Source organism: Pleurodeles waltl, chromosome 2_2 (genome assembly GCF_031143425.1).
Source record: "Pleurodeles waltl isolate 20211129_DDA chromosome 2_2, aPleWal1.hap1.20221129, whole genome shotgun sequence".
NCBI classification, from domain to species: Eukaryota; Metazoa; Chordata; class Amphibia; order Caudata; family Salamandridae; genus Pleurodeles; species Pleurodeles waltl.
This window is the reverse complement of record NC_090439.1, coordinates 364,759,209-364,831,297: the sequence shown is the minus strand read 5'-3', so window position 1 is coordinate 364,831,297 and position 72,089 is coordinate 364,759,209.

Genomic DNA, 72,089 nt, shown 5'->3' with positions numbered 1-72,089 from the left:
GTACTCATGGGACTCTGGGGAGACAGGCTATTTCCGTGGAGCTCTCACTGCATGTTTCCTTTTTTCCAATTACAGGTCCCCACCCCATCACATATCCAAATAATGTCCATACCCAGTGCCCCTTGGCACTCGGCCTCAACGTCATTACATATGTTGCAGGGGTGCCTGTTCTCGGAAAAAGACAACTTTCAATCAGTGATCTATGGAAAAGAACCTGATTCCCCAGAGTCCCTAAAATTTCTCAGGTTCTTCTTTTCCGTGGATCTCTTTCTCTCGAAGCACACCCTCCCTCCCATGTAAACAATGTCCTGGTCCAGTTCTCCTGGGGTCCTTCGCACCATGGCTGCTGAGGACAGTAGAAGGAGGGAGGCCTTGAACCAGAGCTGGTGCCAGTGCAGCCCTCAGCAGCAGCAGCTTGACGCTGACTGACAAGAAACAAAGCCAGGTAGGCTCTCCTCTCTCCGGTGAGCTCCATTCTGCTGGTGGGGCTAGCAGAGTTTTTTGTCATACTGCGCGCTCCAGTGGAGCACAAAAAACTCCCTTAACTGCCCCAGCAGACCGGAGCTCACCACCCACCGCCCACCCCTACTGACTACATTACTGTGCCTTTGGAACCATAAAGCTTTTTTCACAGACTTGTTTAAGATTATGCTCTATTACTAAACATGTAAAGCCATAACAAGAGGCTTTTTGCGATGTACAGCTTGTCATACTCTTAAGTTATTTTACAGCCCATCTAAATGCTTCTCACTCTCATAGGCTTTTTGTTGCTCTTCACTTGCTGTTCTTGGGTCCTCCCTTATAAATAACATCAGTGTTGCCACTTTGTTCTCAAACATTAAGCACTCCATTCTATATGTTGTAGTGATTTCTTACGAACATAGCTCTAACAGACAGTGTTCCATAAAACAAGTACCAAAGACCAATGTGATACAATCTCAGTCCTGATTTAGAAGTGAATCTCAGTGGTGGGTGGTTTTGAGGGAGAATTCAATGCTCACGATTGCATACTATTTAACTTAGTGTAACTGTTACTTCCAATCCAATTTTTTTATGAGGCGGTGCTCTTATGAGGGAGACAACACCCAAAACACCCAAAAATCCACACAGTCCTAGGATTGACTAAACAATGTATACATTTAAGGCATACACCCTATCATGTAAGAGATTTTCTTCGTATGCAATCCGTAAATATGTTGAAAATGTATTTTCTTGGCATTTTCACCAGTTTTCTTGGTTCACGTTGATACAGCCGTCTTCTGTATCAGTACACTGCAGCAGCCAAGCTCCAGTCAACACGTGTTTCATCTATTGGGATGTAACCCACAGACTCCATCAGGGCTGAAAAAATGTATACATAACCTTACTGTACTCAAATTCCAGTGCTACCAAATACAAAAGTCGCATTAACCCACCTTCCCTGTCACCTTTTTCAAATCAAGTGGAAACCGAAATAGTTAGTAAGTCACTCTAATATGTTTACAAATGTCTTTGTTCATCCAAACATGTATACTGACATGCAACATTATTCCTATAACAATGTTATAGTATTAATGTAGGTAATATTTTGACATCAATATATGTAACATGTACAATTGAGTATGCAAAACAAGAAATTATGTAGAAACGTGACCTTATATTACAATGTAATAATCATTAAATTTTGAAAAATACTATATATATCAAGAATGCATTCGTTAGATCATGCACATACATGTGGAATCCACTGACCACTATTTAAACCCTAGTGCTGGCGTTATTCTCATGTGCTCACCAAGTACCCTTCAATGACCTCTAAAAATGCCAATTTGGTGAAATACCTTTCAATATACAAATCCAAAGACACTCCTGGTCTTATTTCCAAGTCCCCCAATCCATTCTTAATACTGCCAAACACAATAAAAAGAGTGATGGGACAACATCAAAACCATACCCAACATGTGTTACAGAACTTGAATACATAAATTGACCTGAAAATTTGATAATTTACCAACAAATTATCACCTTCAGTATTCTGTCGCACCAGAATTCAAACTCCTCGTATTGAGGACCGGTTTCTTCAAATATAACCATGCAATATCCCAGTTATCATTGGGAGGCACCCCTATCCTTTCTGTAAAGTCAGCGACAAGAAATATAGCAAATATACATCAGTTTGTTAATCCGTACTGTATTTGAAATTTAATAGAAACAATTATCTAGGTAACGGATAATTCGTATTACACAAATCATGTCAATAAAATGTTATAAGAGACTCTCGAATATAAAAGAGAAACAGTCATACTCTATCCTACATAGTTATTGTATCAGCACAAACTACTATACTACCTTAAGTGATAGGGCGTGTGCCTTAAATTTATACACTGATTTAGAAGTGGATGGGAGTGAGTGAAAATGCCTCCCATTTGTGGAGGACGTGCACTCAGGGTGTAGGAAATCATGCATATTTTTCCTTGCATACTAATTATACTATAATTGTACAACACTAACACATACAAATTATAATTGCAGTGTCTGTACTTGTGTATACAATGCTAACTAGCTACCTGCTTAGGCTTGTGGCAAGAGAAAAAGTGGTTCACCTCATTTTGAGTTCTCATGAGACATTTCTCTCCAAACAGTCTTGCACGACAGAATTTAACTTTTCGTGCAAACAAAATGAAAACTGGAAACCTAGCGCATTACAGGTAATCCAATATGCTTTATGTGAGACTGCGATTGCATACTAACATGTATTCACACCCCTATCAATGACAGTTCTTTATTCCACAACTACATTAATTTTCACACCTTAGGGCTGATATGGTGGAGTAAATACTGTCTAGGTATTATTCTCTGAATTTATGCAAACATCTAAGAATCTTTTGCCAGCTGTAGGAAAGTACACTCTTTCTTGGCATGGTTACCCCCATTTTCTGCACAATGTCAGTGTGCATGACTGTGTTCACTGTGATCCTGCTAACCAGGACCCCAGTGATTATGCTCTTTCTCCTCTAAATTTGGTTGATACTTACTGTTCACACAGTATTTCACCCACAGTTGGCATACTGATGTCCCCTTATACGTCCTGAGTATATGGTACCTAGGTACCCAGGGCTTTGGGGTTCCAGGGATCCCTATAGGCAGCAGCATATATTTTGCCACCCATAGGGAGCCCATGCAAAGGGTTCATCAGGACTGCCATTGCAGCCTACGTGAAAAGGTGCAAGCACCCTTTCACTGCCATTTACACTGCACCAAGCCACTTACAAGTCACCCCTATAGCTGACCCTCCAGCCTCGAGGGCAGGGTGCAAAGTACCTGTGTGTGAGGGCACCCCTGCACTAGCAGAGGTGCCCCCACGACCTCCAGGACCATTTTCTCGGACTTCATGAGTGTGGGGACGCCATTTTACATGTGTACTGGACATAGGTCAATACCTATGTCCAGCTACATAACGATAACTCCGAACATAGGCATGTTTGGTACCAAACATGTTGGCATAATATCCCTAGGCTTTTGCAAGCATTGGTTGTATGATTCCAGGCACTCTGGGGGCTCCTTAAAGGACCCATCTGTGTTGCCATTTCACCCTTCTGAGGTTTTCCAGACAGCCCCAGCTGCTGCCACCTCACAGATAGGTTTCTGTCCTCCTGTTGCTTGAAAAGCCCAAGCCCAGGAAGGCAGAACAAAGGATGTCCTTTGGGACAGGGGTGTTAAACTCTCTCCCTTTGGAAATATGTGTTATACTCTTGGGAGGGGTAGCCTCCCCAAGCCACTGGAAATGTTTAGAAGGGCACATTTGATGCCCTCCTTGCATAAACCAGTTTCCACCGGTTCAGGAACCCCCCAGTCCCTGCTCTGGTGGGGCAATGGACAAAGGAAAGGGGAGTGACCACTCTCTTGTCCATCACCACTGCAGGGGTGGTGCTCAGAGCTCCTCCAGAGGGTCCCTGGGTTTTGCTATCTTGGATTAAAGGTTGGCAGGAAACTCTAGGAGCATCTGAGTGGCCAGTGCCGGCAGGTGATGCTACAGCCCTCCCCTGATAGGTGCCTGCCTGGATAGGTGACCAATCCCCATTTTGGGACTTTTTAGGGTCTCTCCTTTGGGTGGTTCCTCAGATTCGGATTGCGAGACTCCAGCAGGAATCCTCTGCATCCTACACTTCGACCTCTCACTGAAGAAACTGCATCTGGACCCTCCAGGAACTCTACAAACTGCAACGAAGAAGCAAGACACCTTCTGCAACATTGTAACTTCAGCTCTTGCCAGCAACTGCAACTGTCTCCTGGTCGTGCATGCTCTGAACACAGCCCATCTTCAGCCTGCATCAGAAGAGCGAAGTCACTTCCCTGCTTCTACAGGCACCAACTGCAACAACGACCAGCTGCATGGATTCCCTCTTCATTGAGTTGTGTGGATCCTGCATCACGGGTGGTAGACTGAAGTGGTCCCGATGGTCTTCACGCCCAACTGTCCAACTTTGGTGGAGGTACGAGCTTGCATCCCCATGCAATAGAGTAGCCCCGTGCACAGTGTTTTTTGCAGCTGCCAAGGCTTGTTGGCATCCTTCCACAAAGTTCTTCATGCATCTTCCAGCTCTGGCCCCCAGCACTCTATACTGTGACACACAGCTTGCTGAGTGGTGCTCCAGCGGCGTGGGTGCCTTTGTCGTAGAGCTGTGTAGGCCTCTTTTTGCACCTTCCTTGTCCCTGTGCTGTGAAACTCCTCTGCACGTTACCTGGTCTTCTGTGGGTTCTCTGAGTTGCTGAGAACCCCCTTCTTACTCCACCTCCTGGGAAGATTCCACCTGGGCCTTCCTGATCCTGGGCAGTGCCATTTTCCACTAACCGCAAGCTTTGCGTGTGCCAAGGCATAGTCGTGGACTCCAGTGTTGCAAACCAGACTGCAATCCTCCATCCAGCATGGGACATCACTTACACCAAACAGGAACCTAATTACATCTTCTTGGGTGCAGTACTGACTGTTCTTCTTCACCGGTGGTTCCTCTTTTGCACCTTCATCTGGGTTATCATGGGCTTCTGTTCTCCCTGGACTCTTCTATGCTTTTTGGACTAGGTTCCCTTCTTCCACAGGTCCTCTGGTCCAGGAATCCACTGTTGGTGTCTTGCAGTCTCTTCTGGTTCTTGCATAATCCTTCTTTTCGTTTCTGCTTATGTCCTGAGAAAGTTAGTGTGTTTTACTTCTTGCTTTCCTGATCACTGGGGTGGGCTCCAGTACTTACCTATGGGGTTTTCCAGTACTCCCATCTCCCCTCTACACACTACACTTGCCTAGGTGGGGGACCAACATTCACATTCCACTTTCTTAGTATATGGTTTGTGCTCCCCCTAGGCCAATTTCTAACTGTTGTGATTTTCACTAATTGCACTGTTTTCTAACAGTTTTTATGCCTATTTTTGCATACCACTGTATATACTTTGTGTATTACTTACCTCCTAATGGAGTATAGTCAATGGTATTTTTGGCATTTGTGCCACCAAAATAAAGTACCTTTATTTTTGTAACACTGATTATTTTCTTGCATGTGTGTGAGTACTGAGTGACTACAGTGGTACTGCATGAGCTTTGCATATCTCCTAGATCAGCCTTAGCTGCTCATCCATAGCTACCTCTAGATAGCCTGGCTTCTAGACACTGCTGACGGTTCACTAATAAGGGATAACTGGACCTGGTATTAGGTTTAAGTAACTTAGGTACCCACTACAAACCAGGCCAGCCTCCTACACCAGCACCGCCTGAACTTTAAGGGAGTTATTCATAGTCAGGCAGTTAGTCCAGTAGTCTTCTTGTGTAATGGAGGAAACATCTTGTTATGCAGGTGCAGAATACTCTGCTATGGTTAGACATTCCTACTATTGAGGTGTTACTGTTTACTCTAGCAGCTTTTCTCAGTTTGATGGGAACTGCTTGAAAAGAAAACACCTTGGTTGGCAATTCCAACTCGCTCAGATAGAATGGTGGAACTATTATCACAATATGTGTAATGGAAATATACCCTGAAATAAGTGCATTTCCAATTGCTAGAGGAAAAGTGTCACTGGTGTGATGGAAGATTTCCCTTGCCACAAGAGGGTCACATTTTTTCAGGTTGTGTGAGTTCAAGGACAGGCCACCATGGTTTACAAAGAGGCCTGTTGGGGTGGGGGGCACCGGTGAAAATCTTGGTTGAGCCACAACAATAAATTTGTCTAACAGTACCTTCAGTAGTGCATTACTCAAACACATCACTTTCCTGATGACAAAGCAAGCAGAAGCTCCATCATCAAGAAACCAAGATTTCCACGCCCTTTAAATGGGCCAGAACTCAGGGGCATATTTATAATTTTTCGTGCAAAACTAAATTAGTCACTATAGTTTCAATTGGCACACTCGACCCCCCTTATAAGTGCCTAGTATATGGTACCTAGGTACCCAGGGCATTGGGGTTCCAGGAGATCCTTATGGGCTGCAGCATTTCTTTTGCCACCCATATGGAGTTTGGACAAACCTTTTCACAGGACTTCCATTGCAGCCTGTGTGAAATAGTGCACACACTATTTCACAGCCATTTTCACTGCACTTAAGTAACTTATAAGTCACCCATATTTCTAATCTTCATTTACTGAAGGCTAGGTGCAAAGTTACTAAGTGTGAGGGCACCCTTACACTAGGAAAGGTGCCCCCACGCTGTCCCGGCCCAAATCTCTGGACTTCGTGAGTGTGGGGACGCAATTACACGCATGACTTACATATAGGTCAATACCTATATGTAGCTTCACAATGGTAACTCCAAATATGGCCATGTAAGTTGTATAATATCATGGAATCGTCCCCCCCATTCAAAATCTGGTATTGGGGAGCCAATTCCATGCATCCTGGGGGCTCCATCATGGACGACCAGTACTGCCAAACCAGCTCTCTGAGGCTTGCACTGCAGCTACAGCTGCACACCTCACAGAAACGGTTATGCCCTCGCGAGGTCTGAGCAGCTCAGTCCCAGGAAGGCAGAACAAAGTATTTCTTTTGGGAAGAGGGTGTTTCACCCTCTCCATTTGGGAATAGGTGTTAAAGGCTTGGGAGAAGTATCCTCCCAGAGCCTCTGGAAATGCTTTGAAGGGCACAGATGGTGCCCTCCTTGCATAAGCCAGTATACACCGGGTCAGGGACACCTAGTCCCTGATCTGGTATGAAATTGACCAAAGGAAAGGAGAGGGACCACTCTTCTGTCCTTCACCACCCCAGGGGTGGTGCCCAGAGCTCGTCCATTGTGTCCCAGACTTCAGCCATCTTGTTTTACAAGGCGTGGGGACACTCTGGAGGTCTCTGAGTGGCTAGTGCCAGCAGGTGACGTCAGAGACCCCTCCTGATAGGTGCATACCTGGTTAGGTAGCCAGCCCCCCTCTCAGGGCTATTTAGGGTCTCTCCTGTGGGTTTCATTTCAGATTCTTCTTGCAAGTTTCCATCAGGAATCCTCTGCAACCACTGCTTCATCCTCTGACCTTGGATCAATCACAGACTGCTACAGGAACTGCTGTAAGTGCAACAAAGTATCCAGAAGGACTACTTTGACTCTGCAACTTTAGCTCCAGCCAGCAACTGCTACAGTTTCCAGGGTGTGCCCGCTCTGGGGACTCCTTGTCTTCACCCTGCACCAGAAGGACCAAAGAAATCTCCAGTGGAGTGACAGAGTCACTTCCCTGCTTCAGCAGGCACCTTCTAAGAAAACAAACGGTTCTCTTGGAATACTCTCCTGGTGATGAGTGTGCTCCTAGGAACACAGGTGGTGGACTCCTTCGACACAGACTGTCCTTAGGTCCTGCTGTCCAAATTTGTAGGAGGTAAGAGCTTCCCCTTCCCTGTTTGTGACAGTACCACTGTACACTGTGCCATCTGCAACTCCTGAGGCCTCTGTACCCTATTTGCAAGAATCCTTTGTGCACAGCCTGGCCCAGGTCTCCAGCACTCTCTCCTGTGATGCTCAACTCGCTGAGTTGATCTCCGGCAGTGTAGGGCCATCTTTTGTAGTGCTGTAGCAACCACAATTTGCACCTTCTTTGTCCCAATGTCCTGGGTGCTGCCTGGTCACCTGTGGGTTCCCTCCAGTGTTGGTAGCCCCTCTGCCTCCTCAGTCTGAGTTGAGGCTCCCAGGTCCCTCCTGGGTCCAGGTTGCGCCATTTTGACGCAAACTGCAACATTACTTGAACCAAGGCTTGCTGGACAAATCCAGCAATGCAACTCTGCTGCATCCAACATCTCCACATGGGACATACTTTGCATCAAGCAGGAACCCACATCCATCTTCTTTGATGCTCTTCTGCAGACTTCTTCCAACCAGAGAATCCTCTTATGCACCATCTCCTAGGTTGGCAGGGGCTCCTGTCCTTCCTGGAATCTTCTGTGACTTCTGGAATTGGTCTCCTCTCTTTACAGTTCTGCAGGTCCAGGAATCCACCATTTGTTGCTTGCAGTCTTGCTTGGTTCTTGCAATAACTCTAATCATGACTTGTAGTGTGTCCTAAGAAAACTTGCAGTACTTTATTCCTACTTTCCTGGGCTCTGGGGTGGGGTATTTTACTCACCTTTGTGGTTTTCTTACTCTATCCGTGATTCTGCACACACTACACTTATCTAGGGGGGAATTTGTGATTCACATTCCACTTTCTTAGTATATAGTTTGTGTTGCCCTAGACCTATTTCTTCCTATTGCATTCTATGGTATTTTCTATTGTTTGCACAATCCTATGACTATTTACTTACCTATTTTTGGTATCTAGTATATATAGTGTGTATAATACTTACCTCCAGAAGGAGTATTGTCTTTTTGGCCTGTGTCACTAAAATAAAGTACCTTTATTTTTGGTAACACTGAGTGTTGTATTTTATTGTGTATATATTGTGTAACTATAGTGGTATTGCAGGAGCTTTGCATGTCTCCTAGTTCAGCCTTAGCTGCTCTGCTACAGTTACCTCTATCAGCCTAAGCTGCTAGAACACTACTACATTTCACTAATAAGGGATACCTGGACCTGGTAAAAGGTGTAGGTACCTAAGGTAGCCACTACAAACCAGGCCAGCCTCCTATTTATGGAATGGTGCAAGCCAGTGCAAAGGGTGGGCTAGAGTAAAAAAAGAAATGACGTTAGCCGGGTGGGGCTGATGGTATGGGAGAATGAGGTTTTGCACCAAAAAATGACTTTAGGCTGGTTAGAGTGAAAAAAGATGTCTCTAACCAGCCTAGTGTAAATTTCTGATGCAAAACCATCCATACTACATGACTTATGTCTTAGAAAAAACAGGAGTCATGCCCACCACCCCAGTGGTCAGCACAGGGGACCAGTGTCCCCTGGGCATGGCCATTGGTCCCTGTGCCACGGAGGTCGCCCCAAGTTGGGCCCCCGATGGCACTTTACTTAAAACAAATACTTACCTATACTTACTCTACTGACCTGGGATGAGGTCCCCCACCCTTCAGTATCCCTCTGGTGTGGATGGGGGTGTTCCTGGGGCTTGAGGAGGGCATCTGTGGACCCATTTCATGGTGTTTAACCATGGAAATCAGTCCACAGGTCCCTTAATGCCTGGTCTGACCCAGGCGTTAAATAATGGTGCAAAGCAAGCTTTGCACCATTATTTAGCCCCTCCTCCTTCCCGTGTGTCATTTTAGCACGGGGATAAATATGGGGCTATGGGGTTAGCACCATTTTTCAGATGGGAACACCTACCTTGCATTTCATTGAAGCAAGGTAGGTTTGCATAACTAAAAAATGGTGCAAACTCCAATATTTTTACATTAGACTGGTCTAACCTCAAAGTACAAATATGGAGTTAGTTTTGCACTGCATTTGTGTAAAAAAACATTTGGGTCAAATGGGGTATAAACATGGCCCTAAGATTGAGTTAATGGGATATCTACCGTTTTCTTGGAGATGTTGTTTTAGTGCACACCTCTATAACAGCCCTCAACAATTAGTTAGGTCATTACATGATTAATGTTTGTTGATCAATGTTTGTTCAAATCTTTCCAGCCTGAATATTCTCTTTCTGTTCCAAATATTTAAGCACAGCACTCAAAATGTGATTCTCTCTTTTCTTAATCTTGCGAGCATTTTCTATTCTTGGTCATTGCTCTTATTGCTTATTTAGTCACAGAACAACACAAAGAAACCCTTGGGGTGATAGTGAGCTTTATTAAAATGATATACCAAAATTGTTTGTATATTACGATAGACTTATAAGATGCGAATTCATATTGTGCACCGGCTATTGCTCATTGCCATTGGGCTGTAAATTAGTAGTACAATTTGCACCTTGTAATGGGGATTAACATGGCATTAGTGAGTGTTATCCCTTCCAATTTCTATGTGTACAAACACTACAGGTGCTGTATTTGAGTCATTGAATTGTGCCCACATTGTAATCCATTTTGGGCAATAACAGAAATTTGCACTCAAAATGCAATTAAGGCCCTGTGGTGATCATGCCATTAGTATAGCTGTACAAATCACATTCTTACCTTCTTTCTTACCTTTCTTACCTTTCCCCATTAATGGATTTTAATCCATACTTTTTTTGTAGTTCCTTCTCCTTGTATAAAGGGGTTTATTTGCAACAATCAAATTAAAATCTACTGGACTTTCCCAGTAAACGCTGTCTTTACATTTCCTTTTAGGTGATTTACCAATAAAATATTTTTGACTAGTGATATACACATTTAGCAAATATGTGAGAAAATGTGGAAAGTGTTGACAGCCTTCCGTCTGGCCTTAATTAGTAAACTTACAAGGGGACCAGAATAGGTCAAGGAACTTTGGACTCGCAATTTAGATGTTCCCACTATAACTCCAGTACATGCAGATCAGTGATCAATAATCAATCAGTAACATCAATAATCAATAACATTAGTAATCAATGGAGTCAGTAACTGTCATACACCTTAACCTTTCAGTCATAAATAAACACACCTTTAGTAAAAGTTAGAATATTAATTTCCCTATATTAGCAATGCTAAAGTCACGTAAATTAATCTCAAAATCACATGATACACATACGGAAACAGCACTGGCTGTCCAAAGTGACAGAAGAAATTCAATCTAACCAAAGCTTGAACTATTACACATTCTAAGGTTACAGTATAAACCAATATCAAGATTAATTGTGCAAACGATAACACATACATTTTGATTCAGCAAAGAAATACATCAAACGTTATGCCTTATAACTTTCATTAGTGATAATCTTTTACTAACATCAGATTTGCATCAGCATGTTGGGCTTCATGCAAAACAATTTAGTAAACACAAATTTGGAAAACATCTAACAATGGCTGTATCAAAACATTGCAGTTGGTACCTAGAAAGAAAAAGCAAAGATGCATAACAAACAAATAATACCTCTCCTCAGCTCAGTCAGCAAGGCATCTGGATTCAGCATCAAAGTTAGAAACGCAAAGTCTTTAAGTAACTCAAAAGGATAGAGGTAAACCCTCAAGAAGAATAGAGAGAATGCTTGTCTTCTCTTGGTGTAGTCCCGTCAAGTGAAATTTCCTAAAGCTACTTCTCAAGTCCATGTTGGTCAAGGAATCGCATGTTCACACCTTGTCCAATAAAACTATAAATCTATGAATTCTACCACTACTCCATTCACATGTCACTGATTGGCTTCTCCTGTCCTCAATGTTCTCATCGTCCGGCTCGTATTGTTGCAGTTTATACTCCAGTCAGTGTCTCCATTGTTCTCCTCCTGAGAAAGTCAATATTACACACATTACATACAATTGTTACATTTAGCAAGAACAGCCTCTTCTAGCAATCAGTTCTCATGAGAAAGGTTTACAGCTATGGGCACATTTACACAATACAGTGGAAAATCACAGTTTAGCTCTCTAGGACAGCCATTTTATTAACCTCTTCGCTGCCAGGCCTTTTCCCCCTAAATTGACAAGGGCTGTTAGGGGCAGTTCTCACTTAGGACCTCATACGTTTTTGTCCACATAAGCTACCCATGCAAAATTTGTGTCCTTTTTTTACAACATCCTGGGGATTCCAGAGGTACCCAGACTTTTTGGGTTCCCCTCAAGGAGGCCAAGAATTTGGCCAAAATACATTGATTTTTTTTCATTGGGAAAAAAGGGCTGCAGATGAAGGCTTGGTGTTTTTTCCCTGAAAATGGCATCAACAAAGGGTTTGCAGTGATAAAATCACCATCTTCCCAGCTTTCAGGAACAGGCAGACTTGAATCAGAAAACCCAATTTTTCAACACAATTTGGGGATTTTACTGGGAAATACCCAATTTTTACTATTTTTTGTGCTTTCATCCTCCTTCCAGTTAGTGACAGAAATGAGTGTGAAACCAATGCTGGATCATAGAAAGCTAAACCTTTCTGAAAAGTAGACACAATTCTGAATTCAGCAAGGTGTCATTTTTGTAGATCCTACAAGGGTTTCCTACATAAAATAAAAGCTGAAATAAAAAAAATTATCGAAATTGAGGTAAAAAAAACAGCCATTTTGTCTCCACATTTTACTCTGTAACTTGTTCCTGCGATGTCAGATATTTGATAGCAATATACCATTACGTCTGCTGGACTCTTCTAGTTGCAGGGATATATAGGGCTTATAGGTTCATCAAGAACCCTAGGTACCCAGAGGCAATCAATGAGCTGCACCTTGCAATGGGTTTTCATTCTATACCGCGTATGGAGCAATTCATTTGCTGAAATATAAAGAGTGAAAAATAGGTATCAAGAAAACATTTGTATTTCCAAAATGGGCACAAGATAAGGTGTTGAGAAGCAGTGGTTATTTGCACATCTCTGAATTCTGGGGTGCCCATACTAGCATGTGAACTACAGGCTATTTCTTGAATAGACGTCTTTTTTACACACTGTCTTACATTTGGAAGGAAAACATGTAGAGAAAGACAAGGGGCAATAACACTTGTTTTGCTATTGTGTGTTCCCCCATGTCTCCCGATAAAAATGGTACCTCACTACGTGGGTAGGCCTAATGTTCATGTCAGGAAACACAACATGGACACATCACATTTTTACATTGAAATCTGACGTGTTTTTTGCAAAGTGAGTCACTGTAGATTTTTACCTCTAGCTCTGTCTGCACCTAGGGAAACCTACCAAACCTGCAATTTTTTTGCAAACCAAGGTGGGGTGACTTGTAGGGCTCTCACCAGATTCTGTTAGCCAGAATCCTTTGCAAACCTCAAAATCTGGCCAAAAAACACTTTTTCCTCTCATTTTGGTGACAGAAAGTTCTGGAATCTGAGAGGTGCCACAAATTTCCTTACAGCCAGCAGTCCCCCAAGTCTCCCACTAGAAATGGTACCTCACTTGTGTGGGTAGGCCTAGCGTCCATGACAGGAAATGCCCAAAAACCCAACGTGGACACATCACATTTCCCCGAAGAAAACAGAGCCGTTTTTGCAAAGTGCTTAGCTGTGGATTTTGGCCTCTAGCTCAGCTGGCACCTATGGAAACCTAACAAACCTGTGCATTTTTTAAAACTAGACACCTGGGGGAATCCAAGATGAGGTGACTTGTGGGGCTCTCACCAGGTTCAGTTACACAGAATCCTTTGCAAACCTTAAAATGTGGCCAAAAAAACCTTTTTCCTCACATTTCGGTGACAGAAAGTTCTGGAATCTGAGAGGAGCCACAAATTTCCTTAAACCCAGCATTCCCCCAAGTCTCTTGATAAAAATGGTACCTCACTTGTGTGGGTAGGCCTAGCGCCCGCGACAGGAAATGCTCAAAAACACAACTTGGACACATCACATTTTCCCAAAGAAAACAGAGCTGTTTTTTGCAAAGAACCTAGCTGTGGAATTTGGCCTCTAGCTCAGCCGGCACCTAGGGAAACCTACCAAACCTGCACATTTATGAAAACAATACACCTAGGGGAATCCAAGATGGGCTAACTTGTGGGGCTCTCACCTGTTCTGTTAGCCAGAATCCTTTGCAAACCTCACAATTTGGCCAAAAAACACTTTTTCCTCTCATTTTGGTGACAGAAAGTTCTGGAATCTGAGAGGTGCCACAAATTTGCTTACAGCCAGCAGTCCCCCAAGTCTCCCACCAGAAATGGTACCTCACTTGTGTGGGTAGGCCTAGCGTCCGTGACAGGAAATGCCCAAAAACCCAACGTGGACACATCACATTTCCCCAAAGAAAACAGAGCCGTTTTTGCAAAGTGCTTAGCTGTGGATTTTGGCCTCTAGCTCAGCTGGCACCTATGGAAACCTAGCAAACCTGTGCATTTTTTAAAACTAGACACCTGGGGGAATCCAAGATGAGGTGACTTGCGGGGCTCTCACCAGGTTCTGTTACCCAGAATCCTTTGCAAACCACAAAATGTGGCCAAAAAACACTTTTTCCTCATATTTTGGTGACAGAAAGTTCTGGAATCTGAGAGGTGCCACAAATTTCCTTCTACCAAGCGTTCCCCCAAGTCTCATGATAAAAATTGTACCTCACTTGTGTGGGAAGGCCTAGCGTCCGCGACAAGAAATGCCCCAAATCACAACGTGGACACATCACATTTTCCCAAAGAAAACAGAGCTGTTTTTTGCAAAATGCCTAGCTGTGGATTTTGTCTCTAGGTCAGCCGGCACCCAGGGAAACCTACCAAACCTGCGTATTTTTGAAAACTAGACACCTAGTGGAATACAAGATGGGGTGACTTGTGGAGCTCTCATCAGGTTCTGTTACCCAGAATCCTTTACAAACCTCAAAATTTGGCCCAAAAAAATCTTTCCTCACATTTCGGTGACAGAAAGTTCTGGAATCTGAGATGAGACACAAATTTCCTTCCACTCAGCATTCCACTAAATCTCCCTATAAAAAATGGAACCTCACTTGTGTGGGTAGGCCTAGTGCCCAGGTTGGGAAATGCCCCACAACACTATCTGGACACATCAAATTATCAAATACAAAACTACCTGTTTTTGCTGGGGGGCACCTGCGGTTTTAGTCCTGGGCTCAGCAGCCATCTAGGGAATCCTACCAAACTCAGACATTTCAGAAAGCTTGACACCTGAAGGAGTCCAAGGAGATATGACTTGCGTGGATCCCCCAATATTTTCTTACTCAGAATCCTCAGCAAACTTCAAATTTAGCTAAAAAATCAAATTTTTCCCACATTTCTGTGTGGGATCCCTGCACAGGGAAAGGTTTCCTACCACCCAACGTTCCCCTCAGTCTTCCGTTAAAAATTATACCTCAGTTATGTAGGTGGGTCAAGTGCCTGTGATAGGGAAGAGCCAAAAACATGTTGAATTTGAGAGGGAACCAAAGCAGGTCCAAAAGGGCAGTTTGAAAAAAAAACATTTTTAGGCTGACAAGTGCAGCAGAATTTTTATCGGTATAGATGAGACAATGATGGGTGGTAGGAAATTCATGGATTTCTGCAGATACCAGAAGGTTTCATCACGAAAATGTGGGAAAAATGTGTGATTTCCTGCAAAGTTGGAGGTTTGCAGGGCATTTTTGGGGAGGTGCAGGGTGCATGTGAAGCACAACACCCTGGAACCACCCTAATGTTCAGTTTTCAGATATGTCTAGGTCTTGTGGATTTTTCTATATAGCAGCGTCCCAAAGTCCAAAAATTGCAGCCTTCCCCATTCCAAGTGGGACGATTTTGAGAGCAAGTCAAGCTCTCATGGCCCAAATGTAAAACCAAAACCTAAAATAATCAAATGTCCTCTTGCTTGCTGTGGGATAATATGTTTTAGTGTGAAGGGGAGAGCTGAAAGACTGTTACCCCCTTCAGTTGCGGTGGGGGCCTAGCCAGGCCCATACAGGTTGCTAGCCACCACCCCACTTTTTTTTTTTTATTCCCTGGCATCTAGTAGACTTTCTGCCCCACTGGGGTATGGATCGGGGGTAATTACCTAATCTGCCCACTGGTGGGCAGAACAACTTTGGCCCCATTTATTTGGGGTGGGGGAATGGCCATACCCCCACCCTCTCATTTTGAAAAAAAAATCTTCCCTGGGGTCTGGTGATCATTCTACCCCCTTTGGGGGCAGATGGGCCTTTCAAAATTAGGCCGATCTGCCCCCAAGGGGGCAGATATGGCAAGCAGTAATGTGCCGCCATGGGGACCGACCGTTGCCCAAGGGGCTACACCTCCAAACAAAACATACACATACACACACACACCAATCCCTGGTGCCTAAGTTGTTTCAGCCCCCCGGGGGCAGATTGGCTTAATAGAAATAGGCCCTTCTGTCCCCAAAGGGGGCAGAAATGGCCTAAATACAATTTGCCCCCCAGGGGAGCGACCCTTGCCTAAAGGGTCACTCCCCATGCATAAAAACATAAAGTAAATACATATATATTTATATCTCTGGTGTCTAGAGGTTTCTGCCCCCTGCAGAAATGTCCTAAAAATAATTTGGCCCCAAGGGAGGACCCCTGCCTAAGGGGTCGCTCCCCACATATAAAAAAAAAATAAACCTACAAACTAATTATCCCTGGTGTGTAGTGATTTTATGCCCCCCCCAGAGGCAGAAATAACCCCCCCACCCCTGGAGAGCGGCCCTTGCCCAAGGGGCCGCTCCCCTTATGAGTAAGTATTAAAACAAAAATCCCTGGTGTCTAGTGGTTTCTTCCCCCCGCCCCCCAAGGGCAGTTCGGCCTAATTATATTAGTCCGATCTGCTCCCAGGGGGGGCAGAAACGTCCTAAAAATAATTTGGCCCCAAGCGAGGACCCTTGCCTAAGGGGTCGCTCCCCACATATAAAAAAAACATAAACCCAAAAAATAATTATCCCTGGTGTGTAGGGATTTTCTGCCCCCCCCCCGAGGCAGAAATGGCCTAAAAATACACCCCCCCACCACTGGAGTGCGGCCCTTGCCCAAGGGGCCGCTCCCCTCATGACAATTACGAGAAAAAAATAATTCCCTGGTGTCTTATGGGCATTTCTGCTGCCCAATCGCATTGTGATCGGGCAGCAGAAATGCTGAGAGAGACAGGAAAAGAGAGGAAAGGCCTATCCTCTCCTTTTATGCCTTTCTCGGCCCCTCCACTGATTGGATGAGAAATGCAAAAGCATTTCTCTTCCGATCTGCACTGAAAGCTGAGCTTCCAGCGCAGAGGGACAGGCCTCTGATGACAACATGGGGGGGTTGCCCTGGGGGCGCTGAGGCGAGGCTCATGTGGGGAGCGGGGAGCCAGTACCAGTACGTAATGGTTATGTCCTTGGCGCCTCAGTGCCGCAGCCAAGGACGTAACTGTTACGTCCTTGGCTGCCAAAGGGTCAAACGTTAAGAAATACAGCTTGACATGAGGCCGTGCAACTATGCCAAGACCTCCGCTAAGTTAAAACCTACAATTAATAAAGCTAATACATAATGCATAACCCTTAATATGACATTACTACATTACTCAAACAAATGCTTAACATTTCATATTATCAAGCCATTGATTAGTACTCTTCGTGAACAATGGTGGCCACTTATCATGCTCACATGTGCATTATTTTTCTATCGTTATTACATTTTCTATTCAATTCCATTACTCAAAATACATGAACACTCGTTAATAATTTTTATTAAAACACCTACACTAGCACTGGCAATGCCACAAACCCTCGTGAAGATAAAAGTTAGTGGCCAGGTAACGTGTATATATAGGCTGGTAGAACATATTTAATACTGTGTGCTGTCATTTTTAGAAATACATCCATAAAATAGCAGCAGCCATCTAGATTGTACGTTTGGTGATAGAACAGGACAAGCCCGCAGCTGCCACTTTCCTCTTGACATCTTGATGTATCTGTGTGTCAAAGCCATTGAAACAGATCTGACATGTGTCACGCTCTACTCTACCGTGACAGACTGAGTCATGGACCGGGATGAAGAATATCACCTGCTTTACGCACTTCGACATTATTTGTGTTTTATGTTGTGTGAAAACATTTAGTTGCGAAAGCTTGCCACGAGTTGTAATGCTAAGATTTGTAATTTAACTTCTACTGGCCTGTTTTAACTATTGACACAACTGTTAACGAAGATGAAACGAAACCCAGTTGAATTGTGTTATCTACTTAATTTGAAGATCGAAAGCGCTGGCTGGCCACCATAGGTGAAGATGCATTTTTGATTCTGAGAGAAGATGCAAATACTTCTACAGATCCGACGCAGGTGCCTGCTTTTAAACGACTCCAACTGTCAAGGTAAACAGTACAACTCTCACATTCAGCTGTTAACACGTGAGGTAAACAAAAACGCGGCCTTTTTTTTAAGGATACTGTCCTAATTCAAATGCTTCCTCTTGGGTGTAATTTTTGTTATTCCAGCATAGTTTGACTTAATGCTGTGTTTCGAAAGTTGCACTTAGGGCCGTATTTATACTCCGTTTGCGCCGAATTTGCGTCGTTTTTTTCGACGCAAATTCGACGCTAAACTAACGCCAACTAACGCCATATTTATACTATGGCGTTAGAGGCGTCTAGCGCCAAAGTTCCCGGAATGTGCGTCATTTTTTAGCGTGAACCCCTTCCTTGCGTTAATGATATGCAAGGGAGGCGTTCCCGTCTAAAAAATGACTCCCAGGCCTTTACGTGGTATTTATACTCCCGGGCAAAAGAGACGCCCGGGAGTGGGCGTGGCTAAAAACGGCGCATTTGCGCCGCTTTTTAACGCCTGGGTCAGGCATGGCGTTAAGGGACAAGTGGGCTCAAAATGAGCCCAGAGTGCCCTCCCCTGCCCCCAGGGACCCCCCCTGCCACCCTTGCCCACCCCAGGAGGACACCCAAGGACGGAGGGACCCATCCCATGGACATTAAGGTAAGTTCAGGTAAGTATTTTTTTTTTTTTTTTTTGTGGCATAGGGGGGCCTGATTTGTGCCCCCCTACATGCCACTATGCCCAATGACCATGCCCAGGGGACAGAAGTCCCCTGGGCATGGCCATTGGGCAAGGGGGCATGACTCCTATCTTTACAATGATAGGAGTCATGTTGATGGGGGATGGGCGTCGAAAATAAATGGCGCAAGTCGGGTTACGACGATTTTTTCGACGTAACCTGACTTGCCCCATTTTAAGACGCCCATGCGCCATTTTCCCCCTACGCCGGCGCTGCCTGGTGTACGTGGTTTTTCTCGCGCACACCAGGCAGCGCCGGTCTGCTTGCGCCGGCTAACGCCATTCAATAAATACGGCGCCCGCATGGCGCTTCAGAATGGCGTTAGCCGGCGCAAAACTTTTTGACGCTAAACTGCGTTAGCGCAGTTTAGCGTCAAAAAGTATAAATATGGGCCTTAATGTCTGAGATTACACATTTACGGCGCTTCAATCAAACAGGATGAGCGTTCGGGAAAAAAAATACTCTACTGAAAGCAAGGCAACAATCAGATCGATGTGTGGTAAAACCGCGACCACGCAGGAGCAAACAGCGGGGCATATTTATACTCCGTTTGCGCCGAATTTGCGTCGTTTTTTTCGACGCAAATTCGACGCAAAACTAACGCCATATTTATACTTTGGCGTTAGACGCGTCTAGCGCCAAAGTATGAGGAAAGAGCGTCATTTTTTTGCGTGAACGCCTTCCTTGCGTTAATGAGATGCAAGGTAGGCGTTCCCGTCTAAAAAAATGACTGCGACGCAAATGCGTCGTATTTATACTCCCGGGCAAAAATCACGCCCGGGAGTGGGCGGGGCAAAAAAACCCGCATTTGCGCTGGATTTTAGCGCCTGGGTCAGGGCAGGCGTTAAGGGACCTGTGGGCTCAAAATGAGCCCACAGCTGCCCTCCCATGCCCCCAGGGACCCCCCCTGCCACCCTTGCCCACCCCAGGAGGACACCCAAGGATGGAGGGACCCATCCCAGGGACATTCAGGTAAGTTCAGGTAAGTATAATTTTTTATTTTTTTTATATTTTTTTTTGGCATAGGGGGGCCTGATTTGTGCCCCCCTACATGCCTCAATGCCCAATGACCATGCCCAGGGGACATAAGTCCCCTGGGCATGGCCATTGGGCAAGGGGGCATGACTCCTGTCTTTACTAAGACAGGAGTCATGTAAATGGCGTCTGGGCGTCGTTAAAAATGGCGCAAATCGGGTGGAGGCGATTTTTTGGCATCAACCTGACTTGCACCATTTTAAGACGCCCTAACGCCATTTTCCCCAAAGCCGGCGCTGCCTGGTGTACGTGGTTTTTTTTCCACGCACACCAGGCAGCACCGGTCTGCTAGCGCCAGCTAACGCCATTCAATAAATACGGCGCCCGCATGGCGCTTCAGAATGGCGTTAGCCGGTGCAAAACTTTTTGACGCTAAACTGCGTTAGCGCAGTTTAGCGTCAAAAAGTATAAATACGGGCCAGCATTTCTTAAATGTGGGTACTATTTAAATAAGTCTTAAAGTGATTTTGTGTTAATTTTATTACCTGAGCGAATCATTCGGGTATATTTTGAGCGCAAAATGCATTTTTTTGCATGTTTTAAAATTGTAATTTATTTTGGATTACACAGAGGAATTGCCATAGAGAGTAAGACTACTGCATATACAGAATAAAATTCCTCTTTTTGTCCCGAGGACTGTTCCCTGCTGTTTGAAATGGCCCTTTTTGCAGGGTCATCCCCAGTCGTTTTGCCGCCTGCCTCCTATGTTTTCTGACCTGCTGCTGTTGGCTTTTGAACTCTGAGTACTTTACCACTGCTAACCAGTGCTAAAGTGCAAATGCTCTCTGTGTAAATTGTATGTGATTGGTTTATCCATGATTGGCATATTTGGTTTACTAGTGCGTCCCTAGTAAAGTGCACTAGAGGTGCAAGGGCCTGTAAATCAAATGCTACTAGTGGGCCTGCAGCACTGGTTGTGCCATCCACATAAGTAGCTCCGTAATCATGTCTCAGACCTGCCATTGCAGTGTCTGTGTGTGCAGTTTTAACTGTAGATTCGATTTGGCAAGTGTACCCACTTGCCAGGCCTAAACCTTCCCTTTTCTTACATGTAAGGCACCCCTAAGGTAGGCCCTAGGTAGCCCCATGGGCAGGGTGCAGTGTATGGTTAAGGTAGGACATATAGGCCCTCATTACAACATTGGCGGTAAAAGCCACTTACCTCCGTGCAGAAGACCGCCAACACACCGTCGCGGCCGTGGAATTCCGCCAGAGCTATTATGACCCACAGCTCGGAATCTGCCAAAATTCAGACACCCACACAAATCCGCCACACCAAGGTCAGTGATAAACTGGCGAAAACAAATCCTCCACCGTCACGCCAACAGAAATACGCCTACACTATCACAACACACGAATCCACGCGGCGGTCTTTCAACCGCGGTTTCCATTGGCGGTACACACCGCCGCACTCAAAATACACACACTCTTACAAAACACTACCACATTGGACAATTCAAAATACACAGACCTGATACACATACACACACCACTCCCACACACACATTACAATATAAAACACACACCCACATCACCCACAAACCCCTAAGACCACAATTACTGAGAGAAGGCCAGAGACAGACACCACAAACAACTACCAAGCATCCCCAGGCACACAATACCATCACCCACAGAACTTCCACGCACCTCACACAACACACCACTAAATATCACCCCACTTATCACTATACACACCCCCCCACACATCACCCACACCACCCCATGGCACGGCAAAGACACCCCAGGTTCTCTGAGGAGCTCAGGGTCATGGTGGAGGAACTCGTCCTGGTAGAGCCACAGCTATTCGGATCATAGGTGCAGCACACCTCCATAGTTATGAAGATGGATCTATGGTGAAGAATAGTGGACAGGGTTAACACAGTGGGACAGCACCCAAGAAATAGGGATGACATCAAGAAGAGGTGGAACGACCTACTGGGGAAGGTGCGTTGCGTGGTCTCAAGACATCACCATGCGGTTCAAGTGGACTGGCGGCAGACCCCCGCCTCCTCCCCCACAACTATCAACATGGGAGGAGCAGGTCTTGGCGATTCTGCATCCTGAGGGCCTCACAGGAGTAGATGGAGGAATGGACTCTGGTAAGTCAAAGCTTTACTATTATATGTTCCACCCTACCTGCATGCCATCACATACCCCCACCCTCACCCTCACCCCCATCACTCCTACTCTTCACAAATGTCCCACTATCACAACCCACCCATTCCAACACCAAGGCCTGCATGCAACAGCAAAGCATGGACACCCATCACCAAAGCATGGCCACTGCACATACCCATACACCACCCTAAACCACCATCACACACACAAGGTCTCACACAGGAATGCAAGCACAGGGGTACACGGTCACCAACCCATTGCACACCATGGCACACACAGGTGAAGGACCCCTACCCAACGTCACCGGACAGGAGGGTCCACACATGTCCACACCACCAACAGAAGAGGCCCACAGTGATGACAGCAGCTCTGTCCAACTGGATCTAGATGACCAGCCCGGCCTATCGGGGACCTCGGGACAGTCAGTTTCCCTCACAGTCACAGGCCACTATAGACCTTCCCCCCTCCAGAAACACCAGCACAGCACCCACCCAGCGGGCCCGTACCTCTGTCCCCAGGACACGTCAAGCAGCAGTTTGTCCACCACTACAGGGAACCCAGGCTAACCCACCACCCCAACAACAGGGACCTGGGGGCAGTGGTAGTGGGCACACAGTCCAGGGGACGGAGGCCCAGCAACACAGGGGAACTCAGAGGGCTGCTGTGCAACAGGGGGAGGACAGGCCAAGGGAACCCACTCTCCACGAGGCCCTGTCCTCCATCATGGAGCCTACCACCACTCCCAGGAGACAATGGCAACAGTACTGGCCAAGTTTCAGGAGACCCAGTGCCTGCAGGAGGAACAGTATTTGGGCATCAGGGAGGAACTCAGAGCAATCAATTACACCCTGGGCACCATTGTAGGGTTGCTGAAGGAAGTACTCAACACCAGGAGGGACACTGTGGCACTACAAGGGGCCCCTGACACTAGCATGGACGATGAACTGGCCACCACCTCGCCGGTGCTAGTGGACAGGAGGCACCGCCACAGGGCCACCACACCAGCACCATACCCCCTGCAGAGGGAGAACCACCCTGCAAACGGTCCCTGAGATCCAGGACAAAGACAGAGAACGATGACAAGACCCCCGCCAAGAAATGAGACCACCCTGAATGTCAGCTTACTGTCCCACTTTGTCACCCTGTCCATCCTCAAACTGCCCCAGCTCCACTTCCTGTGCCCATTTGGGCAATGCTCCTGTGAGACTAATAGACTGGACTCTGCCGTGGACATTCCTCCACCATCACCCCTGACCATTTTACAACCCCCTTCAATATTGAGCACTTAAATAAACACCCTTGAAGCACAAAACAATCTGGAGTCAGTCTGTGATTTCGAAATAGTGTATTAGCAATTACGGTGGCAAAATGCTCTTTCAATTGTAATGTCAACATACCTATGTCACACAGCTCTAGTTCATGAGGAAACAAAGCAGATGTCACACTGTGGGACACACATCTGTGAAATCGTGAGGGAAAGTGACAACTCAGTGACCATACTCTGGGTGAAAACGACAGACAGTAGAGAGGTATTAGTGTTAAAGTACATGTAGTAGGCAGGTTTGTATTCTTACCTGTGTCTCACTGGAAATATTGCAGGATCACTGAGTTCCTGTTGTCCATGTCTTCCTCTTCTGCTTCCTCGTCATCACTGTCCACAGGCTCCACAGCTGCAACAACACCGCCATCTGGACCATCCTCCTGCAGAAAAGGCACCTGTCGTCACAAAGCTAAGTTGTGAAGCATACAGCAGGCCACAATGATCTGGCACACCTTCTTTGGTGAGTAGAATAGGGATCCACCTGTCATATGGAGGCACCTGAACCTGGCCTTCAAGGAGGCCGAAGGTCCGCTCTATTATCCGCTGAGTTCGCCCATGTCCCTCATTGTAGCGTTCCTCTGCCCTTGTCCTGGGATTCCTCACTGGGCCCAGTAGCCATGACAGGTTGGGGTAACCAGTGTCACCTGCAAATGGCGAGGGACAACTGTTAGACACACACTAACCTGTAGGGATATCCCCAGACTCAGACAACCATTCCCACTGACTTGCTTCCAGGTGCTCACCTATTAGCCACACACAGGGGGTCATTCTGACCTTGGCGGTCCATGACCGCCATGGCGGAGTGCGGCGGAAGCACCGCCAACAGGCTGGCGGTGCTTCCTGGGCGATTCTGACCGCGGCGGTAAAGCCGCGGTCGGAAAAGGGGAGCCGCCGGTTTCCCGCTGGCCCAGGGAATCCGCCATGGCGGCGCTGCTTGCAGCACCGCCCATGGGGATTCCGAGCGCCTTCCCGCCAGCCTGTTTCTGGCGGAATGGTCGCCGCGGTCTTTCGGCGGGAACCGCTTGGCGGGCGGCGACCGCCGACCGCCACGGTCAGAATGACCGCCACAGTGCCTTTGGAGTTGATCCATCACATAAGGGATGCTGCTATTCCTCAGGATGTAGGCGTCATGCACTGGGCCAGGGAACTTGGCATTAACATGGGAGATGTACTGGTCTGCCAAACACACCATCTGCACATTCATGGAATGATAACTCTTCCGGTTTCTGTACACCTGTTCACTCCTGCGGGGGCCAGCAAAGCCACATGGGTCCCATCAATGGAACCTATGATGTTGGGGATATGTCCCAGGGCATGGAGGTCTCCTTTCACTGTGGGCAAATCCTCCACATGAGAGAAAATGATGTAGCTCAGCATGTGTTTCAGCAGGGCAGACAACACTCTGGACAACACATTGGAAAACATAGACTGGGACATCCCTGATGCTATGGCCACTGTTGTTTGAAATGACCCACTTGCAAGGAAATGGAGAATTGACAGCACCTGCACTTGAGGGGGAATTCCTGTGGGATGGCAGATAGCTGACATCAGGTCTGGCTCCAGCTGGGCACACAGTTCCTGGATTGTGGCACAGTCAAGCCTGTAGGTGATGATCACATATCTTTCCTCCATTGTCGACAGGTCCACCAGCGGTCTGCACACCGGAGGATGCCGCCATCTCCTCACATGTCCCAGCGGATGGTGCCTATGAAGGACAACAGCAAGCACAGATTCAAACAACTCAGAGGTACGTACCCACAGCTTACACAGAACACAAATCATAATCCGAAAATTGGCCTGTATGTGTGTTGAGGCTAGGCCTAAGTATGTGTGACGCAGTTAAAAATTAAGCAATGTGGGCCCCTGAAATGGCGGCTGCCTCACCTGTAAAGTGGGATAATGGGATGTGAGGTAACTGCGCTGGCGTTGTACACCGTCGCGGTAGGCGGTCGAAGACCGCGGCGCAATGCTGCATTGGTTAACATTGGACCCTATGGGTCCCAGGAGCCAATGACGATGTACGCCGGCGGTGATGTGACCGCCATTTTCTATCTGTTCAATCACTCGATACCTGATCTTCGACAGGAGAGGACCTACACTGCAAGTGCTGCTGTGACATTGGTCTGGAAGAGACAGTGGCTCATGCGTCTGGGGAAAGGGCCCCTGCCTTCACATCGGAGGAGTTGGAAAAACTCGTGGATGGGATCCTCCCCAGTACACGCTACTCTACGGTCCTCCAGACAAACAGGTAAATACACTGGGAGCGCACAGTGGAGGTGTCTGGGTGGGTGATGTGGGCTGTGGGTTTCACTAGGCCAGGGCGAGTTTAGTAGGCAAGGTCCCCTTGTTCTGGCAGACCCTGTGGCACCCCACCCCACCTGTGTACAGTGCCAAGTACACCTAGTCAGGCTCCTGTGTCATCCATGTGTGCAGATGTCGTCCATAGCCTTGTAGGCCATGTCCCAGGGATTGAACAGTGGAAGCCAAGTGCGCGGCATAGTGCAGGGGGCTTCTGTGTCTGTCGTGTCTGCCAACGATAGCAGTAATGCATGCACTCAACATGTCTTTCTTCTGTCGTCCCCCTCCTTTTTGTGGTTTCCCTGTTCTTGTGTGCATTGGCATCATCAGGTGGAGGAGCAGTGGCACCGGAGCAGGAGGGAGCTGCATCCCACATGGCCCTGGAGGGCGAGACAACGGACTCAAAGTTCACCAGTTGGACGGAGGGCGAGGGGAGCTCCACGGCGGGGACAGGAGCTGACACCAGTGACACAGACTCGTCCTCTGATGGGAGCTCCCTTGTGGTGGCGGCAACATCTGTGCCCTCCCACATCTACAGGTACAGCTGCCACCCCCCCTACCAGCACCGCCCTCCCAGCAGCCCCTCAGCCTTTGCCCTGTGCCTGCTGAGGGTGGGCATCACCTTCGCCCCAGGCACTTCAGCCCCTGCCCCAGTAACCCCTGCTGCCCTCAGTGCGGAGGGCATTGACCTCCTCAGGTCCCTCACTGTTGGGCAGTCTACCATTTTGAATGCCATCCAGGGTGTAGAAAGGCAGTTGCAACAAACAAATGCATACCTAGAGGGCATTCATTCTGGTCAGGCGGCCCTTCAGCAAGCTTTTCAGACTCTGGCCTCAGCACTGATGGCAGCCATTGTCCCTGTGTCTAGCCTCCCCCTCCAACTTCCTCCTCCCAGACCCAATCCCCTCTACCTCAGCCTATCCCAAGCACACCTTCAGACCAGCATGCACACACGTCAACACACAAGGGAAGCTCAGGCAAACATAAGCACCACACATCCCACAGGTACTCATGCAACCATCACACACATGCAGACACACCAACATCCACTGCCTCCACTATGTCCCCCTCCTCCTCGTCTTCCTCCTCCCTCCCAGTCTCATCCACACTCACACCTGCATGCACTACATCTACAGCCACTACTGCCATCACCAACGCTCACGTGCAGTCACCACCCCCACTGCCATTCACAAGTCCTCTCCCAGTGTGTCTGTGACGCCCCCTCCCAAGATACACAAACGCAGGCACACACCCACCCAACAGCCATCCACCTCACGGCAGCCTCCAGCGCATGCACCTTCACCCAAAGTCACCAAACGAACACCTCCTACAACCACAACCTCTTCCTCCACTCTCAAAACCCCTCCAGCTACCCGTCCCAGTGTTTCCCAAAAACTTTTCCTATCCAACCCAGGGCAGCCAGTGTGGCACAGAGCCACACCACGGACAGTCCCCCACCTGTGAAGCATCAAAAGTTGGCCAGTGCCCGGCAGGAGAGGGGGAAGACTCCAGCCATCAAAGCCGCTTCCAGGGGTACAGGTGGGAGTGTGGAGTCAGGTGCAAAACCTTCCAAGGTTGGGAAGGGCCACAAGAAAGTCAGCAGGTCTTGGAAGAGCAGCACGGCGGAGAAGACCACCATCATCCCCGCTGCCCAGGAGGCCACCGCCATCATCCCTGCTGCCCAGGAGGCCACCGCCATCATCCCCGCTGCCCAGGAGGCCACCGCCAGCACCTGCACTGCTGCCCAAGAGGTCACCGCCACCAGCCCCGCTGGGCCAGAGAGGACCGCCAGCACCAGCCCGCTGGGCCAGAGAGGACCGCCAGCACCAGCCCCGCTGGGCCAGAGAGGACCGCCAGCACAAGCCCTGTGGGCCAGACAGGACCGCCAGCACCAGCCCCGCTGGGCTAGACAGGACCACCAGCCCACTGGCCCAGACAGGACCGCCAGCACCAGCCCCAATGGGCCATGAAGGACCGCCAGCAGCTGAGTCACTGCAAAGGACCCAGCCGCAACAAGCACCGCTGAACAGGGCACCCCTGCCACAAGCACCGCTAAACAGGGCACCCCTGCCACAAACACCGCTGAACAGGGCACCGCCGCCACAAGCACGGCTGAACAGGGTACTGCCGCCATAAGCACCGCTGAACAGGGCACCGCCGCCACAAGCACCGCTGGCCCATGAGCGCCAAGGGCACTGACGCTACTGAGTCTGTCACGAGCAGGATGAAGCACTCTGGGCACCAAGCCCCCTCCAGAACCAGTGGAGAGATACATCCACTACCTCAGTCCTTGGCAGGATGAAGCACTCTGGGCACCAAGCCCCCTCCAGAACCAGTGGAGACTGTCATCCACTTGAGAGACTGTAGCTTTGCACTCCCCAGGATAAAGCAGTGGGCAAACCACCCACTGTAGAGACTTGAGAGACTGTGTCTTTGCACTCCCCAGGATAAAGCAGTGGGCAAACCACCCATTGTAGAGACTTGGGAGACTGTGGATTTGCACTCCCCAGGATGGAACAGTGGGCAAACCACCCACTGTAGAGACTTGAGAAACTGTGGCTTTGCACTCCCCAGGACTGAACAATGGGCAAACCACCCACTGTAGAGACTTGAGAGACTGTGGCTTTGCACTCCCCAGGATTGAACAGTGGGCCAACCACCCACTGTAGAGACTTGAGAGACTGTGGCTTTGCACTCCCCAGGATTAAATTGTGGGCAAACCACCCACCGTAGAGACTTGAGAGACTGTGGCTTTGCACTCCCCAGGATTGAACAGTGGGCAAACCACCCACCGTAGAGACGTGAGAGACTGTGGGCCATATTTATACTTTTCGACGCACAACTGCGCCAACGCAGTTGTGCGTCCAAAAATCTAATGCCGGCTAACGCCATTCTGAAGCGCCATGCGGGCGCCGTATTTATTCAATGACGTTAGCCGGCGTTAGCCGGCAGAGCTGCCTGGTGTGCGTCAAAAAAAAAGACGTACACCAGGCAGCGCCGGCGTAGGGGAATATGGAGCTTGGGCGCCAAAAAATGGGGCAAGTCAGGCTGAGGCAAAATTTTCGCCTCAACCCGATTTGCGCCATTTTTTTTTACTCCCAACCCCCGTTGAAATGACTCCTGTCTTAGCAAAGACAGGAGTCATGCCCCCTTGCCCAATGGCCATGCCCAGGGGACTTCTGTCAAACTCCATGGACTTTGGCGCTAGACGCGTCTAACGCCAGAGTATAAATTTGGAGTTCGTTTTGCGTCGAAATTGGGTAAAAATAAACTACGCAAATCCGGTGCAAACGGAGTATAAATATGGCCCTGTGTCTTTGCACTCCCCAGGATTGAACAGTGGGCAACCCACCCACTGTAGAGACTTGAGAGACTGTGGCTTTGCACTCCCCAGGATAAAGCAGTGGGCAACCCACCCACTGTGAGACTTGAGAAACTGTGGCTTTGCACTCCCCAGGATTGAACAGTGGGCATGTGGCCCCCTCGTGGATTTGGCGTCGTGCACTCACCCGGCAGAGGTGCCCCCCCTTTCCCTCCCCCTGAGATGCCTGTTTTATTGCTATCTGATGCCCCTGCAGTGTTCTCTCCGTCATGGTCGGGGATCTTGTGTGGGCCTCGCCCATACCGTGTGGGCCCAGTGTTCCACGGACTTCAATGGAGCACTACGTGGACTACTATTCTTGGTGTATATTTTGTTTATAGTGTATATATGTATATTTTTGTGTACTGCATTTTCATATATTACAATGGTTACACTCATTTTCTTTGGTCTTTGCATTCTTCCGGGGGGTTTGGGGGGTGTAACTATAATGTATCATGATGTATTAGTGTGTGTGTTGTCATGGGTGAGGGTGGGGGTGGGGGTGTTGTGTGTGTGTGTCCCTGTTTTTCCCTCCCCCTCCCCCTCCCCTGTGTCGTAGGTGCAGTACTCACCGTGGTCTTCGCCGCCGGCGTTCGTGCTCCTGGTAGAGGAGGAAGAAGATAAGGGCTGGCAAGATCTGCAGCTCTGGTTCCATGGCGTCCTGTTTCCTCGTGGGGTGTGTAGAGGTGAGCGTTTTCCCTTCGAAGTCCTGTTTCCGCCATGTTTTTGTCCGCTGTGAATCCACCCCGGAAAAGGTGGCGGATTGGTAGGTTGTGATACTGTGGGCGTTACTTTGTCCTCCGTCTGTCTGTTGCCGGTGACCACAGTGCTGTTTGTTTGTACTGCCGTGGCGGTCAGAGTGTTAAAGTGGCTGTCTTTGTTGGTGCTTTCCGCCACAGTCGTAATTCCAATTTTTTTACCGCTGGCCTATTGGCGGTCTTACCGCCGCTTTAACACCGTCCGTCAGGGTTGTAATGACCACCATAGTTACGTGTTTTATATGTCCTGACAGTGAAATATTGCTAAATTCGTTTTTCACTGTTACAAGGCCTGTCCCTCTCATAGGTTAACATGAGGGCTACCTTTAAATCTGATTAAAGTGTAGATTGCCTTTGGGAGCGGATGGACATGTAGGGTTTGGGGTCTCTGAGCTCACAATTTAAAAATACATCTTTTAGTAAAGTTGATTTTAAGATTGTGTATTTAAAAATGCCACTTTTAGAAAGTGAGCATTTTCTTGCTTATACCATTTCTGTGACTCTGCCTGTTTGTGGATTCCCTGTCTGGGTCAGTTTGACAGTTGGGCTGGTTACACCTCACACTAGACATTGACACAAAATGAGCTGGGGTGTAGTCTGCATTTCCTGATGAACCAACTGTGCTAGGAGGGAGGAGAGGAGTGGTCACTTACACCTGAAAGGGCTGTGCCTGTCCTCACACAATGCGGTCTCCGACCCCCTGGTGAGTGTCTGGGGCCTACCCTGCGAAGGGCAGGATTTCACATTCAAAAGAGGCTTTACTTTGGGTATAAGAAGGGCACCCAAAACCACAGACTTTAGAACACTTCTGGAAACAAGAGGAACCTCTGCCTGGAGAAGAGCTGAATAGCTGAGGAAGAAGAGCTGCCCTTCCTGTGACTGTGCTTTGTGGAGCTATCCTGCGTTTGCTGCTTCTGCCAGAGTGAGAGGGCAAAGACTGGACTTTGTGTGCCTTCCATCTTGTGAAGAAATCTCCAAGGGCTTGATTCAGAGCTTGCCTTCTGTTGTTTGAAGTGTCAGGGCCCGCAAAGTCTTCTCTCTCTGCCAGCACCTGGAGTCTCTGGAGAGACTCCTGCTCTGATAAGTGGTGCCCTATCCAGTCCCTGGGCCCTTGAAAAGAAAGCTGGTGTAAATCCAAGGAAATCGACTTCGGATGACTTCGGACTGACGCCGCTGCTGTATTCGGTGACGCCGCCTGCAACCGACTCCGTGATCTTCGCTGGAACGTGCCGACCTTCGCAGGCCCGACGCTGCTGCAGCCCCACTGAAGTCTGTGACTCCGTGGAAGTCACCGCACCACGTCATGACCGACGCCGCTCGAAGTGCATGGATTCAATGTTTTGCACAGACGCCGCGATCCTCGACTTCGCGCCTCGGCTTGTTTTCACTCTTCACCAAAGCTACTGTACCTGGGGGTCTACGCGACTCCGTGTCCAGTGCCGCTGGTGTCGGCTTTTTGGGAACGGCTCCGTCATGACACAATGTTAACACCTCATTGAAGCATTTTGTGTTTCTAAGCGCTATTTTTTAGTTTAATCTTTAAAAATTCATAACTTGACTTGTGTATGTCGGATTTTTGTCGTTTTGGTCTTGTTTTGTTTAGATACATATTTCCTGTTTTTCTAAACTGGTGTTGTGTCATTTTGTAGTGTTTTCATTGAGTTATTTTGTGTGTTGGTACAAATACTTTACACCTAGCACTCTGAAGTTAAGCCTACTGCTCTGCCAAGCTACCAAGGGGGTAAGCAGGGGTTAGCTGAGGGTGATTCTCTTTTACCCTGACTAGAGTGAGGGTCCTTGCTTGAACGGGGGTAACCTTACTGTCAACCAAAGACCACATTTCTAACACCTGTACTTTGGCGATTTGGATTTTGGAGGGAAAGCTTCACTGTTTATTTGTCTGCAATCTATAGTGCATCTTCCACCCTGGAAATTTGGAATATACTATAAAAGAACTAAAATCAAGAAAGTTGAGTGCAGTTATTTGAAAAACGTTTGCCTAAGAAGTCACCACACTTTTTGTTCCTTTTTTTATTTTTCATTTTGTTTGGTACTAATAGTTTGGATTTGAAATTACAGATTGTGCAGGCAGGCCTATTTGAGATTAAGAGATAATGGGTACATATGGCAGTTGGAGGGAGGGGGTTGACAATGTTTCCTTAGTTTTCTAGTGTTTTTATGAATTTTGTCTTCATACTTAGATGCCTTCGAATTGTTGGGGTCTAGTCTGCCATAGACCTTCATATGTGTCCAACTGCTCGTGTGCTAGGGATATGTTTTATTATTCCAGGAGCTTGTGGATGGCCTTGTATTCGTGCCAACTGTAGTTTTTACAGCATTCATCTGTTGGTTGTTAGGGTTGGGGTGGCTCAAGGAGTCTGGTTACATGTAGCTAGACATTTTTGTTTGTTCTTTCCAGGTGCGTTCCCACCCTGTTTGTGTGTGTCTGTGTGTGTGTGAGATGATTGATAATTATTTTTCTTCCACTATTAAAAGTATTTTATAGGGGCAATTGTTGCCTTGAACTATTTCTGTGTTTAGCATTTTTAACGATTATTTCAAACTGGTATTACTGTATCCAATAGCTGTGCTGTTGAATTCATTGTTGCCACTTTATTATTGGTGTACTAGACCCATGGGTAGGCCAAATCAAATTTTGGGTGCATATGTACCTTCCAGTCTTGCATACTTCTGGTGATGGAGGGCTATGAAGGAGCTACAACAAGGTCTGGGTAACCATTTTCTCTTTGTTGTCCATGCCTCTATGTGATGATGGCCATTTTGAGGTCCCAGTGTGTTTGTGTGTGTGTGTGTATGTGTGTGCATCATAGGTGGCCCTTTTGTATGTGTTCCTTATGCCTCTTTCCTTGCTGCCCAGGCTGCCACAGCCATTTTGTGTAGCTACTCTGTGTGTGTACTGTGTGTGCATGTGGTGTGTGTGTGTCTCTGAGAGAGAAAAATGTGGCCATTTGTCTTTGTTCTCTATGTCTTCTTCCACAATGGCCTATGCCATGTGGTGAGCAATCATTTTTTTCTGGAGCTTGTGAATGTTTCTGATTATTCATCATTTTATTCCATTCTCTAGGAGCCTTAATGTTAGACGTTGTGTTAATTTTAGTTTTTTCTAAAATATTTCCCCTAATATTTATTTGCGCTTGTGGTAGTTGTCTGTTAGTCTCAGTTGTAGTTTCTGATTAATTTATTCAACTTTTACTTGTCTCCAGTGTGCCCTGGAGGAATACCAGATATAATTTTTAATAGTATATTACATTTTTTGCCTGCCTTCCGTAGGGGATCCATGGGCCATAGAAGGACACCAACTATTTATTAATTCATTTATTTGATTTGTACCTGCCTCCAATAGATACCCCATGGACTCTGGAGAGACACCAGATATTTTTAATTTAATTGTTTTCAATTTTGTTTGTCTCCTTCTGCCTCCCTCTTTCTCCCATAAGGGCAAAGGGCCCTGGATGAAATCAGTTATTTCTATAATAGAGTATTTGATGTTTGTATAATATTGTTATGATGACGATGTTGAATATTTATGGCACTTATTGCATTGACAATAATTGCAATGTCTCACTTTCTCCCTTCTTATTTTTTGCCTGAAGTGCATAAGACAATATTTACTGGTTAAAGTGGATCAGATGTCTGCTTATGCTGCTAACTCATCCAAGAAATGAAGCAGATGCCCCAAAGGAAGTTCCTGCCAAGAAAGTGGCCAGAGAGAAGAAGAAGTCTGTTGCCACTGACACCACTGCCATCACACCATTTTCAGCAACATGGCACACTTGCTACACTCCCACTGGGTAGAAAAAAGCTGGAAAAAGGATCACCCCAGGCTCAGGAAATGCATCACCACTATGACAACCAGGCAGATGTCGGCCAGCACTGCAGTCATGGCTGGCAGTAGTGAACTGGAAATCGAATTGTCCATGGAGCAAAGATAATCTTCACAGGAAACACAACAGCAACCACAGTCTGCTACACCTCATCTGCCAGAAGTAGAAGCTCTATATACGAAGTTACGCCTGCGGCTGAGCAGGCTTTTGGACACGTCAGCTTCATGATCTCCTGTAAGGAAAACAAAGAGCACTTCCCCAGCTTCTTAACATCATTTTCTAATGCTTTTGGAATGGATTGGACCTTGACTGAGACCTGCCTCAAGAGACTAGGATAAGATAAGGAAGGTTCCCAATAGCTTGGAAGCAAAGGTGATGATGAACCAGTGATTGTGTGGATAGTGCATAGGTGAGCTCAGTTTTGCACGGGGCTCTGTCCAAGAGGGTGCCATGGTCATACACCTCGTGTTGAAGCTCCATATTCACCTGGAACAGGATGTAACTATCCTTCACAATTTGGAGCCCGAGCTACCCTTTTGTCTCCCCTTGCACCTCTGCATACACTTGGCACCCTGGGTGAGTGTTGCCTGCAGCAGCTATGTTCAGCAACAGAGAGAGGCCCAGGCATGACATCTGGGCCTGCTTACTTCTGATATGGCTGCTGCATACCTGCAACATCTTAGGCACAACAACAACAATACGTGGGCCTCCGTTGCATGCAAGAGTGCCACCACCTACTTTGTACTGTAGGACTGGCCACACAAGGGCTGCATTTGTGACACCTGAGACTCCATAGTTGGACAATAGCACCCCTGCTCCTTAGGGGTACCCTTCAGACAGTGGCACTGGAGGCACCCAGAGGCATGGTGTTCCCTAACGCCTCTAAACCTCCATTCCAGAAATCAATTATGGCCATGCTATCAGCCACCCTGACTGTGGCAGATCCAATCACACAAGCACAGACCATACACGACTCCAAAATTGCAATGGAGACTCAATTGGAAGCAATACAGATCGAATCCGGGCTTCTACAAGTGGACCATGCCAAGCTTGTTGAGGTGATTGATGAGAATACATCGAATCTGACATCCATCAAACCCATGGTGGTGACTTGGCAGCATCAGGTGAAAACATTGTAGCGAGAGGTGAGAGACCTTGCAGCTAGAGATGAGGATGCAGAGGGGTGCTATAGGCATAATAGTATTTTCTTCTTAGGGTTTCCTGAGGGCTCTGAAATCCCAAACACAAAGCTATTTTTAGAGCAATGGCTGACGACAATACTGACTGCTAGGGTCTTGAAATTCTATTCCATTGATAGGGAACTTAGGATTCCAGGTCGCCCTCCCCACCAGGATCACTCCCGCATCCCATAATAGTGCACATTTTCAACTTTCAGGACAGAGACCTCTTGCTGCAGCTGGTTAGGGCAAAGGGCTTCCAGATATACAATGGCACCATGATCACAGCTTACCCAGATTACATTGCTGAGGTCCATAGGAAGCACAAAATCATTAGGGCGGTTAAGGTGCCACTCGCACCTTGGGCCTCTCCTATGCTCTACTGTTTTCTAGACACTGATTCAACCCTGTTCTTTTCCACCTTGGAGAAAGACTGGGGGTCTGCACTCCAAAGTATACAGGAACAGTCTTACATCTCCAGTGATGACCTTTAGTGAGGCCAAAGTGCTGCCACCACCCAAGAAAGACACAGTCCTATCCTACAGACAAGTAGTAATATCAGGAGTACCCTGCCAACGAATACTGACTTGGACTTAGAGCTGGGGATTCCTGCCTCTACCGCCTCTGGGGAAGGTTCCTTGGTTACCCCCCCAGAGGCTCTCCCCACAGAGAGATGCTAGATACTTGAGGACTCCTGCAGCATGGCTACCCTTGATCAGCATATTGAGTGCTGAGACTGATACATGTTGGAAGGTTTGGTACTTTTGTTTTGTAAGTTGAGAAAGTGGAGCTCATTACTTAGATTCACCCTACTGGCCCGATGGTTTCCCTTAAAACACAGTAGTCCCAATGCTCATGGAGCTTGGCCCACACCCCCAGACACTCCCACAAGGACTTTAAATTGTTGATGGTACACATAACATCTAAGTTTCTTATTTGGGACATGGCGGAAGAAGGCTTGTTGGCGTCAATGCCTGGGATTGGGGCATTTTATTATAGTGCAGTTCTGTGTGTTTATTTTTCTCTGGCTGGAGGGGAGAGCTTGAGGGAGCAGTGGGTGGCTTGCACATTGGGAGGAAGAGACTGTCCCTTATGCTTTTGCTTCAGGGTACATGCCGTCTACTATTTTCTCCCACTTTAATGTGCTAACTTGGAATATTAGGGGCATTAGGATCTATGCATACCTTAGACTCTGACATATTTACATTGCATGTCTCCAAAAAAACACACCTTGCAAATGGGGACCTCAAGAAGGTCAATAGACGTTGGAGTGGGCAAGTCCATGGCACTGGATGCTCTGAGTACGCCTATGGGGTTCTGGCCTGGATGACCCCTGGGGTGCCATTTGTGAAACAGAGGGTGCTAATTGATTGATATGAATGGTAAATACGTCCTGTTAGAAGGCTCCTTAGATAGGCATCCCTTCTCACTAATCTCTATATATGCACCTAACACACACCAAGGCAAGGTTTTTTTCACTCTATCTCTATCCCTGCTTCCAAGCCTCCATGCCTCTGGACTGTGGTGCGGGGATTTTAACTGTGTCCATGACAGTGCATTATACCATTCAGTACCCCCACTGCTGACTACACGAGGAGTACAGGTGGCTAAACTCTTCCAACACTGGACTAGGATGCTACATTTACATTTTATTTTGTGCATAGGTTACCCCAAGGATGCTGAATGCTCCTACTATGCCCTGTGCATCAGATACACACCAGACTTAATTATAACTTTTCAACCTTGGATTTTAGGCCTCTAGGCCAGACCTCCGAATACCCGGGCAGGACAGTTTCAGATCATAACCTACTCAAAGTTACTTTTTGTGACCTGGTCCCCCATCCCAAAGTGGAGATTGCAGGTGGAAGCGTTGAATGATGTCTTTTGCAGGGAGAGATGACTGCTAATAAACCACTCTAAACCAAAGTTTATGGTCCACAAACCGCACAAGTCCTTTAGAGGAACCATAGGCTTGAGGGGAAGGATCTTGAAAGAGTACCTGAATTTGACTATTTGGGCATTTGGCTGAACAGTAGTATGCAATGGTCACCTCAGAAAAAGAGCAGGCTGAATCTGTCCCAACACGCAGCAGCAATAGAGAGGATGTTTCAAGCCTCAAATTCCAAACAGATATCAACTGTACTTAGAATGTATAGTGCTAAGGCTGAAGGTGGTGCCCTGTATGGAGTGGAGCTATGGGGCTCTGCAGAATTATTGCCCATGGGGAGAGTGAAAAACACCTTTGTGAGGTCCTTGGTAGGCTTCCTAACTGCTACCCTTGCAATTGGATATGGGGGTCAACTCCATCAACTATAGAGCTCAACTAAGAGTGCTGATATTTTGCAGGTGGCTGAGAACAAACTATTCTCTGGCTGCCTATAAAGATGCCCTTAAAGAAGGGGTAGAGTTGGATAAGATTTTAAAGAACCATTGGCTGCAGTTTGTTAGGGACACCTTCTTATTAATTGGCTTGGGAAATTACTAGTGCGATCTAGACCACCATCTGAACCTTCCCAAGAGTTCGATTGAAGAAGCCTTTTTGGCCTATAAATGGGTACTGGAGGTAGGAAGTCACAGACATGGCTCTCTGACTATGGCCTTTTTTAACTTAAACTCTAATGCAGTTATGAGTCCTCCTTTGATTATGTATCAGTTCCACTAGTGAGGTCCCTTTACTCAAAGTTCAGGTATGCCACATTTCCGCTCAACTCTTTTAGTGCCAATTGGAATTCTAAACCGACTCAGAATGCAGCTTGCCCGCTATTCCAAAACAATAAGTAGGATTTAGTCCATTGTTTTCTCGTTTGCCAAGGGTACTATAATCGAAGGTCAGGATGGATTCTGCCAACCTGTATACATTTTGGGGTTAGGCAACTTAAGGTGACCCTGTGGATTCTAAAGCCTGAGACAGACGAAGGAGCATATAGTCTGTCCAGTTGCTAAATTTCCCCATTGGTCCTGGTCTATCAGATCTGTAGCACTGAGCCTAATGGTACCATTCCAAAAGATAGGTAGCCTGTGGAGGCGTCACTCATTTAACTCCCTGTGATTTACAAGTTGGCATTGGGTGGAGAGTTTTATAACCAAATGTAATTCTTATTAAACTGTTTATTATGTTTTTATCTGCTAATGGTTAATATCCTTAACATTTTTTTTTTATTCTTTTAGTCATTGTGTGGAATGGTTCCCCTTCTTATTCTGTATTGTATTTTATGTTAGAATGTAAAATGTTATATCTGTTTGATATCAATAATGGTGACTTGTCTAAAAAAAATGATGTTTTTATTTCTTGTGTTTCTGATTATGTGTACGTTGATGGCATATACGCCAAAAATATACTTTAAGTAAGCATTGAATGGTGTGCACTAAACGTAGGCCATAGATACCCACCTTACACAATATTTTGCTGAAAATGATGGCACAGTGGAATCTCAGGGACTGGAGTGGGATGCCATGAAGGTAGTCTTGAGAGAGCACTGTATTAGCATGTCCTATGGTGCGAAGGCTGCACTGCTTCACTCCATTGCGAACTTAGAAACACAGATATGAGCCAGAAAAATTGAAGCAGTGATGGTGGCAGAAGTTCAGGCGTGAATGGTGGAGTTCTGCCATTGATATTGCGACAAAGCCAGGCAGATGAGCGATCTTGACTATAAGACTATCCTAGCATACCAGCATGTGGAAGCTGATAACCCAGAGCGTACGTTGGCATGGTTACTGTGATCAGAAATCCCCAGTAAAGTTATAGCGAATATCTGTGACACTGTGGCTCAGATAGGAAATACCCAGGCGGACATCAACAATGTGTTTGTTCACTTCTATGAAGAATTATACTCTACCCTGACTGACCCTTCCCTGCTAGGGATCAGGGCTTTCCTGTGGGAGGTTGCTCTCCCCGTCTATTCCCCCTGCAGCTGTCGGAGTTCAAACACCACGTGCAATTGGAGGAACTTCAGTTGACTACCCACCAAATGGCATGGGGCAAGACCTCCAGCATGGATGGCATTCCCATGTAGTAATATGCATTTTTCTGTGCCTCTCTGGCCCCTAAGCTTTTGGCAGTGTACTGTGAAGCTCATCAGCAGGGTATCTCTCCTGACACTCTTCGTGAGGCTCTTATAGTGGTACTGCTAAAACAAGTCAAAGACCAACTTTTGGTGGGCTCCTACCACCTGCCCACTCTCAATGCTCAATGTTTACTAGAGAATCCTGAGCACGGTCCTGGCCAACAGATTGCTCCCAATGCTTGACATCCTTGTTCATCGTGATCAATGCTGGTTTATCTCCCACTGGGCAACCTCTTACAACACACAACATCTGTGTCATATCCAGGATGCCATGGAAGGCGCAGCTGATCTCCCAGTGGCAGTTTCCCTTGATTTAGAAAAAGCCTTTAACACGTTAGGCTAGTCTTTTCTGACCCATGTGCTGGAAGCCATGGGGATGGACCTGTAGTTCCTTAGATGAATCAAGTTATTGTACACTAAGCTGTGAGCTAGGGTACGCCTGTGATTTCACAAATAATGTCCCATTTGTTTAGGGAGGGGGACCTGTCAGGGATGCTCACTCTCACCTATAATCTGCGCACTGGGCATGGAACTGTTGGCTGCAGCGTTGCACAAAAGTGGTCCCTCATGGGGCATGTGGGTTAGCACTGACTGGCACTCATCTCTCTTTATGCAGGCGATGTGCTAATTTACTTTCAAGACTATGCCCACACCCTACCTGCCCTCTACAACCTCATGGATAGAGTTGGCAAGCCTTAAGGTGAAATGGGGAAAATCTTGCATTTCCTCACTGTGTAGTGTGGATCAGTGAGACTGAGATATTTTAGGGTTTGACCACCTTCCCTGAAGATTTGAGACCTTTCACTTCCTGTGAGTAACCATGTATTATGGTGAAAAGGACCTCCTGGATTGTAACCACGAGGGAACCCTTACTTCCATACAACAATTGTTGCCCTTCTGGACATGCTTGCTTTTAGCATCCATGGGGCTGCTTGTCCTCCTGCATCTGTTGTATATTTTTGCAGCCCTCCATTGGTGACTACGAGAGCCTTTTTTTAAGGAACTGAGAGGATTGGAATTGGACATGATCTGGGCCTTCCCAAAAGTGGGTCTTGATTCTGATGCTACAGCGACCTATGTTGGAGGGTGGCCTATGGGTGCCTGGCCTAGAATTGTGTTTTACAGCAGCCCAGTTACAGTGGCCAATAAGATGGTTGGCAAGGCATAAGATGGGGAAATACAGGTTTGTGCTAGCTGAACGAGTGTCAGGGTGCTGTTGAAGTGGTTATTGACACCTGGAGCCCTAGCAAAGGAGTTGAGTAGATTACTACATGTAACTAGAATGGTGTGCAATAGGTATAACCAGCTCAACACACACATGCCACAGCATCCTCTCTTGAAAATGCCTGCCAGAAGAGCATTGTTGGTTGTACATGACCAGACACCATGGCAGGAGGCAGGAATACTCCAGATGGGTGAACTATTTAAGGAGGTTATTGTTCAATCATTCCAAGATCCCCAAGATACCCATGGACTCAGAGTGAGCTCCTTCCTCACCTATTGTGTCCCTACAATGGCTATCAGGGACAAGTGGTTCATGGGTTGGATCAAACCCAAAATTTACCAGGGGTTGACAATGGTTCCTTCACATGGGGCAGGATGCAAGGCAATATCCTTCCTCTACACAGCACTCCTAGAGCCTGGCACAGATCATACACTGAGAGGTAAACCTCAAGGGGAGGAACACCTGGGCACCGCACTCACTGTTAAGCAATGGACGAAGGCAGTGGAAGATGTAAAACATGTGCTGGAATGGTTGCTTAAGTTCACACAGTTTAATTATCTCCATCAAACATATTTCATACCACACCATCTTCACACAATGTTCCCAGGGACACCATAAACGTGCCCCTGATGTGTATATGCCAATGCTACATTTTTACATATGGTTTGGGAGTTCTCTGTGTGGGTCTGGATTCGGGAGCTGTATCTTGTATGAATATATCTTGAAAATACCCATGAAGATGTTTAAAAAAACTATAAAGTCCCATTAATATTTACTTTTTTTGATGGAATTTCTGAGGTTTTTTTTAATACCTGACTCTAAATTACAATTCAACTTTTTGTTTTTTTTCACTGAATTTTATGTAAATTATTTTCAATGTATAAAAGACAAGACTATTGGTGTTATAATTAAACATTTTAATGTAGCATTTATAAGTGAAAAGATGTGCCCAGTTTTGCTCTATTCATCCTGATCTGAGTTATATACTATCACTAATACCACCAGCTTCCTCTTTCACAAGGACGAAAAACTGCAGCAAACACCACGACCCCTACTACAGTTACAGCCTGCCCTAGAGAAAGGCAAACACAACTACCTAGATGCACCTCAGCAAGTTCTTTAAGCATTTTCCTGATAAGAAAGGAAAGCTCCCTAGTTTCGGACTTCCTGATACCTAGGCTGCATGTGCAGCACATCACATAATGCTCACTTTTCTTCAAATCAGTTTGTTATGGGAAGCCAGGTGGACATAATGGTACCTGAGGCCAACTGGCCCATGGGAAATGGGATGTACAAGGACCATCAAAAAAGATAACTAGTAGTGAGAGAGGAGAAGAACTAATAAAGGAGGTGGTGCTGAGGAAGATGTCATGCAATGTAACCTTGTGGATATTGCTCACAGTGTACACTCATCACCTGCAATAACCTCAGCATGGCACAAACAAAGAGGCATATAGTCACCCTGAAGTGTCCAGGCAGATTATCTGCTACTCATAGGTCACTTGTGGAGGTATACTTATAAAGAAAACAGCTGCAACAACCCACTATCAAATCTATGTTTACCATGGAGTTGGTGTACAACCAAACCCAGAAGCTAGTCTGTTTATACAATGGGAAGCTCGCCAGAATGTTAGATTTTGACATCATTCTTTTTTCTTTTCTAAAAATAGAGGGGTTCCTTAAATTTGTGGAGACCCTCTTTCAAAACTTTGAAAGTTCATAATGAAACCTATTTTCCTACTGTTGCTGTGCCAGCTCTGCATATTCAAGTGTTGGAACTGGTTGATGACGTAATGAAGGAAAGCAAAGTTCATGCTATCGACCTCCCAACAGACATGTGAACCAGTGGACAAACTACAAACTACATGAGCTTCACTTCACAGTAGGTCTCTTTCAAGGGGATTGAACATAGTTTAGCCACTGGTCTCACTGATGGGGATGCTTTTTGGGTCATTTAGCACCATGCAACAATTGCAGTGTTTTTCATCAAAAATCCACATACACTTGCCGAATTCTTGGAAGAATTTAACACTAAAGTCTACGAATGAATTCAGCCCAGTGGTCTCAGCAATAGATTTCTAGACAGTGACAATGGCAGCAATATTGTCCAAGTTATAGTTGATGGAGGATACTTCAGAGTCATATGTTTAGTGCATTGCATCAACTTAAATGTAGAGGATTATCAAAAAAATTAAGCAGTAGTCAACAACATACCTGTCTGCTGTAACTGTATTTGCACTCATTTAAGTCATTCTTTCAAAGGCCTAAAGCATTTGAGGATCATGCAACATGCCAGTAGAGTCCTAGTAAAAGCCTTCATACAGGAGGTTCCAACCTATTGGTACTCCGCCTTCTACATTCAACAATGCTAGTTGAGCAGTATAGGTCTATCAATTGTTACATACTACTAAAGGAGACAGGATGAAACTGCCAAAGCCATGAAAATGGAGGTTGGCAAATAGGGACTAATAGAGTACCTCATATAAATTCTAGTGCTGTTTGAGATTTTGATGTGGGAAGTCAGCAAGGAGGAGAGTGCTATGCTCCAGGTGACCTAATTGTTGCACATGCTGCAAGAATATTTGGAAAAGATGGAACAAACATTTGCTAATGTCAATGTAAAAGCAGATGCTTTGGTCAACAGCCTAATCCTTCATCTGACACACAAATCAAAGACTACAAAGATGTATTGTGTCTTCTTAAGAGTACATTAGTGTCTCAATAATATATTCACTGTACAAAAAAGCACTTGAGACTTTTCTTCCATTTTCAACAGTGTCTCAATTTACAAGAACTAAATCAACAGGAAATCAAATGATCTAGAAGATGAGCACTTGCCAATTGGAGGCCATAACAGAACTAACCTCCAGAGAGTGTGGTGTTGGTTTAGAATTGAGAAGCAACTACAGTAGCACCTTTGACCAGTGGGATTATCATGGAGTTGCTCCAAGATTTTCACTTCCAACATCTGAGATGGTTGGTTTTTTAAATATAGCAGGACTTAAATCAAGTGCATAGGCCCCATCAATGCAGAAACAACAGGTCTCAAGAACAATGACATTTGAGAAGATGTACAGGTTTGTTTGAATGACCCAACAAAGGTGTACCTGGATCAAGACCCAATGACTTATTAACCTGGGTAGAAAACACAGTGGCCAGAACCCATGTGATGGCAATTAAGTATCTGGCACATCCTGCAGGCAGTGTATCCCTGGAACATATGTGCAGTGCATCTGAGGCACGTTTCATGGTCAGAAAATACACCTTTCACCTAAAAACATGGAGAGATTGACAATGATTTAAATGAATAAATATTTCACACCCAAAATATTATAAGGTCTCAGAAGACACAACCATGGATCAGGAAATTAACTCTGACATCACAAGCGTGGTGAGTGATTATCTTCCAGACCATCTTCCAGAGGATGAAAACAAAGAGGTATTGATACAACAGAAGTGTCTACAGTGTAAAAAATTAAAAACAAGAAAACATATGTATTTTTGTATTTATTGAATGGCAAATGTCAATAAATGTAAATGACCAGTCCAGGAGAATGCTGCCATTTGTCTGGTGGCTAAGTGGTGACCGAGCAGTGACAAAGCAAGAAAATTAATTCAACTTTACGATCAACTGTAGACTTTGCAGTATCTAAGTCAACAATGGATGCCTCCAAACCATTTCCTGAAAATACATGCATAACCATGTTTTCCCTTGCTCAACTGTAAGATGAGTTGCAAAGGACTGCACTGCACAGCTTAGGTATGTCACTTCTATTTTAAAAAAGAGATGCATATATTGGTAGGTGGACACTGCACTTGGAACAAGACATTTTCATCAATGAATGCCATAATTTGATTCATGTGATGCTTGTGACAGGCTTAGCCTAGATAAACATGGTATTTCATGCTTGGGTGATGATCATTTGGTTTGGAAAATGCAGTGGGAGTGTTACTTTAATAGCATTGTAGTAATTTGCATGCCAGCATCTCTTTGTACTTCTGAAACTTCTCAGTTTACCTAGACTAGACAATCCTAAAATTATTTTAATTTTCTTGTTCAATATGTTGAACAGGTATTGCGGTCTCTTTTTGAAAGAAGAGATAGAATCTTCAAATCTTGGCAATATCATGTGGAAGAAAGACCAACATCGTCTTTGGGAGACAAAAAGAGTCCTCCTCCTTTGGACTGAAAATGGAAAGCGGTGAGTTCTTTATAACAATGCAGATTGTAGGCTTTTGTGACTAATCCTAAATATTTGTGAGCTTGTGGTGGATATGATGATGAAAGGCACAGCTAAACACGTTTATTGTCAATCATTTAGGGTGCTTGCAGCTAGTTGTTTGGGATAATTGGCACTACATTGGTCCTTAGTTAATCTGCACTCTGCCTCCTCAAGCAACATCTTTACCGTAACTCTCAAATACTGTGATTTTCATTTTACAGGCCTTCTCTTCTTTAAAGAAGTGGAACACCCATACATTTCTGCTCTGCCTTTCACCCCTTCTCCCAGGAGAGAGCATGGTGCACCATTTGTATAGAGTATTTTTTTACTGTTTATTGTAAATATTTTTTTTAATTAATGTATCATTACAAATTTGAACTAACTGTCTCTAACTATCTCTGGAGTCTTTTCGCTGATGAAGACTGAGTAATTTAACTTAACTGTCATATTCATTTGATAACAGAAGGGCCATACTCACAGACATGCTGAATGCTGTGTTTGTTTCTCTAAACTTTTACCTATTTCTCAATACTCATATAATCACCAGTGACCTTGACATACTCCTCCAAGTTGTGAGATCTTTTGTGCTGTTATTTATTTCCACATCAATATATCTCACTGTTGGCAGGAGGAAATTGGTGCACTCTTCCTTAAACTATTACGGGAAAAGTTACAAGAAGTTGCTAATTTGCCAACACAATGCCACTCATCTAGGCTACAAAGGGAGACCATAGTTCAGAAGGAACTTCATGTTCAATAGTAGGGTTGGGTGTCAAAGACCGTCATAGAGAGTAGTAGAGTATTTTAGACTACAGTAGGGAGAATACATTATAACGATAGTAGATCAAGAATAGGCAGTGTGCACTTTTTCTTAAACAGTCTACGCCCATTAATAATGCTTTCTACCCAAACTAGCCTTCTGCTGTGAGGTGACTTAAGCCAAAACGTGTTGCGCCAAGATGCTATTGTTTTGGACTGTACTATAAAAAGCACTTTATAAAAGCCTGTTTAGGGCCATATTTATACTTTTTGATGCAAAACTGCACTAACGCAGTTTTGCGTCAAAACATTTAACGCAGGCTAACCCCTTTCCAACGCGCCAGCTGGGCGTCATATTTATGGAATGACGCTAGCCGGCGCTGCTGCCTGGTGAGCGTAAAAACAAATGACGCGAACCGGGCAGCGCTGGCGTAGGGAATAATGGGGGTTGTGCGTCAAAAAATGGTGCAAGTCAGGTTAGAGTAAAAAAAAATTATGCTAACCTGACTCGCGTCATTTTATGACGCACAACCACCATGGAAATGACTTCTGTCTTAGCAAAGGCAGGAGTCATGCCCCACTGCCCAATGGCCATGCCCAGGGGACTTCTGTTCCCTGGGCATGGCCATTGGGCACAGTGGCATGTAGGGGGGCCCAAGCTAGGCCCCCCTATGCCACTTAAAAAAATATAAAAAATACTTACCTATACTTACCTGTACTTACCTGAGATGGGTCCCTCCATCCATGGGTTTCCTCCAGGGGTGGGCGAGGGTGACAGGGGGTGTCCCTGGGGGCATGGGAGGGCACCTCTGGGCTCCTTCCGAGCCCACAGTTCCCTTAATGCCTGCCCTGACCAGGTGATAAAAAATGACGCAAATGTGGCTGTGCGTCATTTTTTAAGGCCAGCCCCCTCCCGTGAGCCATTTTTGCACGGGAGTTTAAATAAGGCACAAATGCCTTAGAGTCATATTTAGCGTGGAAACGCCTACCCTGCATCTCATTAACGCAACGTAGGTGTCCACGCTAAAAAATGGCGCTAACTCCATGAATTTTGACGCTAGACCGGTCTAGTGTGAAAGTATAAATATGGAGTTAGCTTTGCGTCGGATTTGCATAAATAAAAACGACGCAAATCCGACGCAAACAGAGTATAAATATGCCCCTTAGTGTGTTTCAATCCTTGCTGGACCCACCTAAAAATACTCAAATATTAAGTATTGCACACATATATTTATGACTTCAATTTATAATGTACAAACCACCTTCAAATTACTATAAGTCACACAGCTGCAAACACAGTCTTGTCACTTCACTTGCCACAATACATTAACCATAACTCATGCTTTCTCCATGCACTGTTTATACCCATGCCTGCTACTTCACTTATAGCATGTGAATTCATAGCATTCATAACAACACCCATAATGTCTCAAGTCACATTATTTGTCACAACACAGTTCAAGGTACAGTTGAGTTATAGTTAGTGTTGTAGTTAGTGTTGTCTTATTAGCTGAAAATAGTCTGTAACAAGGTCCGCTACTTATAATAATTTGAAGGTGGTGGGTAAATTGTAAATTAAAGTAAGAACTATAACTTTAGAATCGTAAGTTTGTGTTTTTTAAACTTTATCTAGGAAAATAGGTTTTCCCAACCATAACTAAGCTTTAACCTTTGTTTTATAAAAATATTTCATCAAAATTTGTTGTACAGTGGAATGGCGTGTTGAATAGTAGAGTAGAGTGTCAAAGACTGCCATAGAGTTGAATAGAGTATGTTAGACTAGAGTACGGAGAAGTTGAGTGCCATACAGTGGAGTATTGTCAAGTGGAGTGTTGTGGAGTGCAGAGGAGGACAGTGTCATAGAGTGGAGTGCTGCGTCATAAAGAGGAGTGATATATCACAGATAGAAGTAAAATGGCATGTCACTGAGTGTCATACAATGTAGTACAGTGGCATAGAGTGGATGAGCATAGAGTGGAGTAGAGTGTCATATAAAGTTGTACAGTGTTGAAGAGTGGAGTTGCATACAGTTGAGTACAATGTTAGGCAGTGGAGCTGCCTAGGGTGCACGACAATCCAGTGGCCCTTTAATTAACAAAAAGCAGCCCTGGAGGATGGTATCCCCAGGGACTAATAATACTTTGGGTAGTGGGGCCACGCAACACCTCTCCCCTTTCTTGAAAAAAGCCGTAGTGATGGGTTCTCAGGTGCCTAACAATGCTTGCGAAACGATGGCCATGCAGGACCCTCCCGTTTAATTGAAAAAATGGCCATAGGGGATGAGGTGTGGCATGCAGCCTGCATCTCTAATAAAAAGAGCCCTGGGGATATGGCACCTAGGACCTAATATGGCTTGGGGCATAGGGTCCCCAGGGCCTAATAAGGCTTGAGGAGGGTGGACACTAGGCCCTATAAAAATAAAGGACCTGGGGATGGGTTAAAGTAGTGTTATAGTGAGGTGTGATAAAAACATCTGTTTTCCTTTAAAAAAAAAAAGCCTTTAGAAATTCACTGAAACATACAAAGGTTAAAGTAACTTAAGGTGAGCAGAACTCACAGAATTGTATGCGGAGTTACATAAAAACTGGAATTTGCAGATTTTCACCCACCCATCTGTTACAAAGCTCTTTGTAACAGCACGAGTTTTGCCTAAAGGTAATTGGCTCTACCTTTCCTTATTAACTGACTTTGACACAGTTGATTAAACCTAAATTTACCTGTCCCAATAGTATGTAATATTTCTTTCTTGTTCATTTCTTCTAGTGCCACAAACCATGATTGGCGCTGTGCAGATTGATTTAAAATATGTAAGCTGACTCAACCTAAAGGCAACATATAGTGCTCTGCTAAACTTAAAAATGTGAGCACTTAAATAAGTGGATATTAGTGGAAAAGTGGGTACTAGTAACCCTGTTTACTCTATGCGGAAAGTTTATTTTACCAAACTATTTGCAGACAGTGAAACTCGTGAGAGAAATTCAATGCAGAATATTAAAAAGTATCTACTAAAAACCAGAGATCACTCTATGTGAAACCTGTCCAACGAGTGAGTATTCATATAAAATAATCAAGATCTGAAGATGCTGAAGATCATACTACCTGCAGCCTTCATACTGTGGTGAAAACTTTCAAGATAGCACCTATTTTGAAGCAAAATAAGCACATGTACATAAGTTAGTACCTGGTGCACACAGTCTTCTAGGTTAAGTAGAAATTGTCATGGTGAGACAGTTCTGTTTAATAATTCAACACTGCTTACAATACACAGGGGCTTATTTACAAGCCCTTATGCAACTGAAAAATGAGATTTATGAAGCCACTCAATGCCACCTTGTGTCTCCCTGAGTGGCTTCATAAATCTTGAGTAAAGCAACACAGAGCAAATCACTGTGTTGCATTATTCTGCACCAAGGGAGGCATTTCCATGGGTGTTGTGGGGGTATTTCCATGCAACATCCATACATTTTAATGTATTCCCAAATTTACCAGAACTGTAATATGTCAGTGTTCTCCACTATGTAAACTATAAAACAAACTAACACACTCATTGGCTGAAAAGTGGTGAAAGAATATTTTAAAGGTAGCATTAGGGGGTCAAGGTGGAGGTACTCTGACCTCATCAACTGTTTAGCTAACTGGTTAGAGTGACAAGTTATGAGTTTTAAAATTTGGAAAATGTTGTTATTTTCATGACACGGGTATTTGGGAATCCATTGTAACACTCAGCAAGGCCCCCTGCCTAGCGTCACAATGAATTTGCGCATATCAGAAAAAAAGTGAAAAATAATTGGCACACTCACTCACTTACTCAGACAGTCATGCACCCATTCACAGATCCACTCAGACACTCATGCACCCATCCACAGACCCTCTCAGACACTCATGTACCTATTCACAGAACTGTTCACAAACTCACACACCCACTCACAGGCCCGCTCACTCAAGCACCCACTCATATATATTGATTTATTTATGTGTGTGTGTGTGTGTGTGTGAGAGAGAGAGTCGTTTTGAGGGTGTGTGCAAGTGGGTCTATGAGTAACTGTATGGGTCTGTGTGTCAGTGGGTGTGTGAGTGGCTGTATCAGTTTGTGAGTGGGTATGTGAGAGTCTGTATCAGTGCATAATTGGGTGTGAGTTGGAGTGTGTGAGAGTGGGAGTGGCTGTATGGGTCTGTGAGTGGCTGTGTGAGTGACTGTATGGGTCTGTGAGATGGTGTGAGAGTGGCTCCATGGGAGTGTGAGTGGGCATGTGAGTGGCTGTATGGGTTTGTAAGTGGGGGTGGCTGTGTCTGTGAGTGGGTATGTGAGTGGCTATATGAGGCTGTGAGTTGGAGTGTGTGTGAGAGTGGGAGTGGCTGTATGGGTCTGTGAGTGGCTGTGTGAGTGACTGTATGGGTCTGTGAAATTGTGCGAAAGTGGCTCCATGGGAGTGTGAGTGGACATGTGAGTGGCTGTATGGGTGTGTAAGTGGGGGTGGGAGTGGCTGTGGCTGTGGCTGTGGCTGTGGCTGTGAGTGGCTATGTGAGTGGCTATATGGGGCTGTGAGTAGGTGTGTGAGTGGCTGTTTAGGTCTATGAGAGGGTGTGAGAGTGGTTTTGAAGGTGTGTACATAAGTGTGTGAGTGACTATATGGGTCTTCAAGTGGATGTGGGAGTGGAGGTATGGGTCTGTGTGTGAGTGGCTGTCTGGGTGTGTGAGTTGTGTGGGTGTGTGAGTGTCCATTTCTAGATGTCCTTGAAGGGAACATACATAGCAAAGAATTGAGCTAAGTACCAGTCTGCAGATAACAGAGTGTCTCCAAACTCCATGAAGTCTCTTATTGGTTTTCATCCTGCCATTGGGGATTGTTATTCACATGGCAAATATTATATTAGTGCCAATTGCAAGTATAGTTAACCCTCCCACCTCCACACAAACACACACTGACAATGTTTTGCTAATGCCAAACCTCACTAATGCATATGGGCATCCTCACTTCTCTGAACGTAAGATGGCCAGATAAACTAGAAGAACAAGAATTACAAGGTACACTTTTGTTACAAAATGTTTTCTTTTTCCATAAGCATGTGAGGGCTCTCAAAATGTTCCAACTGGGATGATTTTCCCCCAAAAACTATTTCTTACAAATTGCACATGCACCCTCTTAATGACCTCCCAAAACCTGAAACATCAGATACTGAATATTTTGTTTGAATATTATTATCCCTGCCGAATATGACCCTCTGCCATTGTCCCTTAGAAGGAACATTCAGATATAAACACTTTGGTTGACAAGTGCATCACAAACTTTTAAAAATGCTCATCATGAATGTTTCTAGAAGAATAACATTCCATGCTATTTTCCACATTATGCTCACACTTCAGCAAAACAAATGCTTACTTTACAAGTTCTGCTGTAATGAGATACCATTACTGGCATTACACAGGGGCTCAGCTTCCATTAGTGCAGCCAGTGCTTTGGCATTAGGGTCCAGAGGCATGAGGGACTTGATTGTTGCAGTATTTCACTGTTTAAAATTAGCCAGGGTGCTATTTCCTTCCTTGCATCAGACACCGTGACACACACTGGCTAAACCATTAGCATTACATTGTTTTTATGAAGCCATTGCAGGTGTAGTCTCTGCCCACCATTACATCACATGAGTGAGCGTGTGTTTTGTTATTGCGCATAGAGTATATTAATTTGCCAGTGTTGTTCTGCCGGATGACGCTCCACACCTCTTGGGTATTAGGCCTGTGTCTGGAGTGCTGTCTGTTTGTATATATATATATATATATATATATATATATATATATATATATATATATATGAAACACTTTACTTGCGGCGTTTCCTTTCGGCACCTGAATGTCAACGGTGCTGTACCTCATACGCGCGCCACCGCGTATTATATTACACACTTCTCTTCCATCGATAAGGGAAAAAGGCAGCACTCCACGGACATGATGAGTTAAATCATGTTTATTCGCCTACTACAGGGATGCGTTTCAGCGTTGCCGCCTTCCTCGACCTGTGCGCCGCCATTTTGCCTCAGTTTATATACACCAATCACAATCAGCTCAATTACCATATTTCATGTAAGAACTGTTTAAGTTACAAATATTCGCTACATATATCATATAAATAACAGTTAAATACTTCATCTTTATGATAATAATATACATTTGTTTTTTAAGTGTCAATTCTTAAATATGTGTGATTTACGATCTTTGACCCAACGCAATGTACTATGCTATCCCTCACCAATAGTCCATAATAGCACCTCAAACTACTCAATTGACAGTCATTTCAAAATTCATCAAGATTATACCTCATTAATACTATAAACCATATATATATATATATATATATATATATATAGTTATAAAAATATATATAGAGAGAGAGTGAGATAGAGAGAGGGAGAGAGAGAACACATGCAAGGCACAAGGATATCCATTTTTGGGTACATATATATCTATATATATATAGATATATGTATATATATGTAGATGTACAAACAAAGCCCTTTCACTGTTAGGGTGACGCATAAATTATGCAAAAAGAAATAGAGAACTCTGGGTAGGTCACAAGTTTATGTGGAGAGCACCTCCAGTAAGAAGCACCCTGCAACACCAGCGACACTCTAGATTTGCTCACCTCAAATGTCTGTTTACCTAGCAAGGTTTTTAAGCATAGGATGAACACAGTGCTACCCACACTGAGCTAGATAGGGACAAAGTATTTTGCCATTGGTACAGCAAAATCTTTCAGCATAGGATCAGCCCAGTGTCATCATCACTGAGCTGTGAAATGACAAAACCTATTTACCACTCCGGGCACAGTATTATTGCTTTGTACTGGTAAAATGCTGTCCAAGCCAACCTGCAATGAGTAAAAGCAAACCCTGCTACGTGTTTCACTCTCATTAGAGCTCTGCAGAGGGGTTAGCTTTGCCAAGACACAGGGGATTGCTGTTCAAAACAATGGGTCAATTCACAAAGGCAAAAGTACTCTTTATCAGTATTCACAAAAAACAACTTAATAGTAACTTTATGACTGCAGGTGCTCAGCAGTCAGGGTGGAAACCACCATACAAAGAAATATAGGGATGTCCTAACACAAATGTCTCTGTCTGACTCAAAGCTGGATAGGCTTGTCATGCAGAAAACTGTCATTAGGACCAACAAACATAGGGCCAGATTTACAAGCACTTGTGCCACTGGAGCATCATTTTTTGTGATGTTCTGGTGGTGCTGTGCAATGTGCCACATTTACAAGGCGGTGCTAGGCCACTTTTTGTGGTTTAATGCCACCTTGTAATTATGGCCCCCTCCAAGACAGTTCTCTGTGTCAGAGGGGGGTCCAATGGTTGTTGCTATGGGCGTTCCATCGCAACACCCATTGCTTTCGACGCTGCCCCAAATTTACAACAAGGGGTGGCATTAGCCTGGCACAACAAGGAGGAATACTTTTATTCCTCTTTGTTTTTGCTTCTTCCATGTGTGCTGCTTTCTGCAGCAGACATAGAAAGGGCAAAAGGCCATGAATGATTGTTTATGTGCAAGAAGGTGTCCCTTCCTGCACATAAGCAATCATTCAAAAATGACGATTTGGTACTTCTGCATTCTGCAGCACACATAGAAGTGCCAAATCGCTGTCATTGATTGTTTATGTGCAGGATTTGACAACTTTTTTCACATAAGCAATCAATCCCCTCAAAGCCGACACCCTTGCAGTATGGTGTAGGGATGCCTGTGTTGGCATCTAATATTAGTGCTGGCGCAGAGGGAAACACAGGGTTGCACCATATTTTAGTAAATACAGTGCATACCTGCATTTCTAAAGTGATGCAGCGCAGCACTGAAAATTTTGGCACAGCACTGCACACTGCCACTTTTTAGTAAACCTGGCCCATAGTATATTAATGGAACTGTCTGTACATACATTTGTGCTCCTGGAAAATATACTGATATTGCTACTAACAATAAAAAATACACATGGTTAGCTGAATACTTTTGTTCATCTGAAATTCTACTTAGCCCATAGAATGTTCTTTACTTCTAGACTCAGCATGGCCTCTCTTGGTTACTCACTCAAAGCATTAGCTGACCTACAGCAAGACGTGGCTGAAGCTTGTTCCAAAACATCATCGTTGGCTAATAAGGTAGCCAAAATGCAAGCTAGTGCAACCCCACTATTTCCACCAGGAACTTTTCAATTTCCAGGGTTTGGTTCCCTAACCTAGAGACAGTGATCCATGTGACACCCCAAACATTTCCGTGAATATCTGACAGGGTGATTCCACTCATCACTCCAGAAAGACTTAATGGGGACTCCACCAAAGTACAATCATTCTTTACCCAGTGCAACTTCACTTCATCTAGAGGTTTTTTTTTTTGTACTCAAAATCCTGGTTGGCATTTCTGATATCATGGTGTGGCTCAGTTAGATGTTCGTTGGTAAATCATTATGTATGATTGACAGCTTTTAAAGGCTCTTTGAGACAGTTTCCAATGAAAGAGTGACCAGTCCAATGACAGATAGAAAACTTTTGTAATTCTGGCAGGGAAATAAAGAGTTGCTTATGCGTTTGGCAAAGTTTAACTCCTAAATAGAGGGAGCGGATTGTCTGGAAGAAAACAATTGGTAATATTCTATCAGTGTCTTAGATGAAGCATTTCCTAGCTCAAATGTACCTGAGCTGTTTAATTGGTCAGATTTGATTAATCTAACTTTGTGACATCATCATAAATTAAATAATATGAAGGAATGTCATAAAAGAAGACAAGAAATATCATAAAATGAATCTGGACAGTTTGACTGAGATCACACTTTTAAACCCTCAATATTAGTTTATGACAACAGCTCAGAGCTCTTGGAGATTGACACTGTTCGGACCTGTGAGAAAGTCATCCTTTTGGCCCTGATCAACCCCAAACTTTTTGATTAATAATGGTGGTTACTGACTCTGACTGCACTCTGGGCACTGCTAACCAGTCCCAGGGCTAGTGCTCTGTGTAAAATGGTATATGCAAATCAGGCATAATTATAATTAACTCTGACAACCTACTTATAAGTCCTTGGACATGGTAGGAATGTAGATTTAGGGACCCCAGTGTAGTTCAGTACCCCTGGGTGCCCTGCTGTGGTCTCTGGAGTCACTGTAAAAGCAGGCCTCCATGTTTAAATTAAAGATAACCCCAAATTTGATTTTGGAATTAGAAGTACCTCAAAAGTCTGGCCTAGGTTCCCCAAGGGTTGGTTGCAGTGTAAATATAAGCAGGAACTGTATAAAACATGTTTTTATAAACCCTGGGTGAGGGGAAAAACTGCCACATTTGTTTTCCCCCATTGTAGTACATTAGCACCAAAGGCTACCATTGGGGGGCTTTTAAAATAAATAAAAACTAATTTTCACTAGAAAAGAGCTAATATATCATGTTTGATATCAAATTAACAGTTAGAATGAATCCAACAACTTGCCAGTGTTGGATGTATTATAACCAGTACAGAGAAAGAGTTATAGAACTGTTTCAGAAAGTTAACAGAATCAGCCCTGTAGTGCTGTTTCCTGATTGGTCAGTCTCTGGCAGTCCTAGCCAAGCTACATTAATGAGGTGTGAAGAGGCCTTGGTTGAAACAAAGGAAGCATCTGGTGGGAAGAGAACTGTTGCAGCAGATGGCAGGACAGTATAGGTGTAGAGTGGCCAAACTGGTTTTCAAATTAGGAAAAGCCTCCTGGAACATAAACCAGACCTCTCCCAATCCCTATTCCCCCATCCAGATGGGGGCTCCAGTAGTGGAATTAGAAGGTAGGCTGGAAGGGGTGAAGGGGTGTGTTAGGGAAACTTAGCCACACCAGTGGGTGGGCTCAGCCGGGGGCACCTTCTAAGGAGAGATTTTCTCCATGTTGGATTTTTAAAGAATCTTGACTTCTGGTATTGATTTTGGCACAGTTCACACTAAATGGTCACCCCAGAGGGTGGCACCCTGCACCCCATTGGTCTGGGGTGCCCCCATGCTTGCCAACCCAGAGCAGGGACAAACATGGCATAGCTGCCCAGCAATTTAGATCCCTGCTGGAAGAAAGGACTGGAGAAGAATGACAGTGCAGTTGAACCCCTGATCTGCACCTGAAGTACTGCATCCACAAGGACTGCACCAGCTGCACACTCTGGGCTTCACCACAAGAAGGATGTTGCCTTCCTTCCACAACTATAGGAGTGGACTCCCTGTAAGCTACAAGTACAAAGGAGCTGACCAGATTCTTCTGAATCAAGTCCTGCCAGAAGGACCCAGCTGACCAGTGTCCGTTGGTCATTTGAGGAATCTGACTAGATGCATTCTGGGAACCGTAATCTCCAACTTCTAAGGAACAGCTCAGAGCTCCTGGAACCTTGGATCAAGTTTGTGGACACTTCAAGGACTCAGAAAGGACTTCTGGAAGAAAATCCATAAGTTTGGAGAAGGTTGAAGAAACTTTGTGAAAAAGCTCTATAAGGTGACTGACCCGTCGACGAGAGTCAAGCCAGCAACATTGAACCCTGACCCAGCCTGAATGTTAGAATCATGCCCAATGAAGCTCTGGAACTTTTCCCCACTGATGAGACTTCCAGGAGTTGACTGGGATCTCCCACTGAGCCAAGTCAACAATGATGTATTGCAAGACAGCCTCAAGACGAGCCTCAACCGACAATGAGAGAAAAAGCTCCAAAAAAGAGAATAAGGGACACATTACAACCATCGGCCCGCTAGCCCCATGGAGAGAAGAGTGCCATGAAGCTGGTGCCCCCCCCCCCCCGGGCAGATTGCAAGGTTTTCCACTGGGGTGACCGGCGGAAACCTCGAAAATCAGCCCAGTTGAAACAGTGCGGTAGCTTTGGCATCACCTCCTCAAGGGGCTGAGGCCAATGATGTCGTACATAGGGTGCCCCCAGCATCCTCAGAATACACACTGTCTGCTATAGCAGACAGTGTGCATTCTAAGGGTGCTGTGCAAGGAAGCCTCTGCAGTGCACACAACATGGTCATAGGCTGTGCAGGGCCCCACTGTGGCCCCCAGCAATTCCTTTCCACCAGCCTTTTCATGGCAGGGATCCCGCCATGAAAAACACTGGAAGAATGGGGACTAGTGAAAAGTATGATGGTGCTGAACTCAGCATCACCATGGCTGACCTTGACTCCAACTGCCGGCACCACATCAGGAACCATGTTCCTGGGGGTGACGGCGGTCCCCTGGTGGTCAGACTGCTATGGTCATAATGTGGCCATCAGACTGCCTCAAACTTTGACTTTGGCCCAGTCAATCGCAACCAGATGTCCCAAGTTGGAATATATTTAAAATTAAATTCACATCTCTGTATCCCTCCCTTGGATTTTTGTTGGTTTGGTGTCATTTTAAAGATACAAATATTTCCATTTTTTTAAAATTGGCATTGGATTTTTATTGTGTGTTATGTCTTACTTATTTACTGTTTTGTTGAGATTAAATGCTTTACACATCTGTCTTCTAAGTTATGCCTAACTGCTTGTGGGTCAAGGTACCAAGGGTTGAGCAAGGACTAATTTATTGAGACCTTGACTGGACCTAATGAGGGATTGTGGCCTGTTACTAAGTGTAAGTACCTACCTACCCTTATTAATAATCAACTTTCCAACAGGACCCCTCTGTCAAAAGATAAAAAACAGATTCACAGGAAAAATGGCTAATGTTTATATTGTGGTAATAAGCAAACATTTCATTGGAGAATTAACTATCAAGACTAAAGGAAGATTCTAGAAAATCAGCAGTATGAGCAGTGATCAAATTGAAAAAGGAAAACTAGAGATCTCAAGGCATGAATACCATGATGCCTTGGTTGGAAAAGGGAACATCTCTTCATTGGCACATGATACTACAGGAGAGCCAACTGGGCATCTCACAATGCACATGATTCTTCATTACACATGTCAGTCCCCAGTTCTGATTTAGGTAATGCTAGAATCCATAGATCTGGAGATATTTGAAATTTCATAAACACCCAGGATCAAACTTTAGATACCTTTCAAAAAGAAGAAGATGCAGGAGGTAGTGGCAGCTGTAGATGGTACCCCCTGTTTTCTGGGGCAGTCACAATGTACATGGAGGCAGAATCTGTCTAATATCCAAGAGAGGACACAAAACTCATGGAAGATATTCAATGTATTGTTAGTGCAACCCCTCAATATGGTTTCATAGTGAGATACTAAGGATGCTATGCCCTGATTAACAATTCATAATCCCAGCATTAAAAGGGAAAAGACTGATTTTGTTTAACCCATCAGTTTGTGAAGAGTACTGCTTTGTCAAGAGCACTTTTAGGAGCATCTATATGGAAAAATGGCACATCATTCATGATGCTCCACTTTTACAGTGCCCCATTGTGTCCCCGTAATGACACCATGTGTGCTCCATATTTACAATACAGCACACCATGTTTATCGTGTCTGCATTATCGTCATACTTAATGGTGCTAATGTGTCACTTTGCCGCTGGATTAGCACCACAAATTATGGCACTAATGCAGCAAAGCACAGAGAGGCCCATTGTTTTCAATGTGAGCACCATCTTAACACCTGCCTTAGGCAGGTGTCAATAATGATGCTAAAATCAGCACAGTGAAATCTAGTAAATTGCATTGCGTCATTTTTCTGGGCCTTTGTATGTGAGAATGCCCCCCTTGCATACATTATGGCTGGTGCAGACATAATGTGGCACAAGGGTTTACAAAGTGGCACAATGCTTCAATTGCGCCACTTTGTAAATATGACATGTAGGAAATGCCATCTTAACGCCACATTTGTGTAAAAAGTGACACAATTGTGATGCAAGGTGGCGCTAGGGGCATCATAAATATGCCCCTTAGTGTTGATTGACCAACCACCACAATTTCTAGCCTTGAGTAATGTGATTGCCACAGTAGCAGAAAGAGAAACAATCTTACTTGTATCATACACCAAATTGGCTGATGTTTTTGATGGAAAGACTGCTGAAGTACTCACCCTTTTGGAAAAAGGTAGAATTTAATTAGCCATAACAAGGAGATAAAGCGTCAAAACAGGCTTCTACTACTACTCTAATTCCTGCATGGTCACATCCCAACTTGACATTTTTATATTTAGGCAGATGCCTCTAACGTAGCCATTGGGGCAGTTCTGTCTCAACATAATGTTTGAAGTGGTCACTTACAACCCATTGCCTTTATGTTGCGAATACTGAATGCTGCAGAGTGTAATTATATTGTGGCTGAGAAAGAATGTCTATCTATGAGAGAGGCTTTCAGAAAAAGTTGACAACTGCAGATGAGTGCTAAGCACACTGTAATTATTTTCACTGATCATCGCAACTTACAATGTATGCAGTTAGCTTGTGTACTCACAACGCATGACTGACTTTGGATGCAATTTTTCACAAAATGCGACTTAGTAGCGACTTTCAGAATGGGTCACAAAACCATAAGGAGGTTACCTTATCCAGCACAGTTTCTATGGAAATTAAAGAACCTGTTAGCCGACATAAGTCTTATACTCAAGACAAATGGTAGGGCAAGTAAAGCAAGAAGAATTGCTGGAGAGAATTCATCACAGTTTTATTCTTCAAAAGAATCTCAAAGGTAATGAACAAATCCAAGAAATTATCTAACAGATTGCCATTTCAGAACAAAAAACTTTACATTCCCACACAAGATATTTGAAGAAACATTTTAACTTTGAGCCACGGTAAACCTGAATGCGGGGCATCCAAGAGAAGCTAAGACCCTACATCTAGTACAAAGACATTTCTGGTGGCCTAGAAATTACAAAGACACTATTCTGGTGGCTTGCGCCGTTGAAACATGCACAAACCAAAGGGGATGGCTCTAAATCCTTGGCAGTATTGCAACTGCTCAACTTCATTACTACCTTACCGTTTGAACAAAAAGGTAGTCATACTACTAGTCATAGACAATTTCACAACAATGGTTTGTTTTAAAGCTAGGCAGGGAATACCCACAGCAGTCTAAGTGGCAGAATTATTTCTACATTAAATTTCATGATTACATAACATCCCTAGAAAAATAATTTCAGTCAGAGGACCTCAATTTATTTCCAGACTTTGGTAAGCATGGTTTATGGCCTTGCAAATGACTATGGCTCGAGTCACCAATTACCAACGTCATTGCAGTCGGATGGACAAACTGGGCACTTCACCCAAAATCTAAACAATATTATGATGCTAATTAGCTAGTATTTGGGTTCCTGGTGTTTCCTGCTTTTGCTAGTAGAGATAGCATACTATAATGCAAGACACACTTCAAAAGGTCATTCTCTTTAGTATAGTGTTTACAGTCAGAACACAAGGGGCCACATTTGCTATTATCTCACACAATGCAGTACAGCAGGCAAATTTGCTGCACCATATTACTTGAAAGGGAGAGGGCAGAAAAGCTCCTTATTTACAAAGATATAAAGCATTTCTGCTCTCTCCTTCTGCTGGCACACTGTGCTGCCTAGCACCAATACAAGCACCCTTGCACCATAGTATAAGCGTGCCTTTGACACAGGTAGGACGGTTTTTGTGAAGGAAGGGACACTTTCATGCACACAAATAATTGTTAGAGGCATTTTGCTCTTTCTGTGTGTGCTGCACAATGCATCACACTTGGAAAGACGAAGTAACAAGGAGAAATAAAGATATTTTCCTTGTTACACCTTTTCAGGGTAGGTACACCGTTTTGGTGAAAATGGTTTTGCAATTTTTTGCAAATTTGGGTTTGCATCAAATACATGGGTGGATGATGGGAGTGGCCATGATCCACCCGTGCAATGCTTTAGCGACGCAAAGTAAAGCAGCACAGCGTTATGTGCTGCATTGCGTTACATTGGATTTACTAAACCACACAAAGCCACACAAAGTGGATGTACATGGTCAGTAAATGCAAAAACGATTCTGCATCAGGGCTGTGCCATAAAAGTGATGGAAACTGAGTGCAAAATAATAGTAAATCTGCAGCACAAAATGAAAGAGCAAAACACTATCAATGATTGTTTGTGTGCAGGAAGGGACACCTATAACAATAATTAAATATTGATGATTTGCTACTTCTGTGTGTGCTCAGAATGCAGCATACATAGAAGTAACAAATCAGCATTATTGATTGTTTATGTGCAGGAAGGTGTCCCGCTCTGAACATAAACAATAATTTCCTGCAACACAGGCACCCTTGCACTATGGTGGAAGAGCGTCTGCATTGGCACTAGGCAGCAAAATTAAATGCCAGCTCTAGGGAAAACACAGGGGAGCACCGTATTTCCGTAAATAAGGTGCATCCCTGCATTTCTGAGGTGACACAGCACCACCTTATAGTAAATAAGGCCCTTTATTCGGCCTTACAATCTTTTGTGACATTGTGCCCCACAGCAGGCCAAGTTATGTATTTGGCGCTCTGTCCTGGTCTTCTATGCAGCACACCTTCAACTAAGTGCGCTGGGTGCATATTGAGTTAGTGAAGCTTCTTACAGTTGAGACGTCAAAAGTACAGCAGCAAACTTGTTCCTGCCCTAGTGCCCACACATTAGTGAGTGGCAGACCAGCAGTTTGAAGCACCCTGCCTGTCTTTCACTTTTCAGGTGACATTGGAGCTTGTGCATTCACAGGTGTCTATGAGGTCCAATCCCTATGTAAATGAGGGAACACCTCCTCGGGATTACACCAGCATATATTCAGCATATATTCAGCAGTGGTACAATCTCCTTTAAAGAAGCGTCTAGAGCCCGAGGGCACAGAAAGAAGATGCACACGCCATTTCCGTTGAGGGGTAGTCAGTGTAGGACAGCCCCTGGAATCTACCTTGATGACTTAGCATGTTTGCCACACACAATTCTCTTCCAAAGTAAATAGCCAATAGATGCCTCCTGTGCCCTTGTAAATGACAGACCCACCCTGAATACCAGGCACTGGATCAACAAATCATAAAAAACGACCTCTCTTGATACCATGCAAAGTGGATCCTGCGTTATGCCAAATTTCATCAGAAAATCTGCACTCATTCAGCAAACCAAAACGACTGACATTTTCTTAATTTAGCAGGTTTTATATTTCTGGCAAGCTTCTTGTGACAATTGAAATGCATCAAAGAATTTGAGGGAAAATGTATGAACATCCAACAGATACAGTGCTTTTCACACTAGCGCGAACAAGCATTTGAAGGCCATGCTCTGCGCAGCAATCAGTCTTCTCATGCTAGCATAAACTTCAAAATTATTTCCAAATATACTACATTTGGAGATTGTTTGAAAACCAAAAGACCAGTTCTTGTCATGCAAAATACTGTAGCGATGAAAATTAAACAATAACATTTTACATTTTAAAGAATTAGGTAAATAATGTGCTAAATAAGGGTTAGAATTTAACTTTAACACAAGTAGTAATTTGTATTTTAAACTCTTAGATGCATTTTAGATTGTGAATTAAGGGCCATATTTATACTTTTTGACGCACAACTTCGCCAACGCAGTTGTGCGTCAAAATTTTTACCGCCGGCTAACGCCATTCCAACGCTCCATGTGGGTGCCTTATTTATGGAATGACTTTAGCCGGCGCTGTGGACTGGTCTGAGTAAAAAATAAATGACTCACACCAGGCAGCGCCGTCATATGGGAAAATGGGGGTTGTGCGTTAAAAAATGGTGCAAGTCAGGTCTGAGGCAAAAATCAGGCCTCAAACCGGACTTGCGCCATTTCTTTTTACGCACAACCCCCATTGACATGACTCCTGTCTTAGCAAAGACAGGAGTCATGCTATTATTAAGAGTTTGCTTTTCAAGTAAAACGAATAACATAGTTCAGAAAAGAAAGTACTGCTCTGTGGTAATTTTGCGTCTTGTACATAAGGGTCTAGATGTGTTTGTGTTTTGTACCCTCCAAAGGATTGCATATTGAAGTGAAAAGGACATTAACCCTTTAGGTGCGTAGGCTTTTGCCCTTTTGTACTGACTCCTCTTTTTATTGTTTGCAGCAGTTCACGTTTAAGCATTGACAGATTTTTTGCTTAAAAGCTATCCATCCCAATTGGAGCTCATTCTTCCCAAAATGTAAGGCCTCCCAGCACAAAACAACATTTTATGTGAAAGAGCGGGTGCTCTTTTCCCTTTTCTGGGGCTCCAATCTGGGGGTTGCGCTCAATCTGCCCCCAGGGTACGGCAAAAATTATTGTATCATAATTATCCAACAAAGAGGTCACTGCCTATGCCGGCGTGGTCAAACTTCACATCCACTAACAAATTAAGGGGCATATTTATACTCCGTTTGCGCCGAATTAGCGTCGTTTTTTTCGACGCAAATTCGGCGCAAAACTAACGCCATATTTATACTTTGGCGCTAGACGCGTCTAGCGCCAAAGTATGAGGAAAGAGCGTCATTTTTTAGTGTGAACGCCTTCCTTGCGTTAATGAGATGCAAGGTAGGCGTTCCCGTCCAAAAAATGACTGCGCCGCAAATGCGTTGTATTTATACTCCCGGGCAAAAATCACGCCCGGGAGTTGGCGGGGAAGAAAACCCCGCATTTGCGCCACTTTTTAACGCCTGGGTCAGGGCAGGCGTTAAGGGACCTGTGGGCTCAAAATGAGCCCACAGCTGCCCTCCCATGCCCCCAGGGACCCCCCCTGCCACCCTTGCCCACCCCAGGAGGACACCCAAGGATGGAGGGACCCACCCCAGGGACATTCAGGTAAGTTCAGGTAAGTATAATTTTTTAATTTTTTTATTATTTTTTTTGGGCATAGGGGGGCCTGATTTGTGCCCCCCTACATGCCACAATGCCCAATGACCATGCCCAGGGGACAGAAGTCCCCTGGGCATTGCCATTGCGCAAGGGGGCATGACTCCTGTCTTTACTAAGACAGGAGTCATGTAAATGGCGTCTGGGCGTCGTTTCAAATGGCGCAAATCGGGTTAAGACGATTTTTTTGCGTCAACCTGAGTTGCGCCATTTTAAGACGCCCTAATGCCATTTTTCCCTACGCCGGCGCTGCCTGGTGTACGTGTTTTTTTTCCACGCACACCAGGCAGCGCCGGCCTGCTTACGCCGGCTAACGCCCAAAAATAAATACGGCGCCCGCATGGCGCTTCAGAATGGCGTTAGCCGGCGCAAAAATTTCTGACGCTAAACTGCGTTAGCGCAGTTTAGCGTCAAAAAGTATAAATACGGGCCTAAATGCTGCCATGGTGTCTACTTGTGAATTCTTGTTTGGTACATGGAACACACCTGCGACCTCTAAGCAGGGATCCAGAGAAGCACCAATGGAAATTCAAGTGTCTCCCCGTAAGAGGAGAATCTCCCCTTTCTGATCTTTGTAGTGTTTGTACCCAGGAGGCCTTGTAAGGCACCTGGGTGCAAAACAGTAATTTTGTAAAAGAGTGGCATCACTTCTCCCTTTCCTGGGGAGACCAAGCTGGAGTGAATGAGCGCTCAATTACAGCCCCCACAGGGAAACGAAAATGTTAAAGTTAAAATTTGTCTCTCAGGAGGCCAGCCATTAAGTCAGGGTGAACTTACTCCCCGAAAAATAATTTCCCAGTGGCTAGTCCTGAAGGCCTATTTGCAATTATCAAGTGGAAATTCAAGGGAAACCGGCACCATTAGGTACAAAGATGTTTCCCTTGCAACTGTGATTAAACTCAGAAGTTAGCAAAAGGCCAATGGCGCAGAGTTGCAACAAATGGGTGTCATGATTTTCCCTCCCCTATAAGGGCCAATTTGGAAAGGCTGGGGGACTTGATCAGCCGTTATGTCGGGGGAGCCAATCCCTCCAAACAAACATATCCCTTGTGACTAATGAATAATTGCTTCACATGGATTGCAAGCCTAGCCGTGATCTCTGAGCAGAAATCCATAGGAGAGTGTTCTCTTTCCAAAGGTGCCCCGCTGAATGGTGATTTTCTCCAGAGTGTGCCAAAGGTCCCAGGGCACACAAACTTCAAAAATAAAACAACAGCTGTAATGTTCCCTTCCAAAGGGGGTGCAATCAGGGACAGCTGGGAGGCCCAATGGGTCCTACCAATGAAAAGGAAATGTTGAATTTAAAAATGTCCCATCAGAAGGGGGGGTCAAACCATATATGAGACCCCTCAAAAACAAATCCAGGAGCCTAGTGGTGGATTACTGATCAGGCGTTGTTGTGCAGTCATGATCCCCAAGCCGGAATGCATCAGCAAGAGGCACAATTAGAAAGTGGAGACTCTCCCTTTTCCATTGGTGCCTCGCTAGTTGTGGATGGAGGGGGGCTATCTTACTGGACAAGGGGTGCATCCTTTCGTGCAGTGGATGGATTACATCAGCATACCCAACAGATCATCATTCAGTATGGAGGAGCCAGAGATTGATGTGGAAGCTATTCTGCATCAGCCTCTAGTCAGTGCGTATTTGGGGGAAGCTTCTGGTGCAAGCATCAGGGGTTTGCCTTCACCCCTAAGGTCGACAAGACATTCATGTCCTTCATATTTTATTTTATTTTGATTGCATCAACAATAGCTCGTTCATTAATACTGCAGCATTGGAGGACACAGCAGGTTCCAACCCTCCAGGGTGGTGTGCAAAAATGCTAAGGGCTAAACAGTTTCAAGAAACATATGAGAAGAGAGTTGGGAGTGTTAGGAGGTTTACAGCTATCTGGCTGCAATTCGAATCCCCTAGTAGATTATAATAATAAGCACAACGCACTACCACATTCATGTCTTTTGGATCCTAATCAAAATTGAAGGGTTTTTACTATAATTGCTTATTTGCACTTTCTTTAGCACAAAGGACTTACACTTTTTCATGTTTAGTATTTTAACTCTGACTGAAAGTTTTTTGCACTTGTATTTCTGACTTAAACGATGTTTATCATGCTAATTTGCGATTTTATGATGAGAAAATATCTCGAGGAGGAGGGCGACAAATTAACGTTTGGGATATGTTTTCTGATTATAGTAATCAGTCTAGTTTAAGAGTGCTCTGCTGCTATCCAGTTTACGATGATCCTCTTCTATTGTTTCAATGGGTTATTAGCCAGCTCAGTAAGGGTGCCTTTGGCACTGTTTTGATCCCTGGTATTTTGGTGTAATATTGTATTAGGCACTAAGCACTAGCACTTTTTTGCGTTTTGCATTTCAATTAAGACTGAAGAGCCTTGTTGTTCTTCTTTCTGATGTAAATGATGTGGACCATGATAAACTCAAAAATATTTCTAGGGGGAGAATTATGAATGTGTACCTACTTTGCCTATTTTTGGGGTTTTGTTTTGCTCAAATTGTGCAATCTGTCACTCTGACCTGATTTTATGAGTTTTCTGCAAAGTATATTGTATTATGATGGCTACGCCTGCTTAAAAAAACGAAACAAAACCGCTCTCTGTATTTTGGTGGATGTGAAGATCTCATCCTAAGCTTTGGAGGGGTTAAAGAAGGGATGGTAGTTCATTTATTGTTGCCCTTCTAAAACACCACTGTCTAAGTTTCAAGGACGCCCCAAAACACAATGGAGGTTTCTGCCAGGATAAAGTGCGACAGTTACTCCCACAGAGTCATCCAAACTGATTGCCTGGGTGAAATCAAATCTAATCAAAGGACTCAAAGGCTTGCACATATAAGATATGTAGAATATGTGACTAAGAAAACAAAGTTCAAATAAAAGTTCAAAGTATAACATTTGGGTAGAATCAGTTTCTAAAAATCTTTAAGCAAAATTAAAGAAATCGTTTTTAAAACTCCGCTTACCTACATGATTATAACTTGCATTGCACTCTGCCATTTAAAATACAGTAAACCATGCCTGCCCAAGGTTTGGGAGAACAAGTTTGGGGTGACCGCTCACCTTTGTAACAGAATCGTATGCTCAGTGATGCACTGCACCAAAAGAACATAGGGCCAGATGTAGCAAAGGTTTTTACCCATTCTGTGTCTATGGGAAAAAGTGTTCGTACATATGGCCCATAATTCACTAAACATAAACACTGGGCCTGCTGCAGACCTCACTACAATCTCTTTGGGAATCTGATTCCGGCACAAAGAGAACTTTTGTATTACTGCACCTGTGAGCATTTCTATGCATAATTATTAGGTCTAAATAAAATGTACTTTACACTGGTGTACATTCCGTAATTTCTGGCATTTGGTGTTACAACACCAGTGTATAAATGAGACTTAGTTCAGCACAGGAGGAATCCAAAAAAATGAATGATTTGTACATGAAATGCGTCCTCACACCAAAAAAGGACACAAGGACACATCATACTAAAAAAAATAATGCAAAATGCCAAAACCGACTTATTGACTAATAACGTAATTTAGCATATTTGTTTGGTCATGTCACGCATTTTCCACAAAGGAACTCATGACACTTTTGCCCAGGTCTATAACCACAAGATAAAACATGGCACAATTTGTGCAGGCAAAAAAGTACACGATTTTGAATTTTTACTTGTGAGGTTGGGAATACATATAGTATATGCATGGTATGCTGATTTTGAGGTAAATAATTTGCTCTAATTCTCTACCCGGTAAATACCGCACTCAATGAGCAATTGTAATCAGGCCCTAAATGAGAGTCCGTGGACATAGAATTGATTAAATTGATGAGTCGATCTTCACACATAATACTATAACTGCAACAGCCAGGGACGGCTTTAGGGCGATGTGAGCGGGGCGGCCGCACCTGCTGCTGACCTGGATTGGGGGGCGCTAGCCTAAGGGGGGCGCTGTTACAATTTAAAAGCGCCTTTAGAAAATATCCTTGTGCATCCAGTCTTTAGGAAGCAATTAAAATGTCAAGACACTTCTTGTGATTAATGTTCCTGCTAGGGAGAGAGATGGGAGATTTGTTTAGCGGCAGCTTTGACTCACCATAAAGTAGCCTAGAGGCTTAATATGCCTGTTGCAAAGAACAGGTCTGAATTCTATGTGGACAGCAGAGTTGACTAGTAAAGCCAGCCTTTACAAGCGCTTTAAAACAAATGTATGTAAGAGGGACTATGGAGAGATGAGGGGCACATTTGCAGGGTGACATTGACTGAATTCGAGGAGGTGGTCATGGGGTGGGGAGGCGCCAAAAAATAAATCACGCACAGGGTGCCACCAGCGCTAAACCCGACCCTGGCACCAGCCTTTTGCAGCCTTCTATGACATTCTGACTGAACTTTCAGCTTTTTCCGTGCAGGAAAGTCGTATCTTGTCACATTTGTGCGGTGCTCTGCATGTTGTGGAACAGGTCGCTCACCAGCCCGTGTCTACTGCAGGCTGGTTTTCACTAAAGTAGTAATCTTTTCAACATTGGTGATTCCCATCCAATGGTATGGTCAGGACATGACTATTAGTTCATGAGAGCTGATTAGGAGTTTATCGCCCAGGCAATGTTACCTGCACTCTAAGTGGCACATTTATACTTGTTTTGCGACAAATTTGCGACAAATTTGCGACACAAATCCGGTGCAAAACTAACTCCATATTTATACTTTGCTGCTAGACCCATCTAGCGCCAAACTTATGGAGTTAAAGGCATTTTGTGGACGTGGAAAACTACTTTGCGTCAATGAGATGCAAAGTAGGCATTCCTGTGCAAACAATTACTCTGTTGTCAGAGTCACCTTATCCTCGGGGTATGAGCACGTTCCAACCATGTCCACCACAAGACAGCTCCAATACTCTGATTAAAATATCACAGAGTCTAAGAGTCCAAGTGGGGAAAAGGGGATTAGGTAGGGAACAGCTGGGAAGGAGACCTGTAAGAAGCAAAAGGTTAAACAACACAACATCAGAATAAAATCACATTGACTGTCACTAGATTATGAATCTTAGTATTGTCTTACTGTTACCATGAATACTCTAAGGAGTGATTTTAACTAGGCCTCAAGAACTCTGGATACCTGAAATAAAATCAAGGATGATTAATGCAATGTTTCATAAACATTTTTCATAACATGTCACATAATGTTTAGAAATACAAGAACCTTCTAGAATATAACTTCAGAACAAACACTGCCTTTTTAACATGAGGACTAAAGGCTGTCTGAAAACCATCTCTGGAAAAACAATTGGAATTATGCTAGGAACTTAGGGGCATATTTATACTCTGTTTGCGCCGAATGCGCGTAAAAATTTTTGACGCACAATCGGCGCAAACCCTGCCCCATAGTTATACTTTGACGTCCGACCCCGCGGGCGTCAACGTTCCACCATGTGCGTCATTTTTTGGAAGGGGGAACCAGCCTTGCGTTAATTATATGCAAGGTAGGCGTTCCCTTCCAAAAAATGACTTTAAGGCCTGTGCCCCATATTTATACTCGGACGTCATTTTGACGCACAGGAGGGGGCAGGCCTTAAAAAACGGCGCACAGCCTGATGGGCGCCGTTTTTTAACGCCTGGGTCAGGGCAGGCGTTAAGGAAGCTGTGGGCTCAGAAGGAGCCCTGAGGTGCCCTCCCATGCCCCCAGGGACACCCCCTGCCACCCTTGCCCACTCCAGGAGGACACCCAAGGATGGAGGGACCCATCCCAGGGAAGTTGAGGTAAGTTGGGGTAAGCATTTTTTTTCCGCTTTTTTTTGTGGCATAGGGGGGCCTGATTTGGGCCCCCCTACATGCCACTATGCCCAATGACCATGCCCAGGGGACATAAGTCCCCTGGGCATGGCCATTGGGCAAGGGTGCATGACTCCTGTCTTTGCTAAGACAGGAGTCATGTCAATGGAGGTTGGGCGTCAAAGAAAATGGCGCACATCGGGTTGAGGTCTGAATTTTGCCTCAGACCTGACTTGCCCCATTTTTTGGCGCACAACCCCCATCTTCCCATACGCCGGCGCTGCCTGGTGTGAGTCATTTTTTTTTACGCACACCAGTCCGCAGCGCCGGCTAACGTCATTCCATTAATAAGGCGCCCGCATGGCGCTTTGGAATGGCGTTTGCCGGTGGTAAAATTTTTGACGCACAACTGCGTCAAAGAAAATGGCGCACATCGGGTTGAGGCGTGAATTTTGCCTCAGACCTGACTTGCCCCATTTTTTGGCACACAACCCCCATCTTCCCATACGCCGGCGCTGCCTGGTGTGAGTCATTTTTTTTTACGCACACCAGTCCGCAGCGCCGGCTAACGTCATTCCATTAATAAGGCGCCCGCATGGCGCGTTGGAATGGCGTTTGCCGGTGGTAAAATTTTTGACGCACAACTGCGTTGGCGCAGTTGTGCGTCAAAAAGTATAAATATGGGCCTTAATATGCACAAGAACGTCTCATTTAGGTTTTGTCATTTTCACAAAAAGAAATGTGTGCACATTAAATAACATTACACTTCAGAGGTTTTTTTGTATGGCCATGAAACGATTGCACACACTGTTTCTGATCTGGGAATCAAGTTTTACATGAGGGAAATTAATTGTGCATTCTGCCAATTCCAACAGGAATATGTAAATGTCTTGAAATGATCGTGCAAGCCTTTGCTGATCTGAACACCAAGTTTGTCATGCAAGAAATGAATCGCACACACAGCCGATTCTAACCAGAATATGTAAATGCCATGAAATGATTGCGCAAGTCTTTGCCGATCCGAACACCAAAGTTGTCTTGCAAGAAATGAATCGCGCACACAGCCGATTCTATCCAGAATATGTAAATGCCATGAAATGATCACGCAAGTCTTTGCCGATCCGAACACCAAGGTTGTCATGCAAGAAATGAATCATGCACATAGCCGATTCTAACCAGAATATGTAAATGCCATGAAATGATCGCGCAAGCCTTTGCCGATCCAAACACCAAGGTTGTCATGCAAGAAATGAATCACGCGCACAGCTGATTCTAACAAAGTATGCAAATGCCATGAAACGATCACCCAAAACCTTTGCCGATCTGCACACCAGGTTTGTCATGCAAGAAATGAATCTCGAGCACAGCCGATACTAACAAAGTATGCAAATGCCATGAAACGATCGCGCAAAACCTTTGTCGATCCGTACACCAGGTTTGTCATGCAAGAAATGAATTGCGCACACAGCCGAATCTAGCAAAGTATGCAAATGCCATGGAACGATCGTGCAAACCTTTGCCGATCTGAACACCAAGATTAACATCAAAGCTATGCTTTGCGTACTCTGAAAGTTTTTAAGAATAGGCCCAAAAATTCAAGAGTCTTTTTAGAGCAGGGTCGGGGGCCCAGCCCAGCCACCGTCTTACCACCCTGCTCTAGGATCACCAAGATAATGCCGTGCAGACCTGGTACTTCAAAGTAGGCCTCCAGAACAGGAGGTCAGGAAATTGCTGCTGCTCTGTACCAGGACCTCTGAATAGTGAGCGCATGGACCTGGGCTGGCTCCCTTATATAGAGTCCGGCCCAGCCCACAGACCACACCCAGTCATACTGTAGAGAAAACTTCTAGAAGGTCCTAGAAAGGAACCACACCCTAACACACTCAATAAGTCTGCAGCAATATCTTGCAATTGAACAGTAATTGCAAACATCATTAATAGTGTTTTTCAAGGGTAAAGTCTGCAAAGCAATAGGTTAACAAACGGCATATAAACACAATGCATGAATTATGCTCTTGCATAAAGGCTGAGTTTTTGCATTTTCGTCACCCGAAGAGCGCGCACTGTCCTGATGTTGACATCTATTGCCTTAGCGCCATATTTATCCTCCCGTGCTAAAATCACGCATGGAGGGAGGAGGGGTAAAAAAATGGTGCAAAGCAATTTTTAACACCTGAGTCAGGGCAGGCGTTAGGGGACCTGTGGGCCTATTTCCATGGTGGAACACCATAGAATAAGCCCATAGGTGCCCTCCCCATGCCCCAGGGACACCCCCACCCACTCCAGAGAGACAGTGGAGGATGGGGACCCCATCCCAGGTAAGTATAGATAAGCACAAGTAAGTATTTTTTTTTAAGTGTCATTGAGGGCCCTGAAATGCCCCCCCTACATGGCACTGTGTGCAATGGGCAGGCCCAGGGGCCCCTGGTCCTCTATGCTGGCCATTGGGGTGGTGGGCATGACTCCTGCCTTTTCTAAGACAGGAGTCATGTGGTATGGATGGTTTTATGTCAGAAAATTACTCTAGGCAGGTTACAGTCATTTATTTTTTATTCTAACCTGCCTAACATCATTTTTTGGTGCAAAACCCCCTTCTTCCATACCACCAGCCACACCTGACTAATGTCATTTTGTTTTACACTAGCCTACCCTTTGCACTGGCTTGCACTATTCCATAAATATGGTGCCCGGCTGGTGCACAGAAATGGTGTAAGTCAGTGCTAAACCTTTTGGTGCAAAACTGCGTTAGTGTAGTTTTGTACCAAAAAGTATAAATCCAGGCATATGTTTGCGAGGCTGCCTACTTGCTCACCCTGTTAGGTAAGTGTGGTCAAACATGACATGACCCTCACTTTCTATGTAGCATTACATTTTGGCATGCAGCATGTTCTGGTGTCTGTAAGACATAACATTTTTAGATAGAGTTATCTGTTGCATGGGCTGACCCAAAATGCTAATTCAGATTTTGACTCTCCTCATCTGACTGGCAGCTCCTTTTTCCTTTTATCTGGTCACATACATTTTTACAAAATTAAGGTGGTCATTACAACCCAGGGGGACGGTGTTAAAGCGGCGGTAAGACCGCAAACAGGCCGGCTGTAAAAAAATGGAAATTATGACCGTGGCGGAAACCGCCAACAAAGACAGCCTCTTTAACACTCCGACCGCCACGGCGGTACAGACAAACAGCTTGGCGGTCACTGCCAACAAACAGGCTAAAAGACAATGTACCACCAACAGTATCACAACCTACCAATCGGCCACCTTTTCAGGGGCAGATTCACCGCGGATAAATACACAGCGGAAACAGCCATTTAAAAGGGAAAACGCTCACCTCTACACACCCCACGAGGAACCAGGACACCATGGAACCGGAACCCCAAATTCTCCCTGCGGAAGTCTTCCTGCTCCTATACGACCATCATCAACGCTGGCGCCGAAGACAACGTGAGTACTGCACCTACGACATACGGGAGGGGGAGGCAAAAGGCAGGGACACAC